Source organism: Hyperolius riggenbachi, chromosome 9, assembly GCF_040937935.1.
Source record: "Hyperolius riggenbachi isolate aHypRig1 chromosome 9, aHypRig1.pri, whole genome shotgun sequence".
NCBI lineage: Eukaryota > Metazoa > Chordata > Amphibia > Anura > Hyperoliidae > Hyperolius > Hyperolius riggenbachi.
In genome coordinates, this window is record NC_090654.1 from 40,684,951 (window position 1) to 40,748,033 (window position 63,083).

Below are 63,083 nucleotides of genomic sequence, written 5' to 3' on the forward strand. Positions count from 1 at the left end.
TGCACAGATCGGCGGGGAGGGGCGGAAGCCTCCCCCCCCTCCCTCACCTAGGGGCCCCCCTTCCGCGCCCCCCCCCCCTCCAGAATTGCAGCCAGCGGCAGCACCGGGGAAGAATCACTTAACGGCATGACGGAGAGATCCGTAGCTCTGCGTGCCGCTGGCTGCCTGGCTGGTCTCTGTCTCCTGAACTGACTGTCCAATCACGCTCTCGCAGGAAGTACTGCGAGAGCGTGATTGGACAGTCAGTTCAGGAGACAGAGACCAGCCAGCGGCACGCAGAGCTACGGATCTCCGTCATGCTGGTAAGTGATTCTTCCCCGGTGCTGCCGCTGGCTGAAATTCTGGAGGGGGGGGCCCCTAGGTGAGGGAGGGGGGTGGCTTCCGCCCCACCCCGCCGAACTTTGCCCGCTGCCATCCTGATTGCGTTTTTTTGGGGGGGGGGGGGTATGATATCTGCCACCATCCTGATTGCATTTTGAGGGGGGGTATCTGCCACCAACCTGCCCGCATTGCGATTTTCAGGTGTCTGCTGCCCACATTACGATTTTCAGGTGTCTGCTGCCCACATTACGGTTTTCTGGTCACTGCTGCCCACATTGCGATTTTCTGGTGTCTGCTGCCCACATTACGATTTTCTGGTGACTGCTGCCCACATTACGATTTTCTGGTGACTGCTGCCCACATTGCGATTTTCAGGTGTCTGCTGCCCACATTACGATTTTCTGGTGTCTGCTGCACACATTGTGATTTTCAGGTGTCTGCTGCCCACATTGCGATTTTCAGGTGTCTGCTGCCCACATTGCGATTTTCAGGTGTCTGCTGCCCACATTACGATTTTTTCTGGTGTCTGCTGCACACATTGTGATTTTCAGGTGTCTGCTGCCCACATTACGATTTTCAGGTGTCTGCTGCCCACATTACGATTTTCAGGTGTCTGCTGCCCACATTACGATTTTCTGGTCACTGCTGCACACATTGTGATTTTCTGGTGTCTGCTGCCCACATTACGATTTTCTGGTGACTGCTGCCCACATTACGATTTTCTGGTGACTGCTGCCCACATTGCGATTTTCAGGTGTCTGCTGCCCACATTACGATTTTCTGGTGTCTGCTGCACACATTGTGATTTTCAGGTGTTTGCTGCCCACATTACGATTTTCTGGTCACTGCTGCACACATTGCGATTTTTCTGGTGTCTGCTGCCCACATTACGATTTTCTGTTGACTGCTGCCCACATTGCGATTTTCAGGTGTCTGCTGCCCACATTACGATTTTCAGGTGTCTGCTGCCCACATTACGATTTTCTGGTCACTGCTGCCCACATTGCGATTTTCTGGTGCCTGCTGCCCACATTACGATTTTCAGGTGTCTGCTGCCCACATTGCGATTTTCTGGTAACTGCTGCCCACATTGCGATTTTCTGGTGTCTGCTGCACACATTGTGATTTTCTGGTGTCTGCTGCACACATTGTGATTTTCTGGTGTCTGCTGCACACATTGTGATTTTCTGGTGACTGCTGCCCACATTACGATTTTCAGGTGTCTGCTGCCCACATTACGATTTTCAGGTGTCTGCTGCCCACATTACGATTTTCTGGTGACTGCTGCCCACATTGTGATTTTCAGGTGTCTGCTGCCCACATCACGATTTTCAGGTGTCTGCTGCCCACATTACGATTTTCTGGTCACTGCTGCCCACATTGTGATTTTCAGGTGTCTGCTGCCCACATTACGATTTTCTGGTCACTGCTGCCCACTTTTGGGGGGGGGGGGGGGTATCTGCCACCAACCTGATTGCATTTTGGGGGGTATCTGCCGCCAATCTGATTGCATTTTGTGGGGGTATCTGCCGCCAACCTGATTGCATTTTGTGGGGGTATCTGCCGCCAACCTGATTGCATGTTGTGGGGGTATCTGCCGCCAACCTGATTGCATTTTGTCGGAAAATCTGCTGCAATTTGACTACTTGATGAATTATCATGACGCATGTAACTACTTGAGTATTTTATCTAAAATGTATCTGGTCGGACCTAATCTCTGTGAATAACACCGATACTTATGTTGTGTTTTTTTTTTTTTTTTTTAAGTCTGCCCATGACTCATCGTGACCACGCCGATGTTCCAGTGCGTGGTGACACTCATTTACTTTCGCTGCGGCGCGCTACGCGCCCCGCATGTGGACATATGCCTATTGGAGACTGTCCTCAGAAGTGCTCACGATCTTTTCCCTACCATAAACTCATGCAAAATTTCTAGAGTACATGTGTATGTGAGCCCAAAATGGGGGGGGGGGGAGGAGGAGGAGGGGATCGGGGGGGGGGGGGGGGCAGGCTGAAACTTCCTTGGTGGGCCCTAGGCTGAAACTTCCTTGGTGGGCCCTTAGTGTCCCAGTCCGACCCTGACAGGACCTGTTACCAAGGATCCAGGAGGCTGAGGATGGCAGCGTGGGAGTGATCAGGCTGGAGGGAGCTGGAGGAAGCCCCAGGTATGTATACATTTTTTGTTTTTACTTGTCTCTGGTACACTTTAAAACCTTAAAGAGTATTTTTCAGCTAGTCTGCTTTCCTAGCGGCCTCATCTTGCCCCTGTGTCTGTGACAATACTGAAATGCTGATTTCTGGGCAGTGGGAAGTGGAAACACCCCCAGTGATGTCATCCTCTGAACTAATGCAGTGGCCTCAGCACAGTCACGTGGGAGGTTTGCTCTGAAGGCCCTTACACACCAAATTCGCTGTGTTGCAGCAGTGAGAATATAGAATGTTGCACTGCAACAAATTCCCAAAAAGTCACATGTAGTAAAATGTACAACTGATCAATTTTGGACAGCAATATCCCCTCTATATATACTCACCTGACCCTTGATGCACAAGCTTCACAAGAGGTGCATGCACACCATTATTAAAGGTCACATTCTTTTCAGGCAAACTTGTGTTGCCATTTGTTAACATTAGTTCATGGCGCACATGGACACATAACACACAGCAACTGTGCATTGGGTCGCAATGCAGCATTTTTTTGCAACGCAGTAGGTGTGGGCTGCAAACAGAAAAAGTTGCATTGCGTTAGTGCATCAGTTACAATGCGATTTAATGCTATTTAGCGCATTCGATGTGTAAGGGCCCTAAACTGGGAAATATTGTAATGAATTCAGGCCTATCAGGTGTGATCAGAGAATCCACTCCTGTGTGTGCAGTGATCCAGTACAGAGTGGATGCTGGGCTATGATGAGCAGGAAGTACTGTTCTATGGAGTGGGAAGATGAAAAGCATGCACTGCTGCACTATGGGGAGGGGAAGAAGAAAGGCATGCACCGCTGCACTTTGGGGAGGTGAAGAGCAAAAGCATGCACTGCTGCACTATCGGGAGGGGAAGAGGAAAAGCATGCACTGCTGCACTATGAGGAAGGGAAGAGGAAAAGCAATGCACCGCTGCTCTATGGGGAGGTAAAGAGGAAAAGCATGCACCGCTGCACTATGGGGAGGTGAAGAGGAAAAGCATGCATCGCTGCACTATGGGGAGGTGAAGAAGTAAAGCATGCACCGCTGCACTATGGGGAGGTGAAGAGAAAAAGCATGCATCGCTGCACTATGGGGAGGGGAAGTGGAAAAGCATGCACTGCTGCACTACGGGGAGGGGAAGAGGAAAAGCATGCACCGCTGCACTATGGGGAGGGGAAGTGGAAAAGCATGCACTGCTGCTCTATGGGGAGGGGAAGTGGAAAACATGCACTACTGCACTATAGGGATGGGAAGAGGAAAAGCATGCACTGCTGCACTATGGGGAGGGGAAGAGGAAAAGCATGCATCGCTGCACTATGGGGAGGGGAAGAAGTAAAGCATGCACCGCTGCACTATGGGGAGATGAAGTGGAAAAGCATGCACTACTGCACTATGGGGAGGTGAAGAGGAAAAGCATGCACTGCTGCACTATGGGGAGGGGAAGTGGAAAACATGCACTACTGCACTATGGGGATGGGAAGAGGAAAAGCATGCACTGCTGCACTATGGGGAGGGGAAGAGGAAAAGCATGCATCGCTGCACTATGGGGAGGGGAAGTGGAAAAGCATGCACTGCTGCTCTATGGGGAGGGGAAGTGGAAAACATGCACTACTGCACTATGGGGATGGGAAGAGGAAAAGCATGCACTGCTGCACTATGGGGAGGGGAAGAGGAAAAGCATGCATCGCTGCACTATGGGGAGGGGAAGAAGTAAAGCATGCACCGCTGCACTATGGGGAGATGAAGTGGAAAAGCATGCACTACTGCACTATGGGGAGGTGAAGAGGAAAAGCATGCACTGCTGCACTATGGGGAGGGGAAGTGGAAAACATGCACTACTGCACTATGGGGATGGGAAGAGGAAAAGCATGCACTGCTGCACTATAGGGAGGGGAAGAGGAAAAGCATGCACTGCTGCACTATGGGGAGGGGAAGTGGAAAAGCATGCACTACTGCACTATGGGGAGGGGAAGTGGAAAACATGCACTACTGCACTATGGGGATGGGAAGAGGAAAAGCATGCACTGCTGCACTATAGGGAGGGGAAGAGGAAAAGCATGCACTGCTGCACTATGGGGAGGGGAAGTGGAAAAGCATGCACTACTGCACTATGGGGAGGGGAAGTGGAAAACATGCACTACTGCACTATGGGGAGGGGAAGAGGAAAAGCATGCACTGCTGCACTATGGGGAGGTGAAGAGGAAAAGCATGCACTGCTGCACTATGGGGAGGGGAAGTGGAAAACATGCACTACTGCACTATGGGGATGGGAAGAGGAAAAGCATGCACTGCTGCACTATGGGGAGGTGAAGAGGAAAAGCATGCATCGCTGCACTATGGGGAGGGGAAGAGGAAAAGCATGCATCACTGCTCTATGGGGAGGGGAAGTGGAAAAGCATGCACTGCTGCACTATGGGGAGGTGAAGTGGAAAAGCATGCACTGCTGCACTATGGGGAGGAAAAGTGGAAAACATGCACTGCTGCACTATGGGGAGGTGAAGTGGAAAAGCATGCACTGCTGCACTATGGGGAGGGGAAGAGGAAAAGCATGCACTGCTGCACTATGGGGAGGGGAAGAGGAAAAGCATGCACTACTGCACTATGGGGAGGTGAAGAGGAAAAGCATGCACTGCTGCACTATGGGGAGGGGAAGTGGAAAACATGCACTACTGCACTATGGGGAGGTGAAGAGGAAAAGCATGCACTGCTGCACTATGGGGAGGGGAAGTGGAAAACATGCACTACTGCACTATGGGGATGGGAAGAGGAAAAGCATGCACTGCTGCACTATAGGGAGGGGAAGAGGAAAAGCATGCACTGCTGCACTATGGGGAGGGGAAGTGGAAAAGCATGCACTACTGCACTATGGGGAGGGGAAGTGGAAAACATGCACTACTGCACTATGGGGAGGGGAAGAGGAAAAGCATGCACTGCTGCACTATGGGGAGGTGAAGAGGAAAAGCATGCACTGCTGCACTATGGGGAGGGGAAGTGGAAAACATGCACTACTGCACTATGGGGATGGGAAGAGGAAAAGCATGCACTGCTGCACTATGGGGAGGTGAAGAGGAAAAGCATGCATCGCTGCACTATGGGGAGGGGAAGAGGAAAAGCATGCATCGCTGCTCTATGGGGAGGGGACGTGGAAAAGCATGCACTGCTGCACTATGGGGAGGTGAAGTGGAAAAGCATGCACTGCTGCACTATGGGGAGGGGAAGTGGAAAACATGCACTGCTGCACTATGGGGAGGTGAAGTGGAAAAGCATGCACTGCTGCACTATGGGGAGGGGAAGAGGAAAAGCATGCACTGCTGCACTATGGGGAGGGGAAGAGGAAAAGCATGCACTGCTGCACTATGGGGAGGGGAAGAGGAAAAGCATGCACCGCTGCACTATGGGGAGGGGAAGAGGAAAAGCATGCACCGCTGCACTATGGGGAGGTGAAGTGGAAAAGCATGCATTGCTGCTCTATGGGGAGGGGAAGTGGAAAACATGCACTACTGCACTATGGAGATGGGAAGAGGAAAAGCATGCACTGCTGCACTATGGCGAGGGGAAGAGGAAAAGCATGCACTGCTGCACTATGGGGAGTGGAAGAGGAAAAGCATGCATTGCTGCTCTATGGGAAGGGGAAGTGGAAAACATGCACTGCTGCACTATGGGGAGGGGAAGAGGAAAAGCGTGCACTGCTGCACTATGGGGATGGGAAGAGGAAAAGCGTGCACTGCTGCACTATGGGGAGCAGGAGAGGGGCATTTGTGCACTGTATACTATGGGGAGATAATAATGGCATGTGGGGTAAAGTGCTCAAACAGTTCAGTCTCTCCTGTACTCAGAAATTCAGCTTGCACTTTGATTACATATAGGGGAGTATATGCACACAGAGCTCCCCCCCCCCCCCCCCCCCCAATATGAAAAGACTCACCGGATCAGCTGGCCAAACCGGCCCGTCAGTGCATCAGGGGTATTGGCCGCCCCTCAGCCGCCACGGCAACCTCAGCTGGGCTCTTGTCATGTCAATCCGGGAGCATCACCTCCAAAAACAGAGGCTTCACATAGCGTAAAGGTGCAATGGAATGATTCCCACTTTTATTAAAAAAAATCTAATAAAAACAAAGATAGCTTCCAGTAGGTACATAGGGGTATGCAAATTTGGGGAGACGCGCAGCTCTGATTAAGCATGTCAGCCTTAGAAATTAGCCGCCTTAGCCCTTACTACTGATAAAAAGGTCCGTATTCCGACAGTTGCCGCGTCTGGTGAAGTCACACGCAGCGCCGCTCCTCCCTACGCCTTTCGTTACTATGGTAACTCATCAGGGGCTACGGTGCCTTGGATGCGGCGTGCTTTATAGTATCGCTTGCTAGGCTGTCATGCGCAAAGCAGAACTGCCCGCTGCCCTCTACAAAGGCAATCCATATAAGTTTTAACAATAAATTAAGCTCCAGTTAAGTCCAGCATTGCAATACTCTGACAGCTCTAAGCATAACTGGGGAGGCAGAGGCATTGGGATTTGTAATTTTGTCACAGCTGGAGTGCCAAGGTTAGCCATCACTGATCTAGCAGGTCACGCACAGGCAGCCAATAAAAATTGTCAGCGAGTGGCCTGCAGCGAACCACTTGAGGACTGCAGTGGAAAACCCCCCCTAAAGACCAGAGCAATTTTAACGAAATGGGCCACTGCAGCGCATAGCTGCAGGCCCGTACAACTCAGCACACAAGCGATTCCCCCCCCCCTTTTCTCCCCACCAACAGAGCTCTCTGTTGGTGGGGTCTAATCACCCCCCTTGTGTTTACTTATGTTTTAATAAATATTTATGTTGCGTCTCTTTTATTTTTTTTACTAACTCTTTTTTTTTTTTACAAAACCCCTCCCCCAAGCCAGCCAATCACGCGATCGGCTGTCATAGGCTTCTGCCTATGAGAGCCGATCGCTCTCTTGTCCCCCAGGGGGACAGCCGTGTCACACGGCTGTCCCCAGTGCAGCGCTGCTGCTGATTGCAGCGCTGTACAAGTAAATAGACGGCAATCACGCCGTCTAACAGTCTCCCGAACGGCAATAGCCACTCGGAGACTGAAGAGGGGCGGAGCTCCGCTCTCCGTGCAAGAGATGCGCGCGCAGCGTGCGCGTGATCTCATGCAAATTAAGCCCCAGGACTTGACACCAATTGGCGTTAGGCGGTCCTGGGGCTGCCGCCGTGGTCGCTAAGTAGTTAAAGGGGCCGCAACCCAGCTATAAAACTGGCTATAGTACATATAATAAGGTCGTTGAGGATCCACAGAACTGGGTGCCAGGAAACCTTTCACATTCCTGGCATGCAGTCCAAGAGTTGGATTTCGCCGCAGGGTTTCCCCAATAGGGTCAAACAAATGAAGCACATAAGAGGATGCAGAGGGGGGAGAAGGGAAAAAGCTAAGAACTTAATCGGACAGGGTATATTTAACATTAGTAGCTGCCCACGCTCTAAAGATCAGTTGAAATGAATAGACCAAGGCCTCAAATATGCTCCTCCTTGCTCACTAAATAAGTTCAACATTGATGTCCACAAATATATGCGGAAGGTTAACATTAAGAAGTACTTCTTGAAAAAAGAGGGACCAAGTACTAGATTTAACCCTCCAGAGACCTATAGGCACACACATTTAAGGAATAGATCTTTATTTAATCCTCAAGACAATGAAGTGGGTAGTATCAGAATCAGAATCATTTATTTATCGCCAAGCACAACTTGGTCGTGCCCGGAATTGGGCTTGGCACAAAGCAGGTACAGGAAAAGACAGGCAACAGAGATAACAGGAAGCATACATCAAACATAATGTAGTATGAAAACAGAGAAAACCCTTGTTCACAGTAAATAAGGAGATCAGACATGCTTAATGGACGGTTCTGGCTAGTTGGGGAAGAACGGATCTGGTTAGTTGGGGAAGAACAGGCTGATGGGAGGACGGTGCAGTGGCGGAGGGGGATGAGCGAGAGTCTAGAGAGTTCAGTGATTTGACTGCTGAGGGAAAGAAACTGTTCCTGTGCCTTGAGGGCCTGGTGTAGATGGACCGATACCTCTGACCCGAACAGAGGTGACTGAAGTAGCGAGAGCCTGGGTGTGAGGGATCGTTAGCAATCCGCATAGCTCTGGAGCACAGTCTGGTGTTGTAGAGGAGGTCTAGAGGGGGGAGAAGTTTTCCAATGATTCTTTCCGCTGATCTGATGACCCTCTGTAGCTTGTGTCTGTCACTGGCAGAGGAGCCAGCGTACCAGACCAGTATAGAAGAGCACAGGACAGATTCAATTGTGAGTAGAAGCTTATCAGAAGTTTCTGGTCCATACCGAACTTCCTCAGTTGGCGGAGAAAGAATAGTCTCTGCAGGGCTTTCTTCTGGATGGAGGTGGTGTTGGCCTTCCACCTCGTCGTTGGAGATGGTTGTGCCCAGGAGGCGAGTGCAGGGGAGTCGTGAGACTTCCGTACCTTCTATATGGATTGGGGGTGGGGTGGGGGTGCGTTTTCTAAAGTCTATGATCAGCTCAACAGTTTTTGCGGTGTTGAGGACCAGCCCATTCACCTTACACCAGTTGCAGATACTTTCGACCTGGTGACGGTAAGCCTCCTCATCGTTGTTGGTGATGAGTCCCACAATGGTGGTGTCGTCCGCAAATTTGATAACTTTGACGGAGCTTTGAGTGGATTCGCAGTTGTTTGTATACAGGGAGAACAGGATCGGTGACAGGATGCAGCCTTGTGGAGCCCCTGTGTTGGTGGTCCTTGGCTGAGAGAGGATGGTACCCAGCTTGACGACCTGGGATCTGTTTGTGAGGAAGTCAGTGATCCACAGGCACAGGGAGGGGTGGACATTGAGCGCAGCAAGGTTCTCCTGAAGTATTTTAGGGCTGATGGTGTTAAACACCGAGCTAAAGTCAAGGAGGAGGATCCTGGCGTATGAGTTCACTCTGTCCAGGTGCTCGTAGACTGACTCCAGGCAAATGTTGATGGCGTCGTCGGTGGACCTGTTCGCTCTGTATGCAAACTGGTGTGGGTCTAGCAGGGGCTCTGTTGAGACTTTTAGAAGGGGCATGACCATGCTCTCAAAAGTTTTCATAATGACGGATGTGAGAGCCACAGGTATGAAGTTGTTGAGGTCGGTGACTCCTTGCTTCTTGGGTACAGGGATGATGGTCGACCTCTTGAAACAAGCAGGAACTTTGCCTTCCTGGAGGGATCTGGTAAAGATGGCAGAGAGAATAGGAGCTAGCTGTTGTGCACAGGTTTTCAGGCATGTTGGTGACACACCGTCTGGGCCTGAGGCTTTCCTAGTATTTAGCCTTGACAGGTGCCTCAGGATGTCGCCCTCGTTCGCAGTCAGAGAGGGTGAGTTTGGGCATGAAGCAGGTGAGGTGGAGGGAGGAGCAGGTGGCTCCGGTAGCCTTGCACCTGCTGTTTGGTTCTCAAATCTACAGTAGAAGTCGCTGAGGTTCTCAACAAGCTCAGTGCTTGGAATTGCATGTTGGGGGGGGGGGGGGGGGCTTATAGTTGGTAGAAACCCTGAGTCCCTTTCATACAGCTCGGGAGTCGTTAGAGGAGAGTTTCTGTCTCAGCTTTTCCCGCTTAGCTCTTTTTGGCCCCTCTCAGTTTCCTGTTTAGGTTGTTTTTTTGCCCTTCTGTAGTCTTCCTGGTTACCAGCCCTGTGTGCAGCTTCCTTGCATTACCGCAGATGTCGTAGTTTTTTGGTGAACCATGGTTTGTCGTTTGGATAAAGTTTAAAAGTTTTTGTTGGTATACACTGGTCCTCACAGAAGCTAATATATGATGATACGTTGTCCGCCCACTCATCAAGGTTTGGTGATTCCAGGGCCTCCTAGTCCGTGCAGTCGAAGCAGGCTTGAAGTTGTAGCTTAGCCTCACTTGACCATACTTTGGTGGACTTCAGGACTGGTTTTGCAGTTTCCAGGCGCCTCTTGTAGGTTGGTATCAGGTGGATGAGACAGTGATCAGATGAGCCTAGTGCTGCCCACGGAACGGCCTTATATGCACCTTTCAGGACCGTGTAGCAGTGATCAAGGGTGTTAGTGTTCCTGGTGGGGCAGGTAATGTGCTGATGGAAGCGTGGTAGCTCTTGGTGGAGCTTTGCCCTATTGAAATCCCCCATTATAATGAACAGAGAGTCTGGGAGGGATGTCTCCCACTGCGTGACAGTGTCGCTGAGAATGTGCAGGGCAGATATGACATCAGCATCCGGAGGGATGTATGCGCCAACAAGGACATAGGAAGAGAACTCCCTGGGCGAGTATTGTGGTCTGCAGTTTATGAGGAGGAGCTCAAGTTCCGGGGAGCATACTTTGGCAAGTATGGAGGTGTTGGAGCACCAGGTGGGGCTGATGTAAAAACAGATACCTCCACCTTTCCTTTTCCCAGAGAGGGTGCTGTCGCGGTCTGCTCGGGTAAGGCTAAATCCTGGGAGTTGAAGGGCGCTATCGGGGATGTCGTTGTGAAGCCACGTTTCTGTGAAGCAAAGAACTGGTGTGTTGTTGCCAAGTTCTCTCTTATCAATGAGGAGCTGCAGTTCGTCCAGCTTGTTGGGGAGGTGACGGACGTTTGCTAGAAGGATTGCGGGGATGGCTGACCGCAGACCTTTACTCTGCAGTCTCACCCTGACGCCCACCCGACATCCTCTTCTCCGCTGGCCCTTGCTGGGCCCACATGCAGAGGGAGTGATTTCCTGGATATGGTTCCAGACAGACTCATACAGGAGCCTGCCCACTGGGGGCAGGTCTGCGTTTTCCCATTTGAGGAGCTGCGACCTGGTGAAGGAGGTGCGAGGGGGAAGGAGTGATGCTGGAGCCATGGATGTAAGTGCCGCCTCACCGCCACAAAGGGCGTAGTGCAGTGATGTCGCTGCAGGCAACATGGGAGACAAGGGCAATGCAATACAGACCATCCCGTGTGCAGTGCAAAGACTGTTCAAACTGTGGCAGTGCAAAAACAGTCCATCGCATGTGCAGCGCAATAGTTCGTCACATGAGCAATACAGTCTATCACATGGGCAGTGCAATACAGTCCATCATATGAGCAGTGCAATACAGTCCTTTACATGAGCAGTGCAATACAGTCCCTTACATTGAACAATGCAATACAGTCCATCACGTGAGTGGGGCAACTACTGTCCTACACATTAGGGATGGTCGGAATGCCAATTTCCGATTCCGCGGTAAATCCGCATTCCGTCATGTACCGATTACCGATTCCGCCTTCCGCTACCAATTTCCGCATTCCAATGCGGAATTTCCGCCGGAAATCGCGGAAATTCCGCCCGATTTTAACATCGATTTTCTCAAAAACTATAAGGTCTTTTTGAAAACTTTTTTTTGCATCTTGTTCAGAAGATTCTGTTTAATAAACCCTAAAAATTTGGTGTTTCTAGGACTTACAGTAGCTTTGCTATTAACTGCTAAAGTCGGCGGATTTTTACTGTAATATAAAATGCAGAAAATAGGCAGATGCAGATTTTCTGCATTTTACATTACAGTAAAAATCCACCGAATTTAATGGTTAATAACAAAGCCCCCTTAAGTCCTAAAAACACCAAATTTTCAGGGTTTATTAAACCGAATCTTGTGAACAAGATGCAAAAAAAAGTTTTCAAAAAGACCTTATAGTTTTTGAGAAAATCGATGTTAAAGTCGGGTGGAATTTCCGCGATTTCCGGCGGAAATTTTCCGCGATTTCCGGCGGAAATCCGCCTACGGCTCTTACATTACCGATTTCCGCATTCCGATGCGGAAATGCAATTTCCGATCGGAATTTCGGAAATTGCATTTCCGCGGAATCCGAATGAGCATCCCTACTACACATGAGCGGTGCAATACAGTCCAGTACGGTTGATATGTTTAAGGGCCCGTTTCCACTAGGGCGAATTCGCATGCATGGCCTGCATGCGAATTCGCATAGGCAATGAAAGTGGATGGGACTGTTTCCACTAGTCAGGATTTCTGAGCGTTTTTCTGTGCAGGATTTTTCTGCACGGTAGAGCCTGCAGAATTCGCCTGCGTGAGGAATGCAGGCGATTCGCACATAATGCATTTAATAGGGAAAACGCACATGCGTTTTTTGCCGCGATTTCGCGTGCGAATTCGCATGAAAACTAATGCAAATTGAACCAGGCAGTGACATGGTTAAATTCGCATATACCCTGCCTATGCGAAATCGCATGCGAAATCGCGGCAAAAATCGCCCGCGGAATCGCATCCGCATGCGATTTCGTCAGCGGTGGAATCCCGGTGATTCGCACCGCACTAGTGGAAACGGGCCCTAAGGGAATGGTACTTCATGATCTGAACATCCTTCCAGTTCAGAGGAACAACAATAATTTAAAATCCATGGTTAAAGAGTGACTGGATGATGAGAAACCACTAGTTATCCGCCCCGCTGACAAAGGGGACGGGTTAGTTGTCCTTAACAAAAACCAATATAATGATGAGTTGAATAGATTGATAGTGGATCAGCCAACCTTTTTAAAACTGTCTGGGGATCCTACCAGACGTTACACTGACAAATTGAAAGAACTGCTGAAGTTGGGATTACGTGAGGGGCTCTTGAATGACAGGTAATACGAATATCTGCTGCTGAGTGCACCACGTATCCCAGTCATATATCAGACCCCCAAAATTCACAAAAGTTTGACTGAACCACCGGGTAGACCAATCATCAGTGGGATGTGGTCCATTATGCATCGGTTGGGTCAATACCTAGATGATTTGCTGCAGCCTGCTGTGGCACTTATCCCCAATCTGCTTAGGGACACCAAGCATACCCTGCAGGTCCTTCAGGGGGTTGGTGTCACGGAAAGCACTTTGCTTGGCACGGCTGACGTGTCATCCCTGTACACCATTATCTCCTATGATCACGGACTGCGGGCTGCTGGATGTTACTTGCAGAAAACGGATATGAAGCCCAAACAGTGCAAATTTGTCCTGGCCCACCTGGAATTTGCCTGAACACACTATTATTTCTGGCATGCAGAAGCGTACTATGTGCAACAGCGTGGTTGCGCGATGGGCGCAGGGTACGCTCATAGCTTCGCAATATCTTCATGGCTGTGTGGGAGGAGGAGGTTCTCAGTAGACCTATGGTCTCGGTGTGTTCTGAAATGGTCCCATTACATAGATGATTTGCTAATATCATGGGAGGGGACTAGTTCAGAGTTTGATATTACCAGCCACCAGCAGCCCTGATTCAGTTGTGTTCCTTGACTTGGAAATATTGAAGGAAGAGGAGACCCTATGGACTAGAACCCATTTTAAGGGTACTGATTGAAATGGCTACATCCCTATTGGGAGTTGCCATCACCTTAATTGGCTTAGGGGGTTCCCCACGGGCCAATTCCTCCGTCTGCGGAGGAACTGTTCCCGTTTGGAAGATTACCACTCTCAATCCAAAATGCTGGCAGGGAGGTTCATTGAAAAGGGCTATGACCCTGACACAGTATACTCTCAAAGGAAATTGGTGGCGGGGATGGAGAGAGGTCAGACTTTTGCCCCACGTCCATGGGGAGAGCGAAGCATGAACTTCAGTTTCCTGTCTGGGTACAGTCGACAATCTAGACAGGTTGCAGCCATTTTCAGAAGACACTGGAATATCCTGCGGCGAGATCCAACTCTTGGACCTCACATACCTGAATGTCTGAAAGATTTCCTGGCACCCAGTTGTGTGGATCCTCCACGACCTCCTACTATCTCATGGCAAACGGATGGTTTCTATCCCTGTAGGGATTGCCGGGCCTGTCGTGAAGGCCTTACCTCTAGGATTTCTGAGGTCGTCTCTGGTGCTAATAGGAGAACTTATAAAATTAGGGAATTCATAACTTGTAAAACGGCATATGCCATCTACTTGTTGTCATGTGGCTGGGGACTCCAATATATAGTGAGAACCACCAGGGCCCTTCATAAGAGATGGGGTGAACATATTTACAAAATTGGGAAGGGTTACCAGCAGCATAGTGTCTCGAGACACTTTTCTTCCCACCATGCTAGGTGTGTAGATGGTCTTTAGTTGTGTGGGGTCCAGAGGGTCAAGGCAAATTGGAGGGGTTGTATTCGCAAATGCGAGGTGTCAAGGTTGGAAACACAATGAATACACAAGATGGGATGTTTGGTGTGATTGATATCGACCTAAATTGCTATATCAGCAATAGTTAATTAACCTGGTCCCAAGCACCTCTAAGTTGTGATATTCTTAATATGCATCTCCAACGGTGAGGGGAAACAAAGGGGGGGAGGAGGGGGGTGATCTGGGTGCGGTGTGACATAGGTCTGTATTTTTATGGCTTATTGCATAATCTGCCAATCATTATTATATGTACTATAGCCAGCTTTTATAGCTGGGTTGCGGCCCCTTTAAAAGGGCTAATTCCACTTTGTGAACCGCTGTTTCTAAGTTCCCTGAGGCAGGCCACTCGCTGACAATTTTTATTGGCCATGCGTGACCTGCTAGATGTGAATTCTGATTTGAAATATGTTCTGTATTCTCTATATTGACTAGTATGCCATCTTGTGGTAAGATTGTATACTGCAATCGATTAGTGTATACGTACCATTTGCCCATTTCTTTTACTTATAAATTCACTTTTACCTGCTAAGAGGTCTATAAGGGTATATAGGATCTTCTCAAAAAATTAGCATATTGTGATAAAGTTCATTATTTTCTTTAATGTACTGATAAACATTAGACTTTCATATATTTTAGATTCATTACACACAACTGAAGTAGTTCAAGCCTTTTATTGTTTTAATATTGATGATTTTGGCATACAGCTCATGAAAACCCAAAATTCCTATCTCAAAAAATTAGCATATTTCATCCGACCAATAAAAGAAAAGGGTTTTTAAAACAAAAAAAAGTCAATCTTCAAATAATTATGTTCAGTTATGCACTCAATACTTGGTCGGGAATCCTTTTGCAGAAATGACTGCTTCAATGCGGCGTGGCATGGAGGCAATCAACCTGTGGCACTGCTCAGGTGTAATGGAGGCCCAGGATGCTTCGATAGCGGCCTTAAGCTCATCCAGAGTGTTGGGACTTGCGTCTCTCAACTTTCTCTTCACAATATCCCACAGATTCTCTATGGGGTTCAGGTCAGGAGAGTTGGCAGGCCAATTGAGCACAGTAATACCATGGTCAGTAAACCATTTGCCAGTGGTTTTGGCACTGTGAGCAGGTGCCAGGTCATGCTGAAAAATGAAATCTTCATCTCCATAAAGCTTTTCAGCAGATGGAAGCATGAAGTGCTCCAAAATCTCCTGATAGCTAGCTGCATTGACCCTGCCCTTGATAAAACACAGTGGACCAACACCAGCAGCTGACATGGCACCCCAGACCATCACTGACTGTGGGTACTGGACTTCAGGCATTTTGGCATTTCCCTCTCCGCAGTCTTCCTTCAGACTCTGGTACCTTGATTTCCGAATGACATGTAAAAGTTGCTTTTATCCGAAAAAAGTACTTTGGACCGCTGAGCAACAGTCCAGTGCTGCTTCTCTGTAGCCCAGGTCAGGTGCTTCTGCCGCTGTTTCTGGTTCAAAAGTGGGTTCATGCTTCCATCTGCTGAAAAGCTTTATGGAGATGAAGATTTCATTTTGAGTATTGAGTGCATAACTGAACATAATAATTTGAAGGTTGACTTTTTTTGTTTTAAAAACATTTTTCTTTTATTGGTCGGATGAAATATGCTAATTTTTTGAGATAGGAAATTTGGGTTTTCATGAGCTGTATGCCAAAATCATCAATATTAAAACAATAAAAGGCTTGAACTACTTCAGTTCAGTTGTGTGTATTTGAATCTAAAATATATGAAAGTCTAATGTTTATCAGTACATTACAGAAAATAATGAACTTTATCACAATATGCTAATTTTTTGAGAAGATCCTGTATATATTACTGGAGCTTAATTTATTGTTAAAACTTATATGGATTGCCTTTGTAGAGGGCAGCGGGCGGTTCTGCTTTGCGCATGACAGCCTAGCAAGCGATACTATAAAGCACGCCGTATCCAAGGCACCGTAGCCCCTGATGAGTTACCATAGTAACAAAACGCGTAGGGAGGAGCGGTGCTGCGTGTGACGTCACCGGACGCAGCGACTGTCAGAATACAGACCTTTTTATCAGTAGCAGCCCTAGACTACCACAGGTACACTGCACAAAACATAAATAGGCATATGCCTATGATAGGGATTAGATTGTGAGTCCCTCCGTAGAACAGTTAAGTGACAAGGCAATATACTGTGCAGCTCTGCATCAGATGGCAGAGCTACATAGATAGACACCCCACCCCCTGTGTAACAATCGCAGCCAGGATGACCACAGAGCTGCACACTGTTTATTTACGGGCACTCGTGCGAGCGCAAGCTCCCGCCTAATCTCACAAGGAGCAAGATGACTCCATATAGCGTGACGGAGGAACAAGGGAGCCACTCTGCGGCTGCCAACCTGCGTTAGGCGGTCGCAGAGTGGTGAAAATGAATGTAAATTGTGAAAAAAAAACTAAAACAAACAGATACCTATGGAGAGGGAAGGCTCTGGGTCCTGTAGAACCTTCCCGTTCCTCTCCTGGTCCTTTCATTCCAGCGCTGTTACCCCCATTAGCAGTATTCCACCTGATCAGTCTACTCTGTGCTGCCGTGGGAGGCTTCAGAAGTCTTCGGGAGCACTGGGGCGGCTCTGTACTGCATCTGTGCAGTCTCTTGCGCTGTCATGCATGCGCAGTATAGAGCCACTGGGTACATGAGTGCTTCCAAAGCCTCCCGAGGCTGCAAATTAAATGTGTGTGACAGCGCTGGAATAAGGGGACCAGGAGAGGAGCAAGGAGTTCAGATGCAATAGAAAACGGCAAAGCTGGCACTCAAAGGCAATGTATAGCAAAGCTTGCGATCCACAGACCTGTGTTCTCGGTGAGGATTAGTATCCAATTGGTCCAGTAAACAGAAGCCGGGCACCAGGTTCCAATAAGATCTTAGTGGAACCCGGTGCCCGGCTTCTCTTTCCCAGACCAAGAGGAGCAAGGATGCTCTATAGGACCCAGAGACTTCTCTCTCCATAGGTAAGTATCTTTTTCTTTTTTTTTTTTCAATTTTCATTGGCTTTAAAGTAAACCTGTGAGATTTAAAAGTGCCCCTAGGGCAGCACTGAGCAAACTATGTAACTCCAACCCGCCGACAGGTGGCCGGATCCCGCTCCTTAAGCCCCCCCCCCCCCCTCCCTGGAGTCGCAAGTGGGGGAGACTTAAAACTCACCTGATCGCCATCCAGCGTCGCATCTCCATGTCAACAGGGCATCGCGTGACACAACATGTGGACGAGCCAGCGTATTACACACTGGCAGCCAGCATGTAATATGCTGGCACCTCCAGACGTCATGTCATGTGACACCCTGTTGCCATGGAGATTCAACGCTGGAATCTGTGAGCGAGGTGAGTTTCACATCCCCCTGCCACCCGCTCTCAACTCTGCAGGGAGGTAGGGGGGTTGGAATTCAAGGAATGCAGCCTGCTGTCTGCAACATGCGGCCCGGGCCTTTAAAGTTTGCCCAGCCCTGCCCTAGGGGGTACTCTCCTCGGGATTGTGCAGCCTCTGGATCCTAATGAGGCTTACTCTGCAGTCTTGTTCCAGCACTGGGACCTCCAAAAGTGTCCTCCCTGCGCATGCGCACTATCTCCGTGTTGCGTGGGCTCCAGCAGAAATAGCAGAGACATTGGGTTTGTGCTACTGTGTAGGCGGCTCGTGTCTGCACTGCAGAACTGATCCCACCCAGCTCAGGGGCAAACCCGGGATTTTCAAGAGGGGGATTCCAGAAAGTTCTCCCTCAGCCATGCACAATACACTAATACTATAATAATATGGTAGGACATCATGCTGGGTACACATAATGCAATTTCCCGTACCACTGACAGGATCTGACAATTATTTCCTAAATGTCCAATCTGCTCCCGATCAACAACGGGATCGATCAGGAGTGGTTTGGATACAGATAATAATGACAGCTGACATTGCTAATGAAGGGGAAAGTGAAGCATTCACACAGCAGGGCACAGGGTTGTGCTCATACCTGACTCTGTCAAGTTCCCCAGAGTTGCTCCATGCTCTGTACACATGCTGCTGCTCCATCTAAAGTCAACTGTAGCAGGGAAAGAAGGGGGCAGCGCTGTGAGCTGCAGGATACCTGCAGATATTCTGGTGTCTCAACTTGTGCTCGTCCTCAGACACTGCACCAGCCCTTGTCTGAGGGGGGATTCTGAGGGGGGATTCTGGGCAGCTGTAAACCCCCCCCTGCGTTTGCCTATGCAGCTATCAACGGAAGAGGGGCAGAGCGAGAGTCCACAATCACCAACAAGCTGACTCGGGGTCCCAGTGCAGGAATGGAACTGAGGGCAACGGGGAATCCTCTTTAGGATGCAGAGACTTACCCTTCCTGAAGGGAGTACCACATAAGGAGCACTTTTACATCTCATAGGTTCCCTTTATCCTCATCTGGACCTTAGTAATTGAAATCTATCAAACAAAATATGTCTTTATTGGTACAAAACAATAAAAGTGGGAAGGCAGCTGGCTACACCTATAAAAACCATTAAAACTCCTGGCTGAGCAGGAGTGAGCACTACTACACAATAATGTATATTCCACCAGCCACCTTGGGGTTATTGCATTCAGCGATCGCCCAGCGCAAGCCTATGCAAATCGCATCTGCCACCCGTTAAGGTCTGGCTGTGTGTGGACCCACCACCGGCGCACATCAAAAGGCCTTCAAAAAAAGCAGCTGCGTGTACTTCTGCAAAAACCTGAGCATGGGGTATTTAAGAGAACATCTTGAAGAATCCTTTTAAACTTCCTCTCTGTAAAGAGTTGCAATCATGCAATATGCCTTAAGGCCCATACACACGTCTGATTTTTGCGTACGACAGGTCGTTTGAACGTCCTGTCGGTCAGTCGTCCGCACACCAAATCAGGCGTGTGTACAGACTGTCGTTCGTGTGATAAGACTGAGTTTGAGCGATCCGCCCGTTCGCAAAAAGCAGACTTGTGTATGGGCCTTTAGTCTCTAGTTGGTGCTAATCAATACTTCAATATCACTGTGTACGTACTGGACAGTTGTTTGCATTGCCCTCTATACTTATTCCTTCAGGTACTTCAATGAAAGATGTTCCACAATTAATTTAACAATGATAGCCGTTGCAAATCTATGCCCTGTTTACTGCCTCTAATCACTGTCAGGGGTACATTTACATTGCTTTATCCGCTAATGAAAGCTGAGCTGCGTATGCCGAGCAGGAGCTAATTTCATTGGCTCCTGACCCTGTGATCACTGTGAGCCAATCACATTGATCACAGCTCGCAAAATGGTCTACTGTTCTTAAAGCAGATCCCCAGCCTTTAAGGGCGTGTTCACACTACAAGAGCTTTTCTAAGCGCTTTGTGATTATAAAAGTTTTTGCTAATGTTAGCCTATGTGAGTGTTCACACTGTAGCAATGTGATTTTGTAAAAATCCGTATAGCATTGCATTAGCAAAAGCTTTTCAAATCACTAGCACTTAAAAAGCTCTTGTAGTGTAAACAGGCCCTAATACATATTGAACAGATCCTCTTCTGGAAAGCTATAATTACCTTCCAGGTCTTGTTGTTGTGAATCCGTCCCGGGCCTCCTGTCTGCCGTCTTCCTTGCTGAAAAACTCCATTGTTTCCTCTAACTTGAGTAAAGAGAACGGGCCGGGGCTACACGCTGGAAACTGGCGGACATGGAACCCCGGCACTGACTCATAACAAGGAGACTCCACAGGTAATTATAACTTTACAGGAGAAGATATCTGTTCAATAACTGTTAGGGCTTCTTCACACCTAGGGCGTTTTTGCCTTTTTTTTTTAAGCACCAGCGATTTGCAAAATCGCCCTAAAGGCGTTTGTGCTATGATTCCCTATGAGAGTGTTCACATCTGCGCAGTTTGTTTCAGATCCGCTCACCAAAATGATCCCTGTGCCATTTTTGGGACGATTTGCCTCAATGGAAGATATACGGAAATCGCAAAACGCTTAAAAAAGTCCTTTGTATAGCGATTTCCCCGGCGCTTTTAAGAATAAATACATTGTATGTATTATTTTCCAGGTCATAGAGTTCATTTCCTGACTTGCATCGCTCTGTAAAAGCGCTTAGAAAAGTGCTTTACAAAAAATCGTACCGTGCAGGGAAGCGCTGGGAGGAGCTAAAGAAAATCACTCACAAAATCGCAAAACGCTGGCGTCAGCGATTGCAACTTTAGATGTGAACAAGGCCTTACAGGCTGGATATCCACCGTAAAGGGCCAGAAACAGCTGGTCAGAAAGGGGGGAGGTACCTGGGCACCCCATTATTTACCATCAGCCACCCATTACCAGGAGCCTTCACATGTACATCATGCACTGTAGTGGAACAGCATGCTTTTTGCACAGGGCCAAACGTCAAATCATTCCTGCCAGATGCGTGTCACCTGTTATGCTGGGTACACACGATGCAATTTCTCACCCGAGAGGCAGGTAGCTGTGATTATTTCCGACATGTCCCATCGGCACCCGATCAATAAAGTGGTCGATTTTGCACAAATATAATTGGAAAATCGATTGCATTATTGATCGAGTGCATGTTGGGCATCTACACATGATACAACTTCCCGTTCGATCACCCGTCGATCAGGTGGGAAATTGCATTGTGTGTTCCCAGCATTAGTCCAGCTTCAGCCAGAGGAATTCCGTTGTGGATTGTGTGGAAATGGCTCAGAACCTTCTGGGGTTTTATTACTGTCTGTCCTCTCAGGAGATCCTCTCCTATGAGGAGACAATCTGAGCAGAGGAGATACCCGGCATAATTCATCTGGTTTGTGGTGCAGGAGAGGCCGAGGGTGACAACTCTCACTCGTCTAATCTGCATTCCTCTTGACATGTGTGTTTACTGACTAGTGATAATGCCACGTGCTCAGCACTGTGTAATATGCAATCAATCAATAATCCATCAATAAATAAAAGCCTTTCCTAAAGAAAAATTTTTGTAGAAAAAAAACCTGCAGGCGATGTGTTTTTGACATGGCACACCCTGGTCTGTGCATAGACTCTGATTCAGTTACCTTTCCAGCTGTGGTTTCTCACAGATGTTTTCAGACCTCATCAGGGAAATATTCTTCTAACTGCCAGCAAGCAAAAAATGCTCAGAATAAATTGTCCATTTCCTTGAGTTTGGTATGATTTTTTTTATTACATACTTTATAGTATTTTTTCATTTGAAAGGAGCTGAAAACCTATTTTGCAGATTAGATAAAAACGTGTCCTGCATGAAATTTCAGTAGAAATGGTAAGTGAATCGGGGCCATAGTGTGAAAGGGCCCTTATAGTGTACCTGAGACGAGTGGATGCAAAACATTTATACTTACCTGGGGCTCCCTTCAGGCTGTGCGCTCCCTCGCCATCTCCCCAGGCCACTCCGGTCATCTGCTAGCTGTCATGTCCATATGCTGCCTGAGCTATCATCTCTGCTGAGACCATGATCTCCCGAGATTCTCTTAGGTCAGCAGACAATGCTGAACAATGTGTGGAGGCTTCTCTGCAGATTTTACAGTATTGTGCGTCAGAGGATATGCGATAAATGCATATCCTCTGACGCTTTGTGGCCCCTTCCTGTTGCCGTTCTCACCTCCATGCTGCCACTGCATCCCCCGTACTGGCCACTCCACGCACCCACAAATGTCTGAGGACATTAAGAATATACAGGTATCCATACACTTTAAGAACCTCTGTTCTTGGGGTTTCACCTTAGAGCCAAGCTCTTAACACGATAGCTCCAGATTACCCTCCTCAGGGTATACCTGTTCTAAATCGAGGATACAACCCCCTATACTTCTTATGATCATGCCATCATAGCTCTACCTAATATAAAACTTGACCCAATTAGTCATCTGATATGAATATTACGGAATTGGTGTAAATCATGGGCAACTTTGTCTATCTATGCCTTTTTCTAGAGGTTTTCCTATGGGAGACCTCCCCTTTCTACACTCGTTTTCTCTTTCCTATTCTTTTTCTTCTCTTGTTTCACCCTCTGCCTCTTTTTCTCTTCCTTTTAACTTCTGGAGAATCAACACTGATATAATAAGAAAAATTGCAATAAGGTCATATTGGTTAAATACGTTTTTTTTCTATACTTTTTCAATAAGCAGCTAGTAGTATAGAACATATACTTGAATATGTTAAAACTGCTGACTGTTCTCCAGAATCTGTATGTGTGCTTTTAATGTTTTGTCTCTATGGAAAAAATTCTTTCAATAAAAAGTTTTATTACAAAAAAGAACCTCTGTTCTATGGTACCTGAAGTGATGTGACAGGAGAGAAACACATATTTACAGTTCCAATCTTACACAGAGCTAGCAGTGTTCCTTTACTTTTTGTCACTGTAAGGGTTAAGAATCCATGGCATTAAAGTACACCAGAAATGGGGAGGAGGTAGATTTGTATTTGCCCGGGACTTCTTACCGCTCAACCCAGTCTGAGGTCCCTTGATGCCCTCCGGGTTCCCCTGTTTTGCTGTCACCCCAATTAACCCTTTAGCAGCCACATATGGAAAACTATATGTGTATTGCAGGGCCGCATTTTTTCCCTCTGCCTCTCCCCTAACGCAGCCCAGTGCAGGGAGCAGAGGGGGGGGGGGGTTTAATCTTACCCATCAGGCGTCTTCTTGCTCCGTCCCTCAGCACCTCCCACGATGCGTTCCAATCTGGCGGTCATGTGACTATACACTTCCTCCCTCAACCCGGAAGGAGGAAGTGTATGCAATCACGTGACGCCGGATTGGAACGCATCCTGGGAGGCGCCGAGGGACGGAGCAAGAAGACGCCTGATGGGTAACATTTACACCCCCCCCCGGCCACCCGCACAGCTGCAGTAATTAGCAGGATGAAATTCGAATAACCCTATTCGAATTTCATCCGAATTCAAAGTTGAGAGCATCCCTGGTTTCATATTTACCTGTGCGGACACTGAATCCGCTCTCCTTTTCCTCCCCCGAGCATCCGCTGTAATGAGTACATCCCCTTCTGGAACCCCAATCACATGATATATTACATGATATGACATGTGATCAGGACCCTGAGGATGGTGTCAGCATTGCAGCGCGGCTCGGTGATGGAAGATTCTTCCACTACCCCTTTTCCAACACTGCGATGCTGCAATGTAATATCATGCGATTGGGATCCAGAAGGGGGTGTGGAGATTGCTATGGGTGGAGGAAGAGGAGGAGCCGATCCAGTGTGCGGACAGGTAAATAAAGGCGCCACTAGTAAGTAAAAGTCAAGTTTTCCCCTGGTTCAGATGTACTACAGAACTGTAGCATAACTCTCTCTGATAACCAATTAGGGTGGTAAAATTCTAGGTGGATGATTAAAACACAACAGAGTGCAGGGAACAGATAACAAGTTCAATAGAGCAAGATTTGTCTGTATGAGAGCTGCCATAATGTGTCTGAGACTGTCAAAAGTTTGAGGCTGGGTTCACATGACATAGCGTGAGAAAGAAGCGTTTTAGGATGGTGCATTTGCGTTTAGCTATTGCGTTTTTACCATGTTTTTGGTGCGTTTGCATTTTTTTACGCAGATGTATTTTTCATGCATTTTGCGTGCGTTTTAATGCGTTTGCGGTTTGCTAATGGAAACCGCATATGCAGTTTGTTTTAAAATGTATGTAAATCACTAGGAAGACAACAGGAAGCGGAAGCACATCACAGATCTTTACTTTTTAATGAAAATTGCAATGCATATGCGTTGCGTCCATCTAAAAATGGCGCAGGGAGAAAAATGGCGCACCGTTCTGCCGATAAATTTATCATAAAACGCAGTTTACCGGTTTAATGTAAATACATTAAAATGGTAAATAGCGTTTTATAATACATTTATTGTGGAACGGTGCGCCATTAAAGAATGCAGGGGGCTGGCTAGTATAGGCAGCGGGGGTTGGGGGGACAGAGACAGCGGACACTGGAGGGAATAGGCATCGGGGGGAGGATGTGTGTAATATGCATACATTACCTTGTCCATCGATCGCTCCTTCCCTCCGCTCCTGCACGTCTTCCATTTGTGTGCTTGCAGTCCTGCAGCCAGCCAATCACCATGCGGGGACTGAAACCACATGGTGATTGGCCGGCTACAGTAAACTAATGGAAGAAGTGCAGGAGCGGAGGGAAGGAGCGATCGGCGTCCCAGGACAAGGTAATGTATGCATATTACACACATCCTTCCCGGATGCCTATTCCCTCCCGTGCCCGCTGCCTCTCTACTCACCGACCCCCTCTGGCCTGTGCATTTTTTAAGATTTATAACGCTATTTAGCATTATAAGTGTAAGGCACACTGCCTGTGCCATTTTTTAACACTTATAACGCTAAATAGCGTTATATAATCTAAGTCTGTGCGGCGCCGTTTTCGTTCCCCTGGCGCTGTGCGCCATTTTTAACTGTCACGTATGCGTTACCATAGACTTTCATTATTTGCGTTTTGGCAGCCAGCCTGCATATTATGCAACACTATTAGCAATTGCAGAACGCTTACTGTAAATCACAAGTGCAATGCTGGTACTTCTGCGTCCCATAGACTAACATTGCTGCATATAACGCAGCATTTCCTGCTCCGCAAGCGTTTTTGCCATGTGTGCACCCGGCCTCAAGGTAAATGTTAATCTTCAAAGACAAGATGATTAGAGTGGGAAGAAAAGGAATCTCAGTTTTAAAGTTGAAATGCAAATGTATTATTTTGTTGCAGACTTTACAGGAAACATGGATTGTAAATTTAACATTTGTTTTTCACGCCATATATTGTTGGTTTTTTTTTTTTTTGCAGTTTCAATAACCATGTGTGAACAGCGGATGTGACGCACTCATTTTTGCTCCTGGATTTCTGCATTGCTGCCCCGCGGGGGCGGGGAAGTAAAGCGCTGAGGGAGGGGCTTGCATATAGGTGCAGAGTAAGGATATCGGTGAATGTCTGTCATGTTAACCTCGGTGGAAAAAATGTAGACAGCATTTACCTTCATTCCAAATTCCCCACAGGATGAGAATATTTTTATTGTTATTTTGAGACAAAACATATGTGCTTGGTTGAACCTGTAATTTTTTTTATTATTATTATTGCGTTTTTTTCTCTTTTCAGCCGTCTTTACAAAGAAGGTAATAAGGATATTTTACATAAGTGCCCACAACTGGAACCTTCAGCCACATTGAAGGGGCTTTTCTTCAGTGCATTATCATGTCGGACCCCCTTCTTTGCCTGGGTCCCCCGATCTGCGCTCCTCCTCCAGTGTTAAGTAACCAGCGTGCATAAAGATGAAGAGGCAACGGGCGGGGGAATCGCTCACCTCTTCCGCGTTCCATCGTGCGCTCCACTGACGTCACTTCCTGCAAGGCCGTCCACTTACAATACAGTGGGCGGCATTGCCGGAAGTGATCGGGGGACCCAGGCGAGGGAGGGGGGGGGGTCCGACCCCCCTCCCCACCGCTAGGCCCAATACCCCCTTTCTGTCAGCTACCCCTCCAGCTCGGCGGGTGGCACCCAGCATCCATGGACAGGTGGGTGCCGCCCCCCCCAGATCTGCCGCCTGAGGCAAATGTTTCACCCCGCCTCATGAGCGGGCCGGCCCTGCTTAAACCCCATAAAGTTGTTTTTTTTTTCTACATATAGCCGGCCAAGGATCAAATAGAAATTATATAGCTTGGTGTATGCATTGCTTGCTGCAGGCCTTGCGATCTGTCAGTTCTCCTAGAGAGAACTGTACATTACCTATCAGACTGCCAGTGGTACTATATTCTAGGTGTGTATTTCAGTAGTGGCCTCTACAGGGTGGTCCACTCCCCAGCTTGTTCGGAGGAGGAATCTTAAGACCGCCGGGCCTTATCAGGTTCAGACCACACCTTAGTTTCCATTCCGGATATTTTTTTTGCCAAAATCGTACGGTTTATCTCTGAAACGGTAATTCAGAATATTTCAGAGCACTATTTTCAGTGTAAAGCACCACCACCCTTGCGTCATGATGAGAATTGGGAATCTGGGAAATGGTATTTCTTCTGTATCTTCTGCTTTTTTTTTTAACTTGATGTAGATTTTTCTTATTCAAAACAACAACAAAAAACCCTTTTGTCCTGTCTCTGTGTTGTCTGTTCCTTTGACCGCCTCTGTCAGTTGCATTACAAGTTTGCCAGTGTACATTTTGTTCCTGCCATACTGAGCTATATTTTACGGCAAACAAGAGGTACCTTGGTTTAGAGGGCAAAAACCAGGGAAAAATACTATATATACTAAACCTTTTGCGCCCATGGTCCAGGAGTGTCTTGAAGATGTTCTCCCCTAATATTGTGACCCCTTTAGTCTCCCGCTCCCCCCTATTGTCCTCCTATGCTCACCCTGAATAATGTAAAGCAGTGGCAGCATGGTTCAGTGGGCTCACTAAATCAATTGGTTTAGCGGCAACCAGAGACCTCTCCTATCCCTCACGACTCCCTTAGTACCAGCTTCTGCTGATGATGTGATCAGTAGAAGCCGGAACTAGGGGAGCCTTGAAGAAGAAGAGAGGTCTCTGATTGCTGTTGGAGGCAGTGGATTAGGTGAGCCCACTGAGCTGTGCTGCCACTGATTTACATTATTCAGGGGGAGGCAACGGAGGACGCAATACCGGTAGTCCCCGACATCCCAGCAGTTCATATCGGCTGGCGTTTGTAAGTCGGGGACTCCCTGTATTTGGCATTTTTTGTTGAATTTTGGGGGAGAAAAAGTGCGTCTTATATGCTGACAAATATGGTAATTATTATTTTACCGAGAGTTGAGATAATGTTTCATTAGTAAATACTTAGTTAAGTTCCTATTAGCCAGCACAGGCAGGGATTGCCTGATTTGTTTGTGTGCTGGTTGCTTGAGAATTCAAGTAACCAGGCGTAAGATTAAGGACCTGTTTCCTCTTCTGCCGCATGCGTCAGCACTTCCGGGTCTGCGGGAACGCAGGCGAATCCCAGAAGCCGTGCCATGCACGGCTATGGGATTCGCACCCTCCCGCGTGAAAACTGTGGGCAGAGTTGGCCAAATCGCTAGGGTAAGCAATTCGGCCGACGGCGCCATAATTTCCTACGGCAAAGTTTCCCCAAGTGATTTGCCTGCGGGGAAACTGCGGATTCGGAGCCAAAACCGCTCCAGTGGAAACAGGCCCTAATACTTGCTTCCCCCAGAAATTAAATGCACTGCTCAGCGAAAGCAATTTACTAAACCTCCAGGCGCCGGTCCTCTTCACTCTGCTGCATCTTCAGACGGCTCCTGACGTGTGCATGTGATCGGATCATGTGACCTGCCAGGAGCCATACGAGATTGCAGCCGTCAGCTGCAGGGGTGAAGAGGACCAGCGCCTGGAGGATTTGTAAATTGTTTCCAGTGTGTGCTGCTCTGCTACACCCCCATACTGGTTGGTTGAGACTCCCAGATGCCTGAGTTCCAGATAGCCGGGACTTCATCAGATGGAATATACAGTTAAGGCCTAAAGGAAAGTACAAGAGCGTAGTGGTAGAGATGCATACAATTCGTATTAGATACTTCTCACCCGTCCCGAATTGTTTGCATCTCTACCACTTGCAATCAATTGCTCCAACTAGGAGGCATTAGACTTTACACTCCATAGCGAGTTTTAACATGAATTACGCAGCTTGTGAAACTACTCTTTGGCCAAACAGGCAGCAATATATTTTGACATAATTATTGTGGGACATTGACGCCTATGAGAAGAAACTAATCCACACTTTATTCAGCCCAAGCACCTTATATTTATTTTTATGCTATTTTACTTTGTTTTTATGGACTTTTTAGATTTTTGGAGGGAAATTATCCCTGATTAAATTAGCACTTCACCTATTAAAGGTCATCAATATTTTTAAGCGCAGTCTGTTATTTGTATATTGTACTCTGAAATTATCTAAGGAAGTGGGATCCCTTTAACAGTATTTGCAGCATATTAGTACAGGCGCAACACTACTTGACTCTTTTTTTTAAAGAGAGATCTGTCAACTGCCCATAGCAGGCCAGTTCCCGATCGATTTCAGCATGAAATTTCGCCGGGTTTGTCCCCTAGCTGCTGTTCCCACAGAAGGGGCGCCTGGTGCACCGTGCGGGGGGCGTTGCCGCAAGGGGGGGGGGGAACCGTGCCACCATGCCAATTCACTCCCCGCAGCTCACCTCTCCAGCCTGCGGAGTCTTCCGGCAGGCAGAGCAGGGCTACGGGAAGATGTCGTCCGAAGTCCTGCACTGGAGACTATTTGTGTCTCCAGTACAGGGCTTCAGGCGGCATGTTCCCGTAGCCCTGCTCTCTACATGTCAGCGGGGAGGGAGTTTTGTAGCTGCTGGCTGCAGGGAGGTGATCGGAGAGCTGCGCACCGAGGGAGGAGTCTTCTGCAGGTGAGTAAATGTTTTGGTTTTTTTTTTACAGGTGGCCATTCTTTTCTGGTGAAACGCTTCCCATATTACGATTATTTTCTGGTGATGAAACATTGCTGCATTATGATTATTTTCTGGTGAAAGATTTCCACATTACGATTATTTTATTACGCCACCGGTTTTCTCGCCTGGAGTGACAGAATGGCTGTCCCACAGTGTATAAACGTACATTACCTGTCCTGTGTCACGGTGCTCATCTGTCTTCCGATTTTGCTGCTCTTCCATTAGGCCCATACGTGCAGCTGGGGGGGGGGCGCATGTGTGACATCACACGCTCGCTAATGTGCTATGCGCCGGCGGCATGTATGGGGCTAATGGAAGAGAGGCAAATTCAGAAGACGGATGAGCACCGCGACACAGGACAGGTAATGTATAAATGCACACATACATCCACATTTGTACACTGGGGGGGGGGGACAGTGTCAGGGGTTTCTCCACGTTTGTCGCTCATCCCGGTATCGCTCACCATTACTGCCACGCACACAATCGACCATGAAGGCCCAACATCCTGCAGCATGTCTGATCGCCATGCTGGTCCCCGAAATTGGTTGCATTATCATTCGGGCATGCACTTAGTGGCACCGATTTTAATCCGAATCATAATAATTATAGAACCGGATGGTCGACCAGCCGCTAGATGTATGGGTACCTTTAAGGCCCATACACATGCTAGAGGCCCATAACGTTCACCTCTGCTGATGATCTGGTCTGTGAGCAGCGGCCCCTGACCTCCACGGGGCTAGCGATCCGGCAGGTGGATCAACTTGGCCGAGCGACGACCAATAGCTATGTGACATCACATCTGCTCCATTGGCCCTGCCCTCTCACATTGCAACAGAACACGTCGTCAGCCTATATGCCATATAGAGCCTCAGCCCGGCAATGTTTCCCGAGGATTGGTTCCCAATCCCAGTTGGGCGACATCAATCTAGGGTGTGTATGGGCCTTGAGATGGCGCTGATCTAGTTTAGGAGACCCAGCAGGAAACCTCATAGGGAGCAGTTCTCCAATCACAGCACCCTCTACAGCACAAAGCATTGCAATGGCCGAAAAGTGTGGCCATAGTTTACAACAACCTATGTGAAACTTAGAAGCTGGAGAGGGTGCCGTCCACCCAATCACGTTAGCAGAATTTCTCTGTGAGGTTTCCTGTTGGGTCCCCAGAACTAGACTAGTGCCCGAGCCACGTCCTTAAGCCTGGTACACACCTTCAGTTTTGATTGGCGAATCACTGTAGCGATTGGCCTCCATGTAGTATGATCGCTTACCTTCACAAAGTGTTCATAGTATTCAAGATCTGTTTACACTCATACGTAGGTGGTAAAATTGGCCGGTACTTATCCGTTAGCCGGGCGCATCCGGCAGGTGGTGCTAATTACTATTCCCCCTCCAGGCCGACATGGATAGTAGGGAAAGATGTAACTCTGGTGGAGTTTTGTCGCCACCTAGAGGATGCGCCCGGCTAACGGATAAGTACCAATTGGCCAATCAAAACTGAAGGTGTGTACCAAGCTTTAAGCCTGGTACAGACATCCAATTTTGATTGGTCAATGATTGGTCACTTTTACCACCACCATTTAGTATGAGAGCTTACCTACATAGTATTGAAAGTCTGCTGGTCCTCATAACACCTGGAGTTGGTAGAATCGGTCAGTGATGATGAGCCAATCAAAATTGGATGTGTGTATGTAACTTTTGTAATTAAAGAAGGTCATAGAGATGTTCACAATTCCAGCTTGCATGTAATATTAAAGCAAATTGTGAGCAGATTGGCACGGGCCAATCAAATGTGCTTTCTGCAGATTTTGATTGGACTAATTCAAAGCTGCATAATATTTGCAATAGGTTTGCATGCAAGCTCAAATTACTAGCATCTCACTAACCGGCTTTGCTTATGATTCCCATCTTCCTACTAGGGATAGTCAATGAGATGCAAATAATTATGGAGGATTATGCAAATAAATTCTGAATGCAAGTATATGCAGCTTGGAAATGAACCAATCAAATCCTACCTTGGCTTCAGCTGATTGGTCTGCAGTGTGAAAATGGACCAATCCAATCCTACCTTGGCTTCAGCTGATTGGTATGCAGTGTGAAAATGGACCAATCCAATCCTACCTTGGCTTCAGCTGATTGGTCTGCAGTGTGAAAATGGACCAATCCAATCCTACCTTGGCTTCAGCTGATTGGTCTATTTTCAAGTTGCTTTGGAGGAGGAGGAGCAGGAGGAAGAGAGGAAAGTGCCAAGTAATAGTGATTAACTGCACCAGTCGTTCAGTGATCCATCATGGCTGATCTCTATATGGTGTTGTGGGATACCTGAGCAGTCAACTCTAACGACTAAAATGAGGTAACAATCGCCTCTATAGCTCTCTGCCTTTTTTGTTTTTCCTTTAACCACTTGAGGACTGCAGGGCTAAACCCCCCTAGTGACCAGGCAATTTTTAGCTAAATTGGCCACTGCAGCTTTAAGGCCAAGCTGCAGGGCCGCACAACACTGCACACAAGTGATCCCCCCCTTTTCTCCCCACCAACAGAGCTCTCTGTTGGCGGGGTCTGATCGCTCCCCCCATGTTTATTTTTTTTAAAATAAATATTATTGTTTTGTTTTATTTGTTAAAAACCCCTGTTTCTTTAAGTTTATTCCCTCCCTCCCTCCCTCCCCACAGCCAGCCAATTATGGCGATCGGCTGTCATAGGCTTCTGCCTATGAGAGCCGATCGCTCTCTTGTCCCCAGTGCAGCGCTGCTGCTCATCGCAGCGCTGCACCTAGTAAATAGACGGCGTGATCGCCGTCTAACAGTCTCGGAGACTGAAGGCGGGGCGGAGCTCCGCCCTCCGAGCATGAGATGCGCGCGCACCATGCATGCGATCTCATGCAAAACAGCCCCGGGACTTTACGCCAATTGGTGTTAGGCGGTCCTGGGGCTGCTGCCGCGGCCACGCCTACTGGCGTGACGCGGGCGGCAGGAGGTTAAAGGAACTCTGAAGTGAGAGGGATGTGGAGGCTGACCTATTTAATTGTAAGCAATACAAATTGCCTGGCTGTCCTGCTGATCCTCTGCGTTTTAAAGCTACATACACATGTCCAACAAGTGCACACGACCACTTGCACCGCGCGACCTGTATGTCTGGACGGATAAACAACCAACTCATTTACATACTGCGCCTGAACAATGGACTGCACATTGAAAACAAGTACAAGTCATTTATGAATCATTCAAACTTCTTGTACACATGCATCACCTGCATGATATCAGATCAAATGTCGTGTGAATAGATCCAACAGTTGGATCAGTCAAAATGCTCGTCAAGTGTTTGCACGCGTACACATGCCTGGTTATCGTCCAACAGTCTAAAACAGACTAAAGTCAGATGACAATAGGGCACTTTGGTTGAGAGTGTGTTTTTAAAGCCTGGTAATGAGAAAAATATGTTGTTTTATAATTCAAACCACACTGATCCTACTGGTTAATTTTCCTTCATATTAACATTTTAAAATTAGTAATATATCAATTTAAAGGATGGGAATAAAGTTTAGAGTCAAACACATTTTTTTTTAGTGGATAAATATATATATTTACATAAAAAGAGGGACAAAGCCGTGAAAGAGGGACAAATGAGGAGGAAAGAGGGACTGAGGTACAGGGCTCCCAAAGAGGGACTGTCCCTCCAAAAGAGGGACAGCTGGGAGCTATAGTATGGATTATTACGAGAAGACAGTGCACTACTGCACACTGACTGCACAGAGACGGTCACGTGACCTAATCGCGAGCGCGTGACCGCGATTCGGAGCGTGGCGTGGCTTGGATGAGGCGGGAACGCGCGCGCAGCCGTGCACAGGCGGGGGCGTGGTTTGACGGAAAGGCGGGCCCGGGAGGCGTGATGATGATTCCGGTGAGAAGATGGCGGCCACCTGATAGCGGGAAACGAAGACAACTGCCTGTGTCCGGTGTGTTGTGTTATTTTCACCTCTCTCCCTGTTCCCCTGGCAGAGGCCTGTAGTGCCTGGTGTCCGCCCCCTCCGCGCGGTGCATTGTGTGTGGTGTCTGTATGCATGGTGGGGGTAACATAGGGGACCCTCTCATGGTTACTGCATGAGGGTTTATATTCCCATAGCGCAGTCCTGCAGGGGGCGTGGCTTACATTGCATTTGGATGCATTAGTGCAGAAGCCAGGGCTGATCGATTTATTATTGTTATTGCACGGGGAGAACATGCAAACACATACAAATAGTATTGTTATTGCAAATAGTATTGTTATTGCACGGGGAGAACATACAAACTCCTTGCAGATAGTGCCCTGGCTGGGATTCTAATGGGGACCCAGTGGTGCAAGGTGAGAGTGCAAACCACTATGCCACCGTGCTGCCCTATCTCTCTATAGATGTTATCATTGCTTTCTGAGGTGCTAACGTCTTCCGAGCTAGTCCAGTTGAGGGGGGGCGTACATTTGAAATCTGCGCCGGTAGACTTGGGCGCAGGATACTGCCGTTATATGGCTGATCCTGCAGCTGCACAAGTCAGGGGCCGCCATGGATAGCTGGGGAATGATATAATTCAGCTTCCAGCGATTGCTGGAGGCCGAATTATTGTTTTTTTTAAGCAACTTCGGCTCCGTCTTCTAACGGCGCCAACGTTACTGAGCGCTGCTATAGACTGATTCCCGTTATAGTCTATCGTGGCGCTAACTGCACCCAAATATAGCTGTGCTAAAAAGCACTGCTCCGGAGGGGGGACCCCCATCCACTTCCTGCTTCTGGCAAATTGGTTGTGACCACAAATGTGCCTGGTGCACACCATGCAATTGCCTGTCCGTTCAATGGGTCAAAGCGATACTTTCAGATAGGTCCTTTCTGATCTCTGGTCCTCCCTTTTCTTTTTCTTTTTTTCTTTTTTTTTTTTTTTTGATCGATTTTTCTGATCACTTCTGTACAAAATTGATCGGAAGTTGGTTGGTAATGATCGGCTCGACCCGTCAAGCTGAAATTGCATGGTGTGTTTTGAAATTTCATGGTGTGTTTACAAAAAAATTGGACAGTTAAAGAGAGTTGATGAATCAGGATGATTGTTTTGAAAGACGGCCATGATGGATCACGTCGGAAACGATTGTTCAAAATTAATGGACAGAAAAATTGTTTGAGCAATTGTTTATCACGTCCCGTCGTTCGCATCACGCCACTCCTGATGATGAAAGATAGATTGTGGAATGATTGTTTTGTCTGCAGATTTTCACAATCTCTCATCCTGTGAGTACTTGTACCCAGCGAGAAACACTATAAATAAAAAAAATTGCATACCATGACCCTCACCCACAGTCTTTGATCATAGTGCTTGGTGCAGCTTTACTTAATCTATTCGCTTGGTGATATGGATAGTATTCCTGTTGGATCCCCTATTTCTTACAAATTAGTGGCCGCAACCAGGGCTGTGGAGTCGAAGTTGGAGTCGAGGAGTCAGTCGGGGCAATTTTGGGCTGTCTGAGTTGAAGTCGGAGTCGTGGTTTCAGAAACTGAGGATTAATTTGTACAAAATCCACAGCCCTGGTCACAACTACGTTTTCTCCTTCCTTACTTGTGTGTTGCTGGTTGTGATTTCAGACACACACTGTGGCCCAGTGCACACCAAAATCCTTTAGCAGATCTGCTAACGCTAGAGGTTTTTGAAGCAGATTTTCAGAGCGTTTTTAGGCATGTTTAGGGTCCATTCTCACTTGAGCGGGAATCACGCGATTCCCACTCAAGACAAACCGCTAGCACATGTAACACTATGGCAGTGTTCTCAGTTAGCGTTAACCGCAAATGTGTTACTTGCAGCGGTTTGCCAGTGATTTGCGATTAGCATGCATAGCACCGCTAATCGCGATCGCTCCCAAACAGCTGCATTGTCCCATGATTTATCTGCGTTATTCGTGGAAAAATCACTCCCGGAATTGCTGACGTTTTGCGGTTTTAGATATGAACGGACCCTTAGAGAGGTTTTCTAAACATGCATAGCGTTTTTGTGTAGCAGATTTCAAATATTGTTACAGTAAAGCTGTTACTGAACAGTTTCTGTAACAAAAACGCCTGGAAAACCGCTCTCATCTAGCGTTTTTCAAAGCGGTTTTCCACTTTGCTATAAGTTAAAGAAAACCTGTAACATCAAAAAGGTCCCCTGGGGGGGTACTTACCTCGGGAGGGGGAAGCCTTATGGTCCCAATGAGGCTCCCCACGCCGTCCTCCGTCCCTCAGGGGTCTCGCTGCAGCCCTCCGAACAGTGGTGATGTAAATATTTACCTTCCCGGCTCCTGCGCAGGCGCTGTGGCAGCTCTCGGCTCTGAAATAGGCGGAAATACCCAATCTGCGTCGGGTCTGCTCTACTGCGTAGGCGCAAGTCTCTGGCGCCTGCGCAGTAGAGCGGACCCAACTGAGATTGGGTATTTCCGTGTACTTTGAAGCTGAAAGCCGCAACAGCGCCCCCGCTGGAGCCTGGAAAGGTAAATATTGAACAGGCTGTCGGATCTGTCGGGCCGGCTTTGAAGGGCTGCAGCGAGACCCCCGTGGGACAGAGGACGGTGTGGGAAGCCTCATTGGGACTCTGAGGCTTCCCCCTCCCGAGGTGAGGTACCCCCCAGGGGAACTTTTGGATGTTAGTGTCTCTTTAACATTAAGGCAGAAACGCCTCAGAAATCGAAAAAATGCTGCAGCCCCGAGTTTGCGTTTGTGGAAAAAACTAACCGCTCTGGTGTGCACAAGCCCATTGAAATACATTACCCAAGCGTGTTTTTTTATTTTTTATACCCAAGTGTTTTTCTATCCCCAAGTGTTTTTAAAAACGCTCCAGAACCGCTCTGGTGTGCACCAGCCCTGTGTGCGATATGCAAGGATATTAAAAGTGTATAGACAGAAGTTCTGTCTATGCACTTCTGATATTCAGAAGTGCATTTGAAGTTTCCACTAATGCATAATAACGCAGCTTGTGGTTGCATGCATTTTTGCACTCAACGCTGTGTAATCCCATTTGTTATAAAGCATTTGATCTGCATCCCATCGTAGAACTACAAGAGTGCCATGCATTGCTATACATGACACTACCACCCAGGTTGCAAGCAGCGCACACATGGGAAAGGGAACTTTGAGAGGGGCTCTGCCCATTCAGATGAAAAGTTGAAGGCCAAGTTCACACTCTGCATCTTGTGCAGCAATGCAGGCACAACATAATACACATTCTGTAGTATAAATTTTTGCACATCATTTTTCTTAGCATGACAAACTGCTATGTAACATGCGCGTTAAAGGGGAACTGAAGAGAGAGGTATATGGAGGCTGCCATGTTTATTTCCTTTTAAAGGACTTCCGAGGCCAAAACGAAGAAAATTACACTTTACCTTTTTCTTAGCAGAATCCACTCAGGGCGTCCTCCGCTCCATTCCGTCGTCAATGTAGGCCTTTCCGACCCCCCCCCCCAGGGTTTGCCCCGACCCTACCGAACGGGTCGCATCGATGCCACCCCTATGATGTCCGCCGCCTAGATCCGCGGCCACGCAGTACCTTTTGCCACGATTGCGACTGCGCAGCCTTTAGCCCGCCGCGTAGTGGGTCCCGGCATCCTGGATCGTACATCGGGGGAGGCGGGCTAAAGGCTGCGCAATCGCGGCAAAGCGTACTGCGCAGCCGCAAATCAAGGTGGCGGCCATCTTAGGGGTGGCATCGATGCGACCCGTTCGGTGGGGTCGGGGCAAGCCCTGGGGGAACGGAAAGGCCTACATTGACTGCGGAACGGAGCGGAGGATGCGCAGGGTGTCCTCCGTGGATTCTGCTAAGAAAAAGGTAAAGTGTAATTTTCTTCATTTTGGCCTCGGAAGTCCTTTAAGCAATACCAGTTGCCTGGCAGCCCTGCTGATCCTCTGCCTCTAATACTATTAGCAATAGCCCCTGAACAAGCATGCAGCAGATCAGGTGTTTCAGACTTTAAAGTCAGATCTGACAAGACTAGCTGCATGCTTGTTTCTGGTGATACTACTACAGAGAAATAGACCAGGGCTGCCAGGCAACTGGTATTGCTTAAAAGGAAATAAACATGGCAGCCTCTATATACCTCTCTCTTCAGTTCCCCTTTAAGCACTGTACCGCAATCGCTCCAGAATTGCGGCAAAATGCTGCATGTAACATGTTTGCGATTGCTGCTAATCCCGAAACGCCCGCAGTCGGCGGCAATTGCGGCAGTGAGATCACTGCCATATAGTTACCATTGCACTAGTGTTTTAAAAAGCGCTAGCGCTTTGGCGAATAACGGGAATCACCCGCTAATCGCTGTATTTTGAATGGGCTCATATGGTTAGTGTGTTCACATGCAGCAATGCTGCGTGAATCCTAAAGGCCCTTTCACACTAATAGCGTGTACACACTGCTCCGCTTTTCAAAGCGCATGCGTTTTTTTAATCGCAAGGTCTTTTGAAAAATCATGAAAATCGTGAGGATCTGTACACACTGGTGCGATGCACTTTTTCTATTCTCATGAAGGCTTGCGATTTAAATACGCAGTGTGTACAGACCCTTACAGAAACCTGTCCTGTCGCACACAAAAAAGTCACATCCTGTCACAGAAGCTGGTATAGCTAACACATTGAACATGGCGGGGTGGGTCCCGACTTGACGACACAAGAGTGTGCGTTGTGAGCGGTTAACCTGGAAGTGAGGCATACTTTCATTGGGAAGCATGCCTCACAGTATGGTTGCATCGCAGCGGTAACGTGTGGCAAGACCTATCGGGATAATTGCTTTGACACGTAATGCATCAAGTGTGAAAGTGCGAAAGAGGTAAAAGGGTGCCGCGTGGCTGAGGACATTTTGGCGTCGCTATAGGCCGTTATGGCGGCGCTCAGTGAGTATTTTGGGCGCCGGCAAAAGACTGAGCCCAAATTATAAAAACAGTGAAGTTTGACCGGCAGCAATAGGTGGAAGCCAAATTGCATCTTACTCCACTGTATAGTATAATGAAGGGAGAATAGTAATTACCGCTCCTGAAAAATTTGCCGCAGCATGGTGAGATGTTTTTTTCAGCTTTACCCTGAGCCCAAATTTCCTGGCCTCTTTTTACATGTGTGGGTGAAAGGGGCCTAAAGCTATGTATAGGCAGACGAATGCCTGGCAATGTGGACAATCATTAGGTGGCCACTCTCTCCTGGGAACAAAATGATCTGATCTTTGATTGTTTCTCAACTGGATGGTTTTAAGCCCCATCTACACAATAAGATTCTTTGTGCGATTCTATTTACGATCCAATTAAATGAATCCGACATGTCCGACCGGGATTCGATTCAATTCGATTTGTCATTGTTTTGCAATGGCAAATCGAATCCCGATCGGACATGTCGGATTTAATCGGATGGTAAATAGAATCGTAATCGAATCGCACAAAGAATCGTATCGTGTAGATGGGGCTTAACTGTAGAACAATTTTAATAAGTGCTGCCAACCTGATCTACTAATTGTTGATTTCAGTAGATGTCTTGAGCGTGTACATGTGCCATCAGACCATTGGTTTCCATACTAGAGGCCATAGGCCAAATGCGGCCCACAGAGCCTTGTTTTAATGGCTCCTGAACACTTTTAAAAGTACTAGTTGTGGACTGCAGGCGGTAACTGTGCTGTGGTGTTCAGGATTCCTGCAGAAAAGACAAACATACTCTCTGGAAACAGCTGGCAGCAATAGTCTCCTTAGAGACCCCGCAGGAAACCTCATAGGGAACAGTTCTCCAATCACAGCACCCTCTACAGCACTAAGCATTGTGATTGGCCGAATAGTATGGGTGTAGTTTACTACTTTATCTGAAACCTAGCGTTCGAGAGGGTGCCATCCATCCATTCACCTCAGTGAAATTTACCTATGAGGTGTCCTGCTGGGGCTCCTAAACTAGATTAGAGCCCAGCTTGCCTCTGAGTCCCTCACAATGCCAGTACTGATCTGATCTTCCTGGCTGGAAATACACGAAAACCGGCTGTTCCTTATTGCTCTGCCAGCGCTTATAGTTGGCATATGGATTAGAGACCAGCTCATGGTCGGTTGTACTTCCGGCCAGGAGGATTGGTGCTGCTTCTTCTGTGGGAGACAGGTTTCCTGGCAGCGAGTAGTGTCTTTTATTTTTTTTAATTATTTGCAGGAGCCACTGAGCACCAATGCTTGGTGGACCTTCTGCCTAAATTCTATATGGGGAGGACTTTAAGGTGCATTGGGTAACTTATTTGGGGGGCACTCTGCCTGTTTGGAGGGGGTGGGGCTCTGCCTTATTGTTTTGGAGCCATTGTGCCTTATTGAGCACCAATGTTGGGGGGGCTTCTGCCCAATTGTTTTTGGGGTGGACTTAAAGGTGCATTGGGTAACTTATTTGGGGGGGGGCACTCTGCCTGTTTGGAGCGAGGTGGGGCTCTGCCTTATTGTTTTGGAGCCATTTTGCATTATTGTATTGTATATTGCTATTTAGGGGGCCTGTATTTTTGTGACATTGGAAGCATGCTAAATATTGCTATTTGGGGGCTTCTCTTATGTTTGGTGGTGGTACTCTGTCTAATAATGTTTATTGTTGAAAATAGCTTGTCATTTGATATTTGTTGGACATTGCTTTCTCCTTGTTGTTATGTGGATATCACTGGAATCTTCCTGTCCTTCAGATAAAGACATATCATTTATATCTGCCTGCTGTTAGTATTATTTGCATATCAATGCATAAGATTAGGATTTGCATGAATTGTTTTCTTAAAGGGAACCTGAAGTGAGGTGTATGGAGGCACCATATTTATTTTTTATTTATTTTATTTCCTTTTAAACAATACCAGTTCCCTGGCTGTCCTGCTGGTCCTCTGCCTCTAATACATTTAGCCATAGACCCGGAACAAGCATGCAGCAGATCAGCTGTTTTATGACAGAAATCTGACAAGATTAGCTGCATGCTTGTTTCAGTTTTTGTGGTTCAGGCACCACTGCAGCCAAATAGACCAGCAGGGCTGTCTGGCAACTGCTCTTGTTTAAAAATAAATAAATATGGCAGCCTCCATGAATTTCTCTCTTCAGGTCTTGTTAATCCAGCATATGTTGTGGGTGGTGTGGTATAAGTAGATACTAACTGTGCCTTCTGTTCCTCTCCATCACCCGCTGCTCTCCTACACCAGACCCCAGTCAGCTCGCAGACCCAGGCATCTCAGTGCAGAAATGCAGCACTACGCATGTGCAGTATGTCCATTTTGCTCGCCCGTGCTCAGTGATGTAACAGGCAGGCTCGCACCCGCGTTCCAGCCAGCATGTCTCCACATCATGTACTGCAGTACAGTGGAGCGTACACGGCAGGGGTGACGGAGAGGAACGGACGGCGCTGGTAAGTGTGGTATCTACTTATACCACAACATATGCTGGATTAACCAGAGTCCTTTGGCTGTGGTATCCTTTAAAGCAGTGTCCCTGTCCTCAAGGCCCACCAACAGTGCATGTTTTGTAGATATCCACACAGGTAATCACGTCTGCTGAGGCACTGATTGACCCACCTGTGCATGTTTGTTGTTTCCTGCAAAACATGTACTGTTGGTGGGCCTTGAGGACAGGGTCTTAATAGCCTCAGGAGTCCCCCAGTTGAAACCTATTACCGTAGATTAAATGTAAACATATTAGCTAGCACTAGGTGCACCCCCCCCCCCCCCCCCCCCCGATTGCCCAGAATCCCCTGATCCCGCTGCTTATACATTATCCAGCGATCGCCGCAGCCTCCCGCACAGCTCTTCTCTTCTCTATGGGGAGGATCGGGACTGTGCATGACGTCATGTACGATCGTCCCCATAGAGAAGAGCGGAGGTGTGCGGGAGGCTGCGGCGATCGCTGGAGCCAGGCTGGGTAATGTATAAGTGGCTGGATCGGGGGAATTCTGGGCAATATAAGGCCGGCCGACCACCTATTCTGGCTAGCCTAGTGCTAGCTAATCGGTTCTGATCGCATTTGGTCTAATAGGTTTCACCTGGGGGACTATGAGGCTACACAATCTCCTGAGCGGCGTAACGCCCAGGAGGTTAAAGAGACACTGAAGCGAGACTAAATCTCGCTTCAGGTCTTATATATAGCAGGGGCACGTGTGCCCCTGCTAAAACGCCGCTATCCCGCGGCTTAACGGGGGTCCCTTCACCCCCAACCCACCCCCCCGCAAACCTGGGTCGGAAAAAGGTCGCTGGAGCTGATCTTCCTGGAGGCAGGGCTAACGGCTGCAGCCCTGCCTCCAGTCGCGTCTATCAGACGCGCATCGCCGCCTCTCCCCCGCCCCTCTCAGTGAAGGAAGACTGAGAGGGGCGGGGGAGAGGCGGAGGTACGCGTCTGACAGACGCACATGGGGCAGGGCTGCGGCGGTTAGCCCTGCCCCAACCAGGAAACGCTCCCCCGCTGCTCGGAGGGGGTTTGGGGGGACAGGGACCCCCGTTAAGCCGCGCTATAGCGGCGTTTTAGCAGGGGCACGCATGCCCCTGCTAGCTATGAGGTCTGAAGCGAGATCTATTCTCGCTTCAGACTCTCTTTAAAGGACAACTGAAGCGAGAAGAATATGGAGGCGGCCATATTTATTTCCCTTTAAACTATTCCAGCTGCCTGGCAGCCCTGCTGATCTATTTGGCTGCAGTTGTGTCTGAATCACACCAGAAACAAGCATGCAGCTAATCTTGTCAGATCTGACAATAATGTCAGAATTTGAAACACCTGATCTGCTGCATGCTTGTTCAGGGTCTGTGGCTAAAAGTATTACAGGCAGAGGATCAGCAGGACTGTCAGGCAACTGGTATTGTTTAAAATAAAATAATTATGGCAGCCTCCATATCCCTCTCACTTCATTTGTCCTTAAAAGTACTTTTAAGTATGACTCTAATTATATGCCCTACCCGCAATCTGCTGTTGCCATGTTTCCATTTCGCTGCGACACCAGTTTTGATGCATGGTTTAGTTCATACAGGACCTGTTTTAGAAAATCTATTAGGTTTATTATACTAGGCTGTTATTAGGTTTATTGTACTCGGGGGCAATCAGCAAAAGTTGTCTATGGCAGTGATTACACTTGAGCAGATCTGCAGCGTTTTGGGAAAGGCAAGCCTCTGGATGCCGCTTGCCAGGACCCTCTGGAAGATCCAGGCCACGCTCCTCTGTAGGCACGAGCATGGCCATGCTGCCCCCGTGCATGAGTAGCTCCGCCTTACTGTGCAGACACAGTTGTACTTGCACAGCTTGCGCTTTTGTCTAAAGAGGAGCACGGCCTCAATCCTCTTTCTGGGAATCACTTGTAAGGAAAAAAACGCAATGCTTCACCAGGAAAAATGGGAGTATCTTAGCTGGGACTCCAGTGTACTTGGCACCTCTGGGAAAAGTATGAATGAATGAATAATAAAAATGGCGGCCAGCACACTGGAGTCTCAGCTAAGATTCTCTATTTTTGCCTGATGAAGCGGGCTGCTTCCCCCTTAGCGTGTTGCAACCTGGATTTTTTTCCCCAGAAAGTGATAAATGAAAAGTCTGTTTGAAATTGAGCCTTGGCCATGGAAATCACTGCTGGAATGTGTGACTGGGTGAGTTAAACTGAAGCGAGAGGGATATGGAGGCTGCCATATTTATTTCCTTTTAAACAATACCAGTTGCCTGGCTGTCCTGCTGATTCTGTCTCTAATACTTTTAGCCATAGCCTCTGAACAAGCATTCAGCAGATCAGGTGTTTCTGACATAAGCTGCATGCTAGTTTCTGGTTTGATTCAGCCACTGAAGGGCTGCCAGGCAACTGGTATTGTTTAAAAGGAAATAAATATGGCAGCTTCCATATACCTCTCAGTTGTCCTTTAGGGCTCGTTTCCACTATAGCGAATCCGCATGCGGGCACTGCATGCGGATTCGCATACTTAATGTTAGTGGATGGGGCTGTTTCCACGTGTGCGGCGGCGGCGTTTTTCGGTGCTGGGAAAATCTGCACGACAGGGTCGTGCAGATTCGCGTGTGGCAGGAATGCGGGCGAATCGCCGCTAATGTATTCAATAGGGAAATCGCATGCGGCTTTGTCATGCGGATTTCCCCGCGATTTCGCATGCGATTTCGCATGAAAGCCAATGGAACTTAACACAGGCAGTGACATGGTTAAATTCGCATGGCTCCTTGCCATGCGAAATCGCATGCGAAATCGCGGGTAAATACGCATGGGGAAACGCAGCCGCATGCGATTTCTTCAGCGGTGGAATCCAGGCGATTCCGCACCGCTACAGTGGAAACGAGCCCTTAAACCTATTGTTGCACACTGCCTGCAACTCTGCAGGGAGGGAGAAGAGAAATGCGGTCTGCAGCAGCAACTGTTTGCCAACTCCCGCCCTGCAGAGCAACGTGGCAGATATATCAAGACAAGCGCAAGTAGAAGAGTGAAGCAAAACTACAGCCGTTGCTCAGAGTAACCAATCATATTGCTTGTTGTATTTAACCATCTAATTGGTTGCTGGTGGCTATCGTTGTGCGTTAAACATGCAGCGATAAATCTTCCCTGGTGTCTGCAGAAACACGGTGATACCCGCTGCTGTAGCCGACCACACTTCAGCAGAGAGGGCAGCAGCAGGACTTCCCTATTGGCTTCTGGGTATTGCTGTTGCCTTAGAAACCTGACAGCAAGAAGGAAGAATGGCTCCAGGAGTAGAGATGGTAAATAAGATGCTCCATTTTTTCCGACTCACATGCAAATTTAATGTAAATATTGTGCAACCTGGAACTAGGCCAATCCAAATCAGCAGGAAGCCCAATTCGAAGCTGCATATCATTTCCATTGAAAAGTAGCATGTCGTTTATTATCTCTACCCAGCAGACAGGTGTCCGGGGAGCCTCAAAGGGTCACTGTGACGGAAAACGGTAACCTATAACATTTGTACACATAAGATGTACATTTGTCTCTTAACTGCTTGCCGAACGCCTCACGCCAATTGGCGTGAATGGGGCGGCTCCCCAGGTCTGCGTAACGCCATTTAGCGTTAAGTCCTGAGGGCGGAGATTGCAGGCGATTGCGCATCCCCGCTTCTATGATGGAGCTCTGCTCCGTCATCAGTCTGCCAGCGGCGATCACCGCTGACAGACTGTTAGATGGTGAAACCGCCGTCTATTTACTGTGTACAGCTCTGCGATCCACAGCAGCACTGTACTGGGGACAGCTGTGACTCGGCTGTCCCCCCTGGGAGGTTCAGAGAGCGATCGGCTCTCATAGGCTGATGTCTGAGAGTCGATCGCTGTGATTGGCTGGTGGAGAGAGGGAGGGGAGAATTATAAATAAAAAAATAGCGACATTTATTTAGGAAAAACAAACAAAAAATTAACATTACAGCAATGAGCACAGCCCACTGAGCCCACCAACAGAAAGGTGGGCAGAAAAAAAGGGGGGTAATCATTTGTGTGCTGAGTTGTACGGCCCTGCGGCAAGCCCTTAAAGCTGCAGTGGCCTGAATTGTGTAAGAGGTTAAAATATTCTTTGTTCTACCTGTCACTTATAGCAGGTATGATTAATTTGATGTCTCTGAATTTCTTAGGGCTTTTTTCCACGGGCAGTTGATAGGCAGTGAAAAACCTCTCAAACTCTCACAGCTGCTTGCTGCGGCCTGGCAACTGCTTGCTGCTGCCTGGCAACTGCTTGCTGCGGCCTGGCAACTGCTTGCTGCGGCCTGGCAACTGCTTGCTGCGGCCTGGCAACTGCTTGCTGCGGCCTGGCAACTGCTTGCTGCGGCCTGGCAACTGCTTGCTGATCACACAGTTCAACTGCTCGTGGAAATGGGCCAGGTATTATATCTGAGTCAGTAATAGGTCAGTGTCATGACTCTGTAAAGTGCTGCAGAAGATGTCAGTGCTATATAGATGCATGATAATATGGTAGGTATACTAGATGAAGCAGGTTGTTTCGGCGCTCAGCGTTGATACTAGGCGCCCCATAGCAGCAATATAATGCTGTGCGCAGGGCGTGTAAGGGTGATTTGGGGCTCTGGCGGTTGCTGGACCCCAAATTACATCTCCCTTTGAGTTGTGACAACCGGGAGTTTTGCAGCAGCAGGGAGAGCCGTCATTTGGCTCACCCTGCGCCCAACTCACCGGCGACGCTTACATTCGTACGCATACTAGACTGTGGCAGGGATTACATTGTGGGGTTCTTCTGAGGACAGTCAGTGACGTGACTATGTACTCTGTAAAGTGCTGCAGAAGGTGTTTGTTCAGTATAAATCCATAGAAATATGCAGGTGATGGTATCTTATTGTCACCCAGGTTCTGGCAGAGGGAGAAGATGTTGCAGAGGTCATCTCCAGCCTCTCGGCTCTTGCTAGATGCTTTCCAGGAGATGTGGCTGCTCCAATCTGCTCGAGGGATGTCAGAGGGCTCGTTTCCACTAGTGCGGCGTGCGTCTCGTAGACGCACGCCGGCACTGAGCGGGTGGGCGGGATCGCAGGCGATTCCCATCAGCCGTGCCATGCACGGCTATGGGAATCGCAGCCTCCGCCGCGAATTCTGTACGGGTTTCCGGCCGAATCGCTACTGCAAGCGATTCGGCCGGCGGCGCCGTTGTCCCCTATGGCAGAGTTTCCCCGCGCGATTTGCCTGCGGGGAAACTCTGCGGATTCGCGGCCGTTTCCGCGAGAGTGGAAACGGGCCCAGAGAGATGCTTGCAATCTGATTTATGTTAATTGTATGCAAATGTATGCAGCTTGGAATTGGACTAGTCAAAATCATCAGCTACTATATTTGGACCTATGCCAAGCTGCATACATTTGCATAAAAATGACAAAAAAAATTGCATCAACTCGGAAATAACAGCACTTCGTTGATCTTTCCTGCTCATCTGTATTCTGTTCCAATTATAAAACTGTCACATGACCAAGACCATGCATAACTAACCGAGGCTTACATTCGTGTGTTTCTGTCTCTCTCTCTTTCTGAGTATGACTCTGTGTCTGTCTCTGTCTGTCTCTCTCTCTCTCTCTCCCTCTCTCAGTATGACTGTCTCTCTCTCTCAGTATGACTCTGTCTCTCTCTCTCGCTCTCCCTCTCGCTCTCTTTCTCTCTCTCCCTCTCTCAGTATGACTGTCTCTCTCTCTCAGTATGACTGTCTCTCTCTCTCTCTCGCGCTCTCTCTCTCTCTCTCTCTCTCTCTCTCTCTCTCTCTCCCCCTCTCTCAGTATGACTGTCTCTCTCTCTCAGTATGACTCTCTCTCTCTCTCTCTCTCTCTCTCTCTCTCTCTCTCACACTGTGTGTGTCTGGCTCTCGCTCTCTCTCTCTTTCTGAGTATGACTGTGTGTATATGCGATCTGCGAGTGTGTGTACTCACCTAAATCAATTATTTAATGAGGAAAAGTATTAAAAACTGGTGGCAAAATACTGCTGTTAATAGGTCTAAGCGGTAATTGGGGATTTAAAAATAGCTATTTTCCATGCTGAAACAGGTGACAAGAAGGGCGCATCCTGGCTTTACTGACACAAGGATACAGTGAGCGTCAGTTTGCATTTATCCTTAAAAGGAGCCAGAGGTGAGAGGTGTATGGAGGATGCCACATTTATTTCCTTTTAAACAATGCCAGTTGCTTGGCAATCCTGCTGATCTATTTGGCTGCAGTAGTGTATGAATCAGACCAGAAACCAGCATGCCACCAATCTTGACAGTTCTGAGAAACATCTGATCTGCTGCATGCTTGTTCAGGGTCTATGGCTGAAAGTATTAGCTGCAGAGGATCAGCAGGACAGCCAGGCAACTGGTATTGCTTAAAGAGAACCCGAGGTGGGTTTGCAGAATATTATCTGCATACAGAGGCTGGATCTGCCTATACAGCCCAGCCTCTGTTGCTATCCCAAACCCCCCTAAGGTCCCCCTGCACTCTGCAATCCCTCATAAATCACAGCCATGCTGCTGACAAACAGCTTGTCAGAGCTGGCTGTGTTTATCTCTATAGTGTCAGTCTGCTGCTCTCCCCGCCTCCTGCAGAACTCCAGTCCCCGCCTGCATCCCTTCCCTCCCTGCTGATTGGAGGGAAGGGACGGGGGCAGGGACCGGAGCTATGCAGGAGGCGGGGAGCAGCTGAGACTGACACTACAGATGTAAACACAGCCCGCACAGTGCAGCTGTGATTTATGAGGGATTGCAGAGTGCAGGGGGACCTTAGGGGGGTTTGGGATAGCAACAGAGGCTGGGCTGTATAGGCAGATCCAGCCTCTGTATGCAGATAATAATCTTCAAACCCACCTCGGGTTCTCTTTAAAAGGAAATACATATGGCAGCCTCCATATCCCTCTCAGTACAGTTGTTCTTTCAAATTTTAAAGATACAGTACACAAGAATAAAGTCAGGCAACAGGCACCAGGAACAAGTCTGTAGCCTGGTAGAGGGAGGAAATGAATCCAAACTGAGAGGGGTGATGGCAAACTCATTTGAATGTCACTCGGGAACCAAAGGCTGATATCAAGTGACCTTCAACTACAGTGACACACTGAGACTGGGGTGAAGTGCATGGCAGGAACAGTTCAAAACAGGTTCATGCAGGCAGGGCTGAAGTCCCGCAAAGCCACAACAAAGCTCTTCATCAGTGAGAAGTAAAGAAGAGTCGGCCTGAGGTTTACTAAGGACCACAGTAATTGGACTGTAGAAGATTAGAGTAAGGTCATCTTCTCTGATGAGTCCAATTTTCTAGTTGTCTAATGCTGGGTACAAACTATGAGATTTTCTGGCCGATTTACTGTCAGATCGATTATTTCTAACATGTCCGATCTGCTTTCCGATCGACCTCCGAGCATTTTCCAATCGATTTCCGCTCACTTTAATAGGAAATCGATCAGAAAGCAAATCGGACATGTTGGAAATAATCGATCTGACACAGTAAATCGGCTAGAAAATCTTTTAGTGTGTACCCAGCACAATGGTTAGAATCAGATCTAGAGAAGCACCCAACCCACAGTGTCTTGCACCAACTGTAACATATGGTGTAGGACCAGTGATGATTTCAGATTGCTTCAGCAAGGCTGGAACCAGTCAGATCTATCATGCCAGGCTCTGTCCTAATGATATAGAACTCGGGGGAGGGGCCTCTGTGTTAAATACTTACCTGATCTGATGTAAATCATCCTGGCAGGTAATAGCCTCCCCCCCCCCCCCCCTTGAATTGCGGCCGTGGTGCCTTCTTTTCCGTCGCATTTCTACCAATGCTCTGGCTACCCCCATCTGCGTTTCCGCGGCCCACCTCCAGCTTGACAGCCACGGCTTAATTGGTGGCTGCTGAGCTGGGGGCGGGCCATGACAATGCAGGCGGAGGTTTCCAAAGAGCTTTGGCAGATGTAGGAAACATGGCCGCAAATGGTTTCCTGAGGAGGGGGCGGAGCAGCACCTGAGTCCCGATTACGTCGGAGCAGATAAGTATTAAACTCTGAGAGGATGTATGTGTTCCCTGGCTGGATCTTTAGGTATGACTTAAAAACCTGTATTTATTTGGTTGGCTTTTTTGTACTTCACTTGTATAGCTTAGTTGTTTCCAGCTCCAGTGTACATGTTTTGCCAGATGTTGTATGAACCAAATGACATGTAGGATCTTTTGGCTCTCTGCAGTGTTGACTTAGATGTTAATGTTTAGTGCTGTTAATGATACCTGTCTCTCCTCTGCCCTAGGATGAAGCATCCTACGTGCTCCCAACCTGGAGAGGACTTTACCTTATACTCATGGTACACGTTCACATAGACCTCAGTGCTGATGGAGAAAGTATCTGGAAAAGGGGCACAGGGGATAATCAGTGATGAGACACAGATGTCATCCCATTCACTTTCCAGATCTACTGATCCCATCATGGCCCAGAAAGCAGCCAAGTCTGACAGTACCACCGTACTACCAAAAGTAGTCGGTGATGAAACCAAGCAAATCTCACACAGAGTAACTAACACGGGAAAACATGTGCTTGTAGCTCCGGTACCAACGCCTCCCAGGTCGGAACCTCCTGTTCAGAGGACGTCTAAGACTGTTCTAGCCTGTGTTAGGGGTGCTGCAGTTGCTGACCAATCAGGACCAAGGACTGGTCCTACTGTATGCATGCAGAGGGCATCAAGACCCGAACCTCCTCCTCTTGTGCATAATGAAACGCTTGCTGGGGCCGAACCTTCAGACCACAAGCGGCAACCACCGGCCAACCAACATTCCCATAATACGCAGACTGTACAGAGTTCTGTAGGTGGTGGAACCTCTGGCCACAGCAACCAGAAGACTTTTGGGAGAGCAGGTTCCTCTCCTGAGCAGAAGCACCATATGCCGACTGTTATTACAAGTAATATCAGTCAGTCAAGGGTTTTGAATCCACTTTGTCTGAAAGTTGACCTTAGTCAATCAAAACCACCAATCCAGTCTTTGCAGATAACCACTGCTACATCTCCTCCAAGAGCTGACACAAATTCGCAAAGTTACCCATGCCATTCTACTCCAAAAGCTGAAAACCACGAGCAGAGACCTCCATACAGGTCTGCATCAAGAACTAACGCCAGTCAAACGCCACTTTTATCCCAGTCTGCTCCCAGAACTGAAGCCTGTCAGTCAATACCTCCATCCCAGTCTGCTCCGAGAACTGATGCTAATCAATCAACATCTACATCCCAGTCTGTTCCCAGAACTGACACCAGTCATTTGAGATCAAACACTACATCTCCTGACAGCAGTAATGTGAGATCTCATTTTAAATCTCAGAAAACTGAAAGGAAGCATCTAAAACCCCAGGCCAAATCTTCTGCTCACCAGTGCAAAGTCCAAAATCAGTCAGAGTCGGGTCTTGCCCAGCCTGAGGGTGTTTGTGAGTCAGAAGATGGTAGAAGGTTGGCTGTTGGTTCTGGTGGGGCTCAAGTCTACAGCAAGATCACCCAGCCAGATTCAGAGCTGCCAGCTGTGCAGAAGCATGACAAGAACACAGACAAAGTGGACGGTAAGTGCTATAAGAACCAGCAGTATTGTCTTTAGCCTTCGTTTGTGGGAATCTAACCTATTGTGATTGCAGCAGACCGTCAGCCACCAGGGAACAGTGGAAAACCTAAAGTCAGTACGTGTGAGGAGAACGAACGTGAAGATGATTCAGAGCTTTATATTACACTGGGTAAGTGTCTGCAGTCACTGACCTCATTGTCGCACTGTGCAGCTGAAGCCAGGTAGCTCTACTCTTCTGTAATCGGTAGGTTTAAAGCCTTGTACACACATGAGGCATTCCGCCTGATGGAGATCGGCACCTGATCCTTTGGGTGACATTGCAGGGGTGAGGCTGTCCAGATGTCACTAGCCTGTAGGCTAGTGATGTGTTTGTTCTCATATTGGGGGGGGGGGGGGGAGCAGTTTGGGAGCAATATCATGCGGTGGGCGGGGTAAGTGGAGAGAACAAACCTCTCGGACGGCAGTCACCAAGAGTGGTGAGTACATCAAGCAGTGCTAGGAAACTCACCAAACTGTAATCTTGTCCACCATGCTCTTCCTTCACTAGGTTTGTCCCTGGTTCAGGGGTACTTTTGGAATTAAATAAGCAATGATGGAATTCAATTTAGTCAGTTTTGAGTTATTTCAGTTAGTTCTTTTTTTCATGGACGGGTACCAAAAAATGTTGTCCACGTTCTGTGTCTGATGCTTCACATATTGGTATCTTCCATTATGTCCTGTGCTACTGACAGATGAGCCACACTCAGATGATAAAAGGAAAAAAAAGCTTCCAGGGAAGAAGAAGAAAGAGAACAAGATTGACGCAGATGAAGCTTCAGTGTCCTGTGACTTGGACCAAGAACTGGACCGAGCTCTGGAGGACGGAGCCAAGCAACATAACCTCACTGTGGTGAATGTCCGCAACATTCTGCACGTGAGTAGCTGAGCTGCTGCCCAATTTCCAGTAGAATAACATTCTTACAAAGTAACCAAGTGCGTTTTAGATGGACATTTTGTTGGAGTTGTGGATGGGCTTTGGAGGAAAAGGGGTTTTATGTATGAGCTGTGAAAGAGGTATATTAGGTGTGTTACAGAGGTACTGGGGAATTGGGATGTATGAGATACGTGATGTAGGAACCTGTTGTGGAGCACATGGTTACTGGGTGGATTGTGTAGGAGCCAGAGTAAAACTGTGGGATGTGCAGGGGCTGTATAGGTCATCTGTTGGGTGTTGTAGAAGTGGGATGTGCAGGTCTCGGGTTGTGCAGGGGATGTGTAGGTTATTTCTTGGGTGTTGTAGAAGCGGTAGGAGGGATGTACAGGTCTCGGGTGGGTTGTGCTGGGGAATTTGTAGGTTATTTCTTGGGTGTTGTAGAAGCGGTAGGACCGTAGGAGGGATGTGCAGGTCTTGGGTGGGTCATGTGAGAGGAGGGAAGGGGTGAGCATGTATCAGGTGGATTATGTACCCAGGTGGGAGGGTGGTTTTTGTTGAATGGGGTTGGCTAGAGGGATGTGTAGAAATCTGGTTAGAAGAGGTGGATATAAAGAAAGATACTCAATATAAAGAAAGATATTCTGTGTGTGTGCAGGAAGTCATCACCAATGAACATGTCGTGGCCATGATGAAAGCAGCTATTACTGAGACAGAAGGTCTCCCACCATTTGTAAGTAACATGGCTTTTGTGGTGCCTCATATTCCTTTATAACAGTGTGTAATACACACACCTTTATATCTTGTATGAATGTATGGATACAAGCAGTCTATCCATAGTTTTCACTGCATTTCCTCCGTTTTTGTTTCCCAGGAGCCAAAAATGACACGGTCTAAGCTGAAAGAGGTGGTAGAGAAGGGAGTGGTGAGTATTACTGCCCCATTTATTAAAGTAGGATTACACTCAAATTTAAGTTATGCTCTAAAGCATTAAACATAGCATAACATCAACAGCTAAAACCATTTGAGTGGTTTCAGAGGTACATGGAGGGTTAACACTCAAGCTATTCACTCATTTAGCTGCTAATTGGTATTACCAGATTGTGTTTGAAGTATACTAGGCTGTGTAAACTAGGTAGAAACATTTCTGCTGCATCCAGGGAGGAAGCTGAGAACTTTTTCTTCTTTGTTTGCTCTTAACTACTTAATTACGTCTCTCTGATAATTTGTCCTGCAATGTTTGCTGGCCACTTCAGTTAGGTGTAATAATGCATTTAAATGACCTAGTTGTTTTATATATTCATTTTTTTATTGTGTTTAATGTTTTAGAGCAAAAATGAATTTGGAGTGTTATTCAACTGTAAATGTGCCGTGCCATTTTTTTTTAACACAACCATGTTGTATGTAATGTGTGCCTATCTAAATCAGGTAATCCCTACGTGGAACCTCTCTCCAATCAAGAAGAGTAGCAAACTGCAGGTGAGTAGTGCGGAGTGCCAAGTATTTGCTGTGTTTCTTTAAACTTGTCAATATTTACATTGGACATGCACAACATTTTGGCAGCCAGTTTATCCCCTTCCTGACGTCTAACGCTGATAGGCGTCGGGAAGCTGGCAGCCCCAGAACCGCAAGTCCTGGGGCAGGGTTGTACAGGGGATCGCGCACGCATGCCCGCAAGAGCTCCGTCAGTCTACCAGTGGCAGTCGCCGCTAGGAGACTGTTGGATGGCGAAACCGCCATCTATTTACATTGTACAGCGCTGCGATCTACTGCAGCGATGTACCGGGGTCAGCCGTGGCACTCGGCTGTCCGCTGGAGGGGTTCCGATCATGATACCCTCTCATAGGCTGATGCCTATGAGAGAGGATCGCCCTGATTGGCTGAGGGGGGGGGGGGGGGGGAATAGCAATTTTATTTAAAAACAAACAAAAACACCTCCAGCAGTTCAACTTTTTTCCCTTACCCCCCCCCCCCCCCCCCCCTACAGTACTCCTGTAAGTCAGGTGATTCCTGGTATGAGCCACACCTCTTTTTCTTTTGAATACACGGAGTGCCAAGTATGCCTGTTTCTCCTCGATGCTGCACTATGAAGACCCTGTCCTCCCTGCTTCTTTCATGTGTTACCTCCTCCTTTCCCTTATCTGTTCTCACTGCTGTGCAGCTGGCACTGCAAATACAGTCCTCCTATGTTTTCCATAATTCACTCCTCTTTCCTGAATACTACTGTGCTGCCAATTCTGGAAACACTGTCCTTCCCACGTCCATATGTTATCCCCACTTCTTTTTTCTCACGACTTTGCTGCTATACCTGGAATTGCTTCCTGAGACCAGACTCCGACCTCTGCAATTTATTTATGAAGGCAGCAGTCAGCCTCATGCACTACTCCCCCTCTCCTCTGCGCAAGTCCCTTTGCTGGCTCCCTGTCCCCCTTAGAATTACATTTATCCACTTCACCCCTAGGCTATTTTGGCTTTTCCCACCAAGAGCCATTTTCGCCTGTCAGCACTCCTCCCATTCATTTGGCCATAACTTTCTCACTGTTTATCAGACCTAAATAATCTATCTTGGTTTTTTTTGGCCCCCTAATTAGGCTTTTTGCGGGTGATACTTGTTTTTTAATTATTTTCTATGCATTTAATAGGGAAAAAATACACTATTTCTCCAATTCCATCCCCTATAGTTTCAAAGCGGACCTGAACTCAGAACAACAGCATAATAACCTTTAACCTCCCTGGCATTCAATTTCTTAGGATTTCTGTGCAAAAAGTGATCCAATTAATTTTCATAACCTTTTTTTTCACCTGTAACTCTCCAAAATGTGTCAAGCAAGGGTCTAGTATACAGTGCAGGAGAGTATTGACGTGTATGCACGTCAATAGTGTTCACAGCATGTTTTGTATTGACGTGTATAACCGTCAATACTACTACAGAAATTAAACAAAAAACATTTTTGTTAAAGCTGATACAACTCCTAAAAAATATCAGCACTGTTTCTACTTCCTGATTCATGGAAGCAGACATATTGTTAACAGGCTGTGATTGCAAATGAGCTTATCTGCCATCTCTGCTGTGGCAGTCATGTGACACAGGGGAGAGATCAAATTACAACTATTGATTAGACATAGATGAGGAGTAATTAGACAGGTTAAACTCTATAAAAACGTATAGGGTGCATTTCTCAATATTTTCTTGTGCAAGAGTTCAGGTCCACTTTAAAATAAACAATGCTACCGTAGATAAAACCCACACATTTTATTAGCCCGTTTGTCCCCGCTAACACAACATTTAAATTATGTTTCTAGTACAATGTACAGCATATACACACACACACACACACACACACACACACACACACACACACACACACACACACACACACACACACACACACACACACACACACACACACACACACACACACACACACACACACACACACACACACACATATATATATATATATACACACACACACACACACACACACACACACACACACACACACACACACACACACATATATATACACACACACATATATATACACACACACACACACACACACACACACACACACACACACACACACACACACACACACACACACACACACACACACACACACACACACACACACACACACACACACACACACACACACACACACACACATATATATATATACACACACACACACACACACACACACACACACACACACACACACACACACACACACACACACACACACACACACACACACACACACACACATATATATATATATATATATATATATATATATATATATATATATATATATATATATAACACACACACACACACACACACACACACACACACACACACACACACACACACACACACACACACACACACACACACACACACACACACATTCTTTGCAAATAGAGGTGTATTTTTCTGTTTTGTGTTTTTTGTACCCTATCAATTATTACAAACCCTTATTTGCTAAAATAATAGTAATATACCCTCATGACATACTTGTTAAAATAACGAATACCTAAGTCCCTATGTATGTATTTTTTTTTTCACAAGTATTTCTGTTTTGTATCTATGGGAGAGGCGGCTGGATTTAGAAAGGGATTAATAACTACCGGTATATTATTATTATTGTTTGTTTTTTTTAAATGGATTTTTATTTTGGCTACATGAGGGTGCTATACTCTTTTCTGGGTTACTAGGAAGTCTATGATCATTGTTAAACATTACTTTTTGCTTTCATTATTAGAAAGCAATAGAGTTCATGCTGAAATCTGTTGGAAATCGGTGTGCAGATGTGTGGCAGCAGTAGATTCCTCTGATCAGATTTGAAGAATCGTTGTTTTGGTGTTCAAAGTTCTATGTTCTTCTGGATAGTTACGTTGGACACAGACGGTACTGTAAAGCTTGTCCTGCAAACTCCTCTAACGTTCTACCCACTTCTGTCTCTTCCAGGCACCCCAGTTTGTGGACATCCAACTGGAAGAAGAGGACTCGTCTGATGAGGAATATCGGCCTGAGGAGGAGGAAGAGGATGAGACGGCTGAAGAGGTAGGTATTGGTATGGGAAGTGATGAACCTGTGTGTCAACTTTCCAAATATGACCTGTATGCTGTCAAGAAAATGTCTAAAGGTGTTTTAAAACATGGCTTTCCAACCCGGTCCTGAGTCCTCAAGTACCACCAACCATGCAAGTTCTCCAGAAAACCACAAACATTCACATGTGAGATAATTAGTGTCTCAGCAGAGCTGATTAACAGCCTCTGTGGATTTCCACAAAACCTGCACTGTTGGTGGTACTTGAGGGACAGGGTTGGGAAGCCCTGTTCTAAAAGACCATTCCACCTGAAACTAACATTATTAGAGCTTTGTGTGGATGCTGGTAAGTATACCTGTCATTGGAGTTCAGAATTGACACTGTTGGTCTCTTCACTTATTAGAGTCTACTAGAGAGTGATGTGGAGAGCACCGCATCTTCACCTCGTGGACACAAGCGCCCCAGACTGCAGTATGTGGCTGAGATACAGGAAGAAGAGACTGCACAGGTAATCTCATTGCTGGTATTGCTAAAGATTCTACTTACGCCAGTGAGATGTTAGTAATGTTCTCATCTTATGACTTCTCAGAGTGCTTTTCCTTCTGGCACGGAGTCCATACCTATGGGTCCACCACCACCACCTCCTAAAACCAAACACATCTATGATGTCACCTTCATAGAGACACTTAATGCAGTGGATGAAGAACTTGATCGGAGCTCTGCAAGTATGGACTCTTTTCAGGTGAGCTATCGTCCATTTGTGATGTACATGATGCTGTCTGAAAACAGATGTTGACAGACGTCTCTTCTTCTCCTAGTCCTTGGATGAGAGCCTTATCGCTTTCCGCACTCGTTCTAAGCGGCCACTGAAGAATGTGCCCATTGGGCGGCTGGAGGCCGAGCTCAAGGCCCCCGACATCACCCCAGACATGTACGACCACAATACAGCGGAAGATGAAGACTGGAAGAAGTGGCTTTGCAGTCTCATGCAGGATGATGTAGGAAATGAGGGTGAGTATAACCCGCAAGCAGGTCCTTTTTATTAAAGAACATTTCTGGGAGAGGTTATATTAACCTCTTAACGACCACCTAACGCCAATAGGCGCGGCTGGTCGTAAGTGGGTTTCTATGGAAAACTGTCAGTTCACGGAGGGTATCTCCGTGAACAGCCTGCGAGCCTCTAATCGCGGCTCGCAGGCTAAATCAGACTCCCCCAGCAGGACATCCCCCTAGTGGGGAAAAAAGGGGGGAAGTCTGATCGCCCTGCTTGCAACTTGATCTGTGCTGTGGGCTGAAGAGCCCACCCAGCACAGATCACAGAAAATTAGCCCGGTCCTTAAGTGGTTAAAACTACACAATTGCTTAATAGGAAGCATTCTTCTCAATTCATCTCGTGCTAAGATTTTTTAAATAGTATTCCGGGTCCTCATGTCCTTCTAATGTCCATACACCAATAACGAGAGCTTCTAATTAATGTAAAAAAATTCTGTCTGCTTGATTGGTTCCAGAGTTGAGTTGCAAAACAGAAAAGGTGTTATTCATACCTTTCTGAATGTACAGAAGAAGCAACATTTGACCTCAGTAAGTCTAGGGATGATAAAATGTACTTCCAGCTCTACAACAAACTTTAAAGTGTACCTGAAATGAGGGGTATAAAAGCTTTATACATACCTGAGGCTTCCTCCAGCTCCCTCCACACTGATTGCTCCCTCACCGTCCTCCGCCTCCCGACTGGCGAAGCTAGCGGGGCTTCTACTGGACAATCCAGGAGGCGGAGGAGGACGGTGAGGGAGCGATCAGCGTGGAGGGTGCTGGAAGAAGCCCCAGGTATGTATAAAACTTTTATACCCTTTCATCTCAGGTTTCCTTTAAACCTTCAGGCAGATGGGAACATGGGAGTGTTTTGGGTACTTGAAACCTTGCAGAGAAGTGACATTTGCCCTTACTGGCTATTTTAGAAAGTTTTTGCTGGCTGCATATTGAGATGAAAAGGTACTTTTGATAACAATAGAGTTACACCTCAAAGAGGAACTCCAGCCTAAACAAACATACTGTCATTAAGTTACATTAGTTGTGTTAATTAAAATAGATAGGTAATATAATCTATTACCCACACTGTTTTAAAAGAACAGGCAAATGTTTGATTTCATGATGGCAGCCATCTTTTTGGTTGGGAGGAGGTGACAGGGAGTATGAGACACAGTTCCAACTGTCCTGTGTCCTGAGCACCTCTCCCAGTTGCTAGGCAATGTGAATAACAACATAGGAAATCCCATCATGCCCTGCACAGCATCAGGGATAAAAACGCCCGGGCTTTTTTTCTTTGATGGGTGGAGCTTAGCTAAAAATGCAGCTAAAAATGATGCTTTGGTAAGAAAAATAAAGTTCTGATGCTGTGAAACTATTAAACACCAAGCCTTTTCAGTTCTGCTGAGTAGATTTTTAGTCCGGAGGTTCACTTTAAAGTAAATCTGGGAGTTTTAAAATTCAAAAATGTAGATACTTCGCTCCAGAGAGGGATTGGCTTCATCTCTGGTTTGTGATGCACGCCATGCTATCTCTTACATGTACCCTCTTGTTTAAGATCTAGATGATGATGACGATGACCCAGAATACAACATCCTGGAGGACTGGGATGAGCCGGACACTGAGGACATGCGCAATGACAGGGCCGTTCGCATCACAAGTAAGTGCCGGCGTCTTCTCTTCTCTGGAAACATGATTCCTGCTGCTCTAGGCGTGCTGCCATGATGGGGGCGCCTTGTGTCCTTCGTGTAGTTCTCACATATGGGCAGCACTGCAGCGTAGTGAATAGCACTCTCGCCTTGCAGCCAGGGCTGTGGATTAGGTACAAAAATCATCCGACTCCTCAGTTTATGAAACCTCTGACTCCAGGTACCCTAAATTGCTCCGTCTCCTCGACTCAGACTCCTCAAGTCAATACTTACCAGGGCTGTGGATTTGGCACAAAAATCCGACTCCAGGTACCCAAAATTGCTCCGACTCCACAGCCCTGCTTGCTGCGCTGGCACCCAGGTTTGAATCCCAGCCTGGGCACTATTTGCACAGAGTTTGTATGCACTCCCTGGGTTTTTTGGGGGTTTCCTCCAGCCAATCCAGTTTCCTACTACATCCCAAAAACACAGATAAGTTAACTGGCTTCCCCCTAAAGTTGTCCTTAGACTGCGATACATACACCACACAATACATACATAGACATATGACTATGGTAGGGATTAAATTGAGAGACTCTCTGAGGGACAATTTAAAGGGACTCTGAGCAGGACCTGAAAATGGCCAAATGAACTTACCTGGGGCTTCCTCCAGCCCATCATAGTCTGTGAGAGCCCTCGGCGTCCTCTGGGCTGCCTCTGTTCTTCCCCTGGCGACTCTTCCCGAGGAGTCCTGCACATGCATGGCCCCTCCCTCGTATGCATTCTGCGCACACGAGTTTCATTCTTTCCAGAACCATGAGACGGGCACATGACTCCTCACAAAGTTGCCGGGCTGACGAAGCTGCCGGGGAAAGAACAGAGGCACCTCGCGGACTACAAGGGGCTGGAGGAAGCCCCAGGTAAGTTCATTTGTCCATTTTCGGGTCCTGCTCAGGGTCCCATTAAGTGACAATATACTCTGTTCAATGCTGTGGAAATGTCAACACTATAGAAATACTAAAAATAATAATATGTCTGCTACGCTGGCTGTCAGCACCTGTGCGATTTATAAGGCGCTGGCGGTGGTCAATGAGATGGTCGTGTCCCCTGCTCAGACACACGCTTAATGCAGATTTTATGCAGCTTGGAATCGGGCCAATCCAAATCCCAATTCTAACCCGCATAAAATTTGCATTAAATTTACATCCAAGTCATAAAAATTAGCATCTCATTGATCATCTACATAAGCCGCCAGGAGGAGGGGAGGGGGGGGAGCGGCCGCAGCAGATGTACTGACGCGTGAGCTAGAGATGATCAACGAGAGGCAAATATTCCGGGTACACATGCAAATAACACGGGAGCTAATCAAACGCTGCAGCAGCTGAGTCTGATTAGCCCATTTCCGAGTTTATATGCAAATGGCACGTAACTAGAAACCATTTGCATCTCATTGAGTGTAAGCCAGCGGTGGGGGTGGCATATGTCAGAGGGGGGGAGGCTGTATGAGATTCACTCTCTGCTTCTCTCTGTGATTTTCAGAAAAGGAGGTGAATGAACTGATGGAGGAACTGTTTGAGACGGTGAGTTCTGTGTGCATGTTGTTTCCTTATTCTCGCTGCTAGAACCCCTCCCTGCATTCTCTTCTGTAACCGTGTATACCAGATCCATTCAGCTTCTCCATAACGCTGTGAATTACAGCTCTGCAGCTTGCTGTGATGGTCTGTGCTTCCTGTCCCTGCACTGTGCTTGTATACCTCAGCCTTGCATCCTGTCACTGCACTGTGCTTGTATACCCCAGCCTTGCATCCTGTCGCTGCACTGTGCTTGTATACCCCAGCCTTGCACCCTGACCCTGCACTGTGCTTGTATACCCCAGCCTTGCATCCTGTCCCTGCACTGTGCTTGTATACCACAGCCTTGCATCCTGTCACTGCACTGTGCCTGTATACCCCCAGCCTTGCATCCTGTCGCTGCACTGTGCTTGTATACCACAGCCTTGCATCCTGTCCCTGCACTGTGCTTGTATACCTCAGCCTTGCATCCTGTCACTGCACTGTGCTTGTATACCCCAGCCTTGCATCCTGTCACTGCACTGTGCTTGTATACCCCAGCCTTGCATCCTGTCCCTGCACTGTGCTTGTATACCACAGCCTTGCATCCTGTCACTGCACTGTGCTTGTATACCCCCAGCCTTGTTCCCTGACCCTGCACTATGCTTGTATACCCCAGCCTTGTTCCCTGACCCTGCACTATGCTTGTATACCCCAGCCTTGTTCCTGACCCTGCAGTATGCTTGTATACCCCAGCCTTGTTCCCTGACCCTGCACTATGCTTGTATACCCCAGCCTTGTTCCCTGACCCTGCACTATGCTTGTATACCTCAGCCTTGCATCTTGTCACTGCACTGTGCATGTATACCCCAGCCTTGTTCCCTGACCCTGCACTATGCTTGTATACCTCAGCCTTGCATCCTGTCCCTGCACTGTGCTTGTATACCTCAGCCTTGCATCCTGTCCCTGCACTATGCTTGTATACCACAGCCTTGCATCCTGTCCCTGCACTGTGCTTGTATACCTCAGCCTTGCATCCTGTCCCTGCACTGTGCTTGTATACCTCAGCCTTGCATCCTGTCCCTGCACTGTGCTTGTATACCTCAGCCTTGCATCCTGTCCCTGCACTGTGCTTGTATACCTCAGCCTTGCATCCTGTCCCTGCACTATGCTTGTATACCCCAGCCTTGCATCCTGTCCCTGCACTATGCTTGTATACCACAGCCTTGCATCCTGTCCCTGCACTGTGCTTGTATACCACAGCCTTGCATCCTGTCCCTGCACTGTGCTTGTATACCTCAGCCTTGCATCCTGTCCCTGCACTGTGCTTGTATACCTCAGCCTTGCATCCTGTCCCTGCACTGTGCTTGTATACCTCAGCCTTGCATCCTGTCCCTGCACTGTGCTTGTATACCTCAGCCTTGCATCCTGTCCCTGCACTATGCTTGTATACCCCAGCCTTGCATCCTGTCCCTGCACTATGCTTGTATACCCCAGCCTTGCATCCTGTCCCTGCACTATGCTTGTATACCCCAGCTTTGTTCCCTGACCCTGCACTATGCTTGTATACCCCAGCCTTACATCCTGTCCCCTGCACTGTGCTTGTATACCCCAGCTTGGCATCCTGTCCCTGCACTGTGCTTGTATACCCCAGCCTTGCATCCTGTTCCTGCACTGTGCTTGTATACCCCAGCCTGGCATCCTGACCCTGCACTGTGCTTGTATACCCCAGCCTTTCATCCCGTCCCTGCACTGTGCTTGTATACCTCAGCCTTGCATCCCGTCCCTGCACTGTGCTTGTATACCTCAGCCTGGCACCCTGACCGTGCACTGTGCTTGTATACCACAGCCTTGCACCCTGACCGTGCACTGTCTTCAGCTTTGTGCAGCCCAGCCCCTACACTGTGATTAGTTCTGTGTAGCCCAGCCCTCACACTGTCTTTAGCTCTGTGTAGCCCAATCCATATGCTGTTTTTAGCTCTGTGTAGCCCAACCTCTACACTGTGATTAGCTCTGTGTAGCCCAGCCTCTACACTGTGATTAGCTCTGTGTAGCCCAGCCCCCACACTGTCTTCAGCTCTGTGTAGCCCTGCCCCTGCGCTGTCTTTAGCTCTGTGTAGCCCGGCCCCCGCGCTGTCTTCAGCTCTGTGTAGCCCAGCCCCCGCGCTGTCTTCAGCTCTGTGTAGCCCAGCCCCCGCGCTGTCTTCAGCTCTGTGTAGCCCAGCCCCCGCGCTGTCTTCAGCTCTGTGTAGCCCAGCCCCCGCGCTGTCTTCAGCTCTGTGTAGCCCAGCCCCCGCGCTGTCTTCAGCTCTGTGTAGCCCAGCCCCCACACTGTCTTCAGCTCTGTGTAGCCCAGCCCCCACACTGTCTTCAGCTCTGTGTAGCCCAGCCCCCACACTGTCTTCAGCTCTGTGTAGCCCAGCCCCCACACTGTCTTCAGCTCTGTGTAGCCCAGCCCCCACACTGTCTTCAGCTCTGTGTAGCCCAGCCCCCACACTGTCTTCAGCTCTGTGTAGCCCAGCCCCCACACTGTCTTCAGCTCTGTGTAGCCCAGCCCCCACACTGTCTTCAACTCTGTGTAGCCCAGCCCCCACACTGTCTTCAGCTCTGTGTAGCCCAGCCCCCACACTGTCTTCAGCTCTGTGTAGCCCATCCCCCACACTGTCTTCAGCTCTGTGTAGCCCGGCCCCCATTTGCTCTTTAGCTCTGTGTAGCCCGGCCCCCGCGCTATCTTTAGCTCTGTGTAGCCCGGCCCCCGCGCTATCTTTAGCTCTGTGTAGCCCGGCCCCCGCGCTATCTTTAGCTCTGTGTAGCCCGGCCCCCGCGCTATCTTTAGCTCTGTGTAGCCCGACCCCCGCGCTATCTTTAGGTCTGTGTAGCCCGACCCCCGCGCTATCTTTAGGTCTGTGTAGCCCGACCCCCGCGCTATCTTTAGGTCTGTGTAGCCCGACCCCCGCGCTATCTTTAGGTCTGTGTAGCCCGGCCCCCGCGCTATCTTTAGCTCTGTGTAGCCCGGCCCCCGCGCTATCTTTAGCTCTGTGTAGCCCGGCCCCCGCGCTATCTTTAGCTCTGTGTAGCCCGACCCCCGCGCTATCTTTAGGTCTGTGTAGCCCGACCCCCGCGCTATCTTTAGGTCTGTGTAGCCCGACCCCCGCGCTATCTTTAGGTCTGTGTAGCCCGACCCCCGCGCTATCTTTAGGTCTGTGTAGCCCGACCCCCGCGCTATCTTTAGGTCTGTGTAGCCCGGCCCCAATAATATCTTTCTTTAGCTCTGTGTAGTAGGCCTGAACGATTTTAAGAAAAAATTTAATTGAGCGATTTCTGTCTGAAATTGCGATTTCGATTCGATGCACGGTTTCCTTCCAATCAAGCTTTGTTCCCCCTCTTTGCCTAGTTGTTCCCTCCTCTGTCTCTCTTTGTGCCCCCTTTGCCTCTGTATGCCTCCTCTGGGTCTCTCTCTTGCCCCCTTTT

General features: G+C 47.9%; 1 protein-coding gene across 1 annotated transcript; it reads left to right on the forward strand.

Moving 5' to 3' along the window:
• Positions 1-32,835: 32,835 nt before the first annotated feature.
• On the forward strand, positions 32,836-59,684 carry LOC137533420 (GON-4-like protein). The gene is made up of 13 exons (XM_068254815.1): positions 32,836-32,952; positions 48,646-49,937; positions 50,010-50,105; positions 50,668-50,849; positions 51,505-51,579; positions 51,721-51,771; positions 52,275-52,325; positions 55,327-55,422; positions 55,812-55,916; positions 55,998-56,150; positions 56,227-56,419; positions 57,993-58,094; positions 59,602-59,684. Exons 2-13 carry the CDS (start codon positions 48,728-48,730, stop codon positions 59,682-59,684), a joined length of 2,397 nt encoding a protein of 798 aa, XP_068110916.1. The 5' UTR covers positions 32,836-32,952; positions 48,646-48,727.
• Positions 59,685-63,083: the final 3,399 nt, after the last annotated feature.

Excerpts from the sequence above, each read along its gene's own strand:
- LOC137533420 (XM_068254815.1), top strand. The coding sequence starts at position 48,728 with ATGGAGAAAGTATCTGGAAAAGGGGCACAGGGGATAATCAGTGATGAG. Across the intron at positions 51,772-52,274 it reads AGGTGGTAGAGAAGGGAGTG|GTAATCCCTACGTGGAACCT; the intron begins GTGAGTATTACT and ends TATCTAAATCAG. Across the intron at positions 56,420-57,992 it reads GGATGATGTAGGAAATGAGG|ATCTAGATGATGATGACGAT; the intron begins GTGAGTATAACC and ends CTCTTGTTTAAG.